A 68,989-nucleotide genomic window follows, 5' to 3' on the forward strand; every position below is an offset into this window, starting at 1 on the left:
TGCACAGGACCTGCATGCTGGGGCAGTTACCTGTGCCTGTTATAATATAATTATGTTCTTCACATTCAGTGAGTTTGGCCATTTCTCTTCATGTGTTATAAGAAGCATTGATCCTTCTCTATTTGCCTTGTTCCAATTATGTAGGATTGCTCTAGCTGCGTTGTTAAATCTGGGTTGCAAATAGTAGCCTAGAGATACAGAAAACTCCACATCTTTGCTACCATCTCATCAATTTTGCAGCTCAGATATGGCTACACTATAAACACGGGTGCTCAGCCCATACCTATAACAAATACAGCATTCAAATGTTCTAAGTGGAGAATACTGGACAGCCACAGCAATGACAATCTTAGAGATGTATTACAATTAACCCATAAAAGTGAACGCCTGCCCTATTATGTTAATGCCTGCAAAATGTCATAAGTGTCAGCGTTCCAAATATCATGCAGAATTAAATCAGAGTCCAAGGCAGAGCTATCCTTAAAGTTCCGATTTAATAAGTCAGACATGTTGGCACATCTGTGGAAAATCCCAAATCTGAAAATTTCCTGGGATTTCACCCAGTTGAAAGTTCATGATCTTATCCCCACACCCATAAATCATCACATGGTCCAATCTTCTTCAGCCATGCTGGCATTTCCACCCATCTAGTTCTGGTCGGATGCAGCAGTGCAGAGACAAAAGATGACCTTGGGCTTCTAGAAAAGAATGACAACAACACATTCCACAATTCTACTCCTTTCTATTCCCCCCTCCCAACTACTACACTAATGAAACAGCACAGTGAAATAAAAGAGTGTGTGGCAGGCCAAAGATCCTAAAAGGTATATAACTGCAGGCCTGACAATAAGCTGTTTTCAAATTCTGGACTTTTAATTTTGTCCACCTTGCTAGGCCCCGTCTTTATGCATTTGTGCAGATACAGCACATTGGGTAATGTGTGCTCTACTATGATCTACCTCCTTTAATTCTGCATCACTTTAATTCCAACTCTGTCGTAAGACTTGAAGGTCCCAGTCCAGTCATCCCAACCTTGAAGGAAGTAAAGGACTGTAAAAGTTCAAATAGAAATGTAAATAAATTCAACAATGGCTAGTCCAAGGCATTGTCTCACAATACACACACATACAAACTCCCTACTGTGTTTATTTCCCTCCTCATCTCCTCCTTCCCTATGGCCAGGAACTGACTGGCTTGAAAGCTGAGAGCCGTGGGACAGTCTGGCTCCAGATGGATCATTTGCTTAAGTTGACCATAAAATTGTCTCTGTTTCAAAGGACGCCATTGTGTCGCTGGAGGCAGCCGAGCCCATTCCAGCTGTTTGGCAAGGGGATGGAAAGGCCATGTGAGATGCTAAGGCAGGCCTCCCCAGAGAGTAACCATGCTTCAAATTCCTCCTTGAAGCCTGTGGCATGGATATGTCCTCTGAAAAGAACAATTGGTATTACCACAGGCTGAGAAAGAGCTCTTACTGCTTTGATAGGATAATCATTTGAATAGTTCCTTCATTCCTGTAGTCGGCTTTGCTCTGCAAAGAAGGCTCTGGAAAGATGCCGAGGCCTCCCAGCTTCCTTGGTTGGTGGTTTTCGGGCTCAGTTTCTCTGCAGCCAGCTCAGGGCTTTGACCAGAAATGGCTTCCGCTATCTGAAGGGAAGGATAAAGGATTATTATAGTCAGCACTGAGGTGGTCTAGGCTAAATAAGGTAGTGGCTGATTCTGCCAATTTGCTCTACGAAGAGAAAGCAAAAAAACCAAGGCAGAATTCGTACACAAAAGTTGCTGTGGTCTTACATACTTCTTTTTATTTTCATCTTTTTATGTTCTTAGAGAACTTGGTTTTGCTTTCATAATGGGTTTGGAAACGGTAGGCTTATCCTATCTTCAGAGAGGTTGTTTTGGCTTCCTGTTACTCTGGTCCTCTCCTGCCTCCCAAGTCGATTCTATCCTAGTGAAGGGAGCCCCTTGTTCACACAGCTACTCTTTTTCGTAGTGACCTAGCATTTCACAACTTTTTTTCCCGTCAAAAGTAACTCAGAAGTATTTTTTAGGAACAGTACAGAAATCTTCCTTGATAGGATGTGTCTATCTGTTTTCATTATGAAGGTGAACCAAAGTGAACCAGAAAATATTCATTTTTTTATTGTATCCTTTTGAGTTTGTAATTTATGGGGGCAAACCAGAGTCCTGCATTTTACCCTCATCTGGTATCCAGGAATTAAGCATAAACAGCAGATTAGTCCATACTTTAATCTCAAATGTAATTCAACACTGCTCATAAAAATTTTTTTTCTAGATGACCAGGAACTCTGCTACAATGGGTGGTACTATTAAAATATCTTGCAGTTCAGAACTTTATTAACTCTCACACATACCTGCCATTGTGTCACCAAATAAAAAATAGGTTATTTCAATGTACCTCACTCGGCAAGCATGTCCCCCCACCACCACCTCTGCCTTTCTAGGCACCATTACTGTTTAACAAACCACTCTACCAACTTCTAGCTTCAATTTCAATTTTTGGAATTCCCCTGCCAGAATAACCTTTGCTGAGCATTCTGGCAGTTGGAAGTTCATAATATGGTTGTTGCTAGAGTTTGGAAAGACTGCCCTAGAAAGGTAGCCTTAAAGGTAAAGGTTTCCCTCGCACATGTGTGCTAGTCATTCCCGACTCTAGGGGGCAGTGCTCATCTCCATTTCAAAGCTGAAGAGCCAGTGCTGTTCGAAAACATCTCCGTGGTCATGTGGCCAACATGATTAAATGCTGAAGGCACACAGAGTGCTGTTACCTTCCCACCAAAGTGGTCCCTATTTTTCTATTTGCATTTTTACATGGTTTCGAACTGCTAGAAGCTGGGACAAGTAACAGGAGCTCACTCCGTTATGTGGCACTAGGGATTTGAATCACCGAACTGTTGACCTTCCTGATCGACAAGCTCAGCGTCTTAGCCACTGAGCCACTATGTCCCATATATAGCCTTATATAGGTCCAAACCAAATCAGAAATCTACATGATGATTTTTGTTCAGCTCATTGTATTTATATAAAAAAGTAAAGAATGATTTACACCCCCATTTCCAGGAAAGGCTTCAAAGCCACTTTACAATTTTGATGCAGTCAAAATCATTATCATCACAACACTCCCCCACCCCCAAAAAAACTGCAAGGCATTAGCTGCATTGACTTATCTTACCATGGGCAGCAATTGAAAAATTATGTTGCTGACTTGACAGCCTCAACTGAAGCAGTCAGTATGGCTTATGCCTTGTATGCACACCTAATATTGCAAACTCTTTAAAGAGAAATAATAAAACTTTCTGATCAGTAAAAAAACATATTTAAAACTCATCAGAGTTAAATTTCCATTTGCACAATGCAGTCCTATACTTGTAGCATTCTTAAACAGAAGTAACACAAGCAGAAGCAGTTTTATAATAGCAACGTTTTGCCCATATCCTTAACCATTCCCTTATCATATAATCAAACTCTGATCAGGAAAATAATATTTATAATTTGCATCAAGTGTTGCATGCAGGTTGTTACCAAAGATCTAAATCTGCATTTTAAATTAATGGTCACTCAAAATTGTTTCAGGAATAAATCTGGGTTGCAAAATCCAGGAGGCAAAGAGGTGATTCAGCCATAAACTGCAATTAGCCATGACCAGATTATCTTTGTCCTTAATTGGCTGCAAGAAGGATCAGGCTCCTGCCCATAATACAGCCATGAACCAAGCATATCCAGAAGAAGCCTTGTAGAGGAGACAACCAAGCACAGTAAAAAGAATATGGAGCTCTTCAAATGCAACACAATTATTCTTTTCACTTGTTTGGTAGTTGAGATTTGTTTTGAGGGCAGGGTTCTCTTGTGGGACTACAATACAAAAATGTGTGGTAGTCTTGGGAAATTTGTAATATTTGGTAGATACACCAATGCTATCATCTTCCACATCCACTAACCTCTCTCCCTTTTCCTTCCTACCAAGAACAAAATTTTTTAATTCCTGCCCCCACCTCCTTGGAGCAGGGCACCAGTTCTTAGTTCAGCTCTTCAGTCAAATCTGTGAAGGTACCTGCAGAGCAGTGGGGGGTTTCAAAAATTGTTCGAACCTACTCTGTGGTTGTGGCCTCCTTTGTGGGAGTGGCTTGCCACCCATGTGACTGGATGGGAATGGCTTGCCACCCATGTGACCGGATATGAAGATGCCGATGACACTGGTCAGAACCACCTTAAATTACCTCACACACAGCACTGGCATGCATAAAGAATATGATGTAAACTTGTTTTTTAAAAGGCATCTTTGGTTTGCATTAAAACAACTTCAACACAATGTTCTGATTGCACCACAAACGCAGTAGTCATCCTTACCTTTCACAGAGGCACTGAGTTTTATAAATATGAGCATGATAGTGTAGAACAATCATATCCAAGGACCAGTGGTGGTTTCAAAAAAGTTTGGAACCTCTTCTGTAGGTGTGGCCTGCTTTCCGGGTCCATTGGTGGAACCTCTTCTAACCGGTTCGGTAGATTTGACGAACCGGTCTTACCGAATAAGTGCGAACTGGTAGGAACCCACCTCTGCTGCAGAAGCAAGAAGATCCTGATCTGGAAATCTTGCTTCATCTAAAGCAGTGGTTGGTTCAGCAGAACTATTAGGCATGTTAGGTCTAAGAGTACAATTCTCAGAGAGATCCTCCTCCAGCCTTTCCTCAAACACAACAGGAACATTGATTACTCAGCAACAGGGCTGATTACAGATGTACTATTTGTTTACCAGTAGTGCCTTGGTTAAGAAGCTTGTGTTGGCGGTTATATATTAATAAAGCAGCAGGCACTTAAACAGAATAGTATTCCTTGTATTGTGGACACCCTTTACCTAGCTGAAAAGGCAAGTTAATGTGCATTCAATGGCAATTTGCAGTGGTTTTGCTGCCTTTACTCCAATACTAAGTCATTCCTTCTAGTGTCCATATTTAAGGCTAACAACTAGGTTAAAACAATTCTGACAATCATTAGGTAATGTCACAAAGTTATTTTCTGTATGTCTTTTGCTGTCTGGATTCTAATAGCCCGGTTTTGGTAGTCCTACCTAAAAGAATAAAAGAGGTATCTGACTAATATAAGCTGATGTTGAAATTGCACGAGATTCTGTATGGTTTGAATGAAATTATGTGAAATTTTTATATGGCTTTGATGATCATGTGCTAGTTAGTAATGCCATGTAGGATTTACAAAGGTGTCCACCTCAAGAAAAAAAAAAGATCCAAGGAAGGTTCTTGACTTGAAATCAAATCAGAGTACATAAATGGGCAGAAGCATTTAAAAAAATGATTGTCTTTTATGCTCCGTCACTAGATGGCAGCAAGAGTACTACTTTCTGAAATAAAAACCAATATTTCAGGTACTGCATCTCATTCTGAGATACTAAAATTGGATTTGCCTGGTTTTTATAGTGTATGATGTGATTATGATTAAAGATGGTGAGTGTAGCAAACAGATGCCTTTTGTCTCCATCTTCCAAAAGTTGTTTGCTTTGTCGTGTATTGAAGGAATTTTATTAATTTGGTACATTGACAGTTGATAGTAGAGAAAAATTGCTAATGAACAATTAACTGCTTGCATTCCCAAATCATGAAAACCAAAATATGTCTTGCTACCTTCCTCCCCATCTGTTCAAATGTAATTTATTAGTGTTATTGTGAGTATTTATTGCTGCAATGTGTTATGGCTTTTAATGTTTGTAAGCTGCCAGAGATGCCTCGAGATGAGATGGATGGCAAATAGGTCTAATGAATAAATAAATGAAAACTTTACAGATAAAAGTCTGCCTATATATCTATCTATAACTATTTACTATTTACCTATTTCTGGAGTCAACCATTCCTTTTCTCATGAACTCCACAGTCCTTGACTTTTCTCTACATAATGATGGTCTGCTGGAACTGGCCTTGCAAGTAATACACTAGAGCTGAGGATTATTTTTCAAGTATGTGACTCTTGAATAAAACTGAGAGGCATCACTTCTGGAGTTCAAATGTATCTGGGCTTAGTGTTTCTGTTTTTCTTTTATCAATAGATGTTCAATTTCTATTGCCATTTGTCTGGAGAAAGTAAATTTTGCAAGAGGGGAACTCAATATCACTATCTATTTTATTCTTCCTTACTCTCTTTCATGGTAGGAGATGTGTTATGATATCAGAGCACGCTTATGCTAATTTGTTGCTGCTTCAGGTTGACAAGTTAACATGGACTAAGGCAGGTATTGTAGCTATTTGTGGTAAATTGCTCTTGTTTTGTATGACTTTGTTCAGTCAGCAGAAGTTCATGCAAGCCATCAACCTAGTTGACTTTTAAAGTGATAAGCACATTCTGGGTTGTACAATATTTCCTGTTTGTGTAAGAATGTAACTTATCATTAACCAGTTTAAAAAGACAACATCCAGCAACATCCACACACAGAATAGACAGAAGTTCTGATGACCTATATTGAAAACCGAATTTCTTTTAAGAATAAGAGTGCCTATAGTAGCGGACTTGTAGATTCCTGTCAAATATTCATTGTTGCATTTCTAGGTGTTGTGCAAGACACTGGTTCCTTCCAACAGAAGCACTGAAATAAAAATTCAGAGTCACACTACTTCCCAGATGTTTCCCTATGATAACTAGCAAAAACCAAGTATTATTGTCCCAGCTTATGTTGAACTACTACAGTTTCATGAAGCTTTCAGAGACATTTCCCAGTTGACACAACTTGTACCTGGATTTGGTTTTAATGTTAGTTATAATGTAGGAAGAAAACCCAAATATATAGACATTTTTTACACCTGATTCTTAGACATTGGGAATGACAGCGCAATACTAATTTATTTATTTGTATCCTGCCTCCTTTATTATTCTACAAAAAACTCAAGGTGGTGAACATATCCACACCTTCCCCTTCCTATTTTCCCCACAACAATAAGCCTGTGAGGTGGATTGGCTTGAGAGACAGTGATTGGCCCAAAGCTGACTTTCATGGCTAAGATGGAACTTGAACTCACAATCTTCCTCTTTCTAGCCTGGCATCTTAACCAAGAGCTCAAACTGGCTCTCACAATAATTCTCACTAGCAATCTTCTTTCTTCCTCTAAGAGTGGCAGAATCCTCAAAACATGGTGCTTGGGATATGGAATGTTTTGAAGGACATACTTTATATTATCCTACTAGTTAGCTATTGGAGCAGTAATTGCCGCAGGGACTCATTGGTCTATTCTCAGCCTTTTGAAATTGGCAGAAGTGAAGATGATCACAGGACAAGAGGCTCAAAGCAGTGGTGGGGTGGAAGAGCTCTCTTTAAAATAAAAAGTTATTTAGGGCCATAGTACTGGATCCAAATCAGGGGTGGGCTGCTATGGGTTCGCCTGGGCTCGGAAGAACCTGTACCTAACGTTATGGCCGGTTTGCCACCCCTGCCTGGCCCCTCCTGCCTCTCCCAGGAGTTTCCACGTGGCCTGTTTTGGATGCAAGGTAAGTGCAGGGCCCATGCGGAAGCTCGGGAGGGGGGAAACGGGCCTCCCTCCGGAGCCCAGAGGAGGCAGTTTTCTCCTTCCCAGAGGCTCGAGGAAAGCCTCCGGAGTCTGAGGAAGGTAAAAAACTCCTCCCTCCCTGCTGCCGCCATGGTGCAGGAGGCTGACTATGTCATGCCCTCCATGGCCACGCCCAGCCAATTTTTGAATCCCACCCTTGATCCAGATATGGTGTAAAATGAATGCCAAAGAATATCTATGGGCTATGCACCATTTAAAGGTCACAAGGATTGTATTTTAGAATGCACCGTTATTCATTCATAGCTATTCCTGGTTTTTGTAATCCTTTTCTGACTTAAACTTGAATATATCCGGACACGGTTCCTTACATCTCTGTGTGAACGTTACCTCCAACCTCCCCATCTAATGAAACCTGAATGCTGCCCCTGCTGTTTCATGTGATTTGGAATGGAAAAAAAGGACATACTTTGTCCAAGGCAAGAGATGAAAACCCTGGCCCCTTAAATGTTGCTTGGAGATCTCGTTCTCTGACCGAACTCTAGTATACAAGGCAAAATCTTTAGTATGCAATTTTCTGGCTAAAGCCTGCATCACTGTTTTCATATAACCCTTTCCCCGGAACTCAGGAAGTGCATAGCCATGGGTCAGACACCCAAGGGCATCACTTAGGCTCCAGGCAACCAGCTGCCCTTTCTGATCTAGGAGGCAAGCATTTGGGAAGTCCTCAATCAGGCTCCTGAGGTAGTGCAGGCTCTGATCATTGCCTCCAAATTCATAAGTGTCATTGAGTAGGGCTGCATGGGATGGATTGAGCGTCCCCAAGTGGAGGGGGTCACTTCTGAGCCTGAAAGAAAAGAGCAGATAGTAGTGAAGGTGGAACAAAAGGAGAGAATCCCACCATGTTTGAAAAAAGCCTGGTAGGATACATCAAGGAAAACCATGATCTCAGAGTTACCCAGTAGTGGAAATACACAAATCACAGTTATTCTGAAATGTCTCCTTAACAGTCCTTTGAAACGGCACTAATCCATTTGGGATCTTTTTTTGTGTTTTGCTTTATTTTAAATCTCCTTTAATATTCACAAAGCCATTTTCTTTTGCAAAAGCCAATGAAGCAGTTGCGTTCAGAGAATTTTTCCAACTGTGTGTTAACCATTGTTCATTCCACATCTTCCAAGTTGGCAGGTAAATAGGGACCTTATTTGTAAACCTGCCTCATTTTTACAAATAGGAGAAACAACTTATTCCTAGTTTTATACAGAGGCTAGGATTACTTATAGAAAAACCAAGGGCCCTTGAGTTCATTACTGAGATCCAGATAATTACATGGAATCAAATTAATAGACCCCCCCCCCCAACAGTTCCCTTAGAAACAGGGTACAATCACTCACTGGTTCTGACATAACGTAGCTGCATCTGGGTTCAGCATTGCCTGGTAAAAATGGGGCTCCATGTGGACACTTCTAGCCTCTGCCATGACTTTCACAGCCTGATAGAGCCCATCTTGGAGACCTACATAGAATGGACATGACACAAGAAAAAAAGCCTGAGATTCAGAGTGAAATCTTATCTTCTCTCTACTCCAGGCATGAAGTGCTATCATCTTCGCTACTGGTTTGGAACCGGGAGCATGGGGACTTCTGCATATATGCGGAATCTTCTACGCATGTGCAGATCATCTATGATGATGTCTGGGTGGGTGGGTGGAGCCTCCCACTGCCACCACTACCTGTTCGCCCGAACTGGGGCAAACTGGCAGAATACCACCTCTGCTCTACTCCTAATAGTCTGCAACTGGGAGGCACAGAGACATTCACCAGCCACAGGGAAATGGTGGTGATGGCTAGAATGGAGTGTTGCATAAGCTTATAGATTTCTCCTCTTTGGCTAGAGGCATATAGAATAGAAGGGCCACTGCTCTAGCACACCAGGCCAAATGTCACCCATCATAACAAACTCTGGATTGCATTATCTGACAAGAACATAAAATAACAGAGCACAAGGAATTTTCATGATACCAACTTCTCGTGAGTTTAAAGATCAAATGGCAGTCTTACTATATGTGGAGGCCAAAAGGAAGATGACATATCCAGGGTTACCAATTTTATGCATCATTTGATTTACTCCTATGTTGTGTAGTTAGAAAAATAAGACATTGGCCTAAAGAACACCAAGAATAGAGTTTGTATTTCTCATAAGGCAATGTGACTGATGCTTTGATTGGTAAATGATAGAATAGAATGCCTTTATATTGACTTTTGCAAAAATTAAGAAATTAGACAAATTTCCTAAATGATTTAATCTGTTCAATTTAGTTGAGAAGATTATCTAAAAATTTTGTTTACACTAACACCATTACACTCATTGGACCCCAAAATTCCAGTAGGCAGCATAGCATATAAACCAAAATGTAAAGAAATCTGAGCATTTTCCTGGTGTGATTCTCCCCATTTATGCATTTATTGCAAAGTTAATCTCAATTTAGGATTATTTGAAATAATAACAGAGGATATTTCCTAAACTATATGTTTAATTGTCCATATTGTGCATTTATCTATGTGTGCATGTATATGAGTGTGGAGAGAGGGAGGGAGGGAGATTTGTACATATTTATTTATTTATTTATTTAATGCAATTTTAAGATTGCCTAATTTCTTCACAAATCTGGGTGGCTTACAAATAAATAAAGAGAAGCACATCTGACCAGAAAAAGAAACTCTGTCTTCAACTCAACAAAACTAAACTAAGCTATACAGGGCTCCATAACGTAAATGTTGGAGGAACAACCAAGTTTTTGGCACTTTCCAAAATCTCCTAAGGGGTGGAAAAGAAATTGCCAGAGTCTGGCCTTGCCTTGCAGCTGGAAAGCTTTGTCCCAGTCTACGGCATCTTTGTTTTCCAGGAGGGTTCTGCAGGCATCTTCTTCCCGATAGAAAGCAGCATGCAGGTTGGCATAATAGTCCCTGTTGTCCTTCACCACCTACAGGAAGAGGCACAAAGACACTCAGAGCAGCAAGAATAGAAAAGATGGCAGAGACCATGTGGAAGAGCTGATGAGGCCAGGCTCACTTGGAAGAGGGATATAGAAAAAGGAGGCAAGGAGAACTTCCATAGCACCCACAAAGGCCTCCTGAATGGGTTTTGTGCCCCAGATATAGATGTGTCCTGTGTTTTTCCCTCCCATTTTTCGTCAGGGGGCTGTGAGAAAAACCCACTTTCTGTTGTACTTTCCTACCTCCTTCTGTGGTCGGGTAAGAACAGCTTTAAATTCTGGCCAAGAGTCCACCACGACTTCGTGTTGAGCTGGGTTTCCACGGTTGATGTGCATCACTGCCCCACAGACCTTCAATTAAAAAGAAGGTCAGGAAGACCTAGTGCAGAAAAAAAACCCTGCTTTTCCTCTCTAATTAGTCAAAAGGTTGGCTGGGTGTGTGTGTGGGGGGTCTGGGTGCAGAAGTAAGCCATCTCTGATTGGCTGATTCAGAACCACCCAAAGTCTTTGGAGGGCCAAATGTTACAATAGGTGCGATGATGTAGAATTTTTCTCTGTTGGTAAAAACTGTCTCCGATTAGCTGATTCATCTGTTTAGAGCCAAATTCTATGATGGATAAATAGTAGGAATTCACTGTTTCACTGAAAGTCAAGGTGATTTTTGGATTTTCTGTAGCAGAAGTAATCAGCAAAGATAAGTTATCTTGTTTGCAGTATTTCGGGTACACTTATATTTTAAACATCATTGGCTTTGCATTTGCAGTTGTGACGAAAGGAAAAGTAGACTTGAATGTGAAATTACTCCAAGACTGGCATCAAACATTATTATGCATTTAGAAATTTAACAGGTGCAGTTTTCTCCAATTTCTCCATAAATGGGGAAACATCAGCTCTTATATTTACACCGAGAGATTAGAAACACTAAACAGGTGATTACCAGCACTGTTTCGGGGAGCCCCTTTTGCAACACTCTCTCCAGCAGCTGCAGCTTGGAAGAGCAGGTCAGGATCAGCATGGCTGGCCAGGTCGAGGATGCCCCACAGGTCCCACGAAGGTGTCTTGCCAAGCAAACCTGAAGGGGGCAAATAGGTAGAATTTCTTCAATTCTTTATGAATCACCTTCCCTGGCTGCTGGAGATCAAGGGGATGAAATGGTCTCTGCCAGTGATGCAGATTCTGAACTCTCAGAAAAAGTCTTCCTGATCAGCCATGGATTGAATGGATCCTGAGTGATAGAATTGTACAGTGTGTGAACTGGAAAGGACACTGCCCAATCTTCAACCAGAGTATGTGAGAATCTTGGAGGTATTTATAGTTTAGCTCCCTTAATCATTCCTCACAGGAAATGGTTTCCAGATCCCTCCCCAGCCTAGGAGTTCTCCTCTGAACTTAATTCTCCCTCCTCCTTTTCAAAAGGCATGCCCAAAATCTGTCATGGAACTTCAGTGAAGGATAAAGGTAAAGGTTCCCATTGCACATATGTGCTAGTCGTTCCCGACTCTAGGGGGCGATGCTCATCTCCTTTCCAAAGCCAAAGGGCCAGCGCTGTCTGAAAGGCGTCTCCGTGATCATGTGGCTGGCATGACTAAACGCCGAAGGCGCATGGAACCCTGTTACCTTCCCAACAAAGGTGGTCCCTATTTTTTCTACTTGCATTTTTACATGCTTTCAAACTGCTAGGTTGGCATAAGCTGGGACAAGTAACGGGAGCTCACTTCATTATGCAGCGCTAGGGATTCAAACTGCCAAACTGCCAACCTTTCTGATTAACAAGCTCAGCGTCTTAGCGACTGAGCCACCACGTCCCTTCAGTGAAGGATATAATTGGACAATTTCCCTCTGGATTGGGCATATTGGTCCCTTTATAGGCAGCCCAATCCCCTATTGGCTTTTTTGGGTACTGCATCTCAATCTTTGCTCATATCCAGCCAGTTTTCTCCTTGGGCTCCTAGATGCTTCTCACCAGCTCTATTGTCATGCCAGCTTCCCCAATCTTCTTTTCCCAGGAGACGGGAGCTTATATTTATTTCTGATGGTAACCATCTTGTTAGATTTGGTTAGAATTAGATTGAGAAAAGAAAAGACGGAGGGAGAATAGATAGATATCATAGATGGATATAGACAGACAGGATATTAATAGAATAACAACTAATACAAATTAATATAAAGTAAGAAAAAAGAAAAAGAAATCAAAGAGAAAGCTAAAAGAAAATAGGAAAGGAAAAGAAAGGAAAGGAAATGCAAACAAGTAGCTTCCAATTAATCTAATTTTTCTACTCAATGCAATCAATTTGGCCATCTCAACAAATTCCATCAGCTTCACCATCCATTCCTTCATTTTTGAATCTTTTCAGCTTTGTGCATATAATAGTGTTAACACATTTGTATGTAAGTGCAAAGTTCCATACTTTTATTCTAACTGCATATCCATCAATTTAAAAAGAAATGTCTCTGGTTTCAATTGTAAATGAGTTTTTAAAATCTTCTGTGTTGTTATATATAATTGAGTCCAAAATATTTGTGCTTTTTTACATGAGCATTAAGCATGATAAAATGTCTCTTGTTGTTTACATTTCCAACATACATTTGAAGAACCTCTATACATACTAGCCAATTTTTCTGGTGATGTACAGAAAAAAGCAATATGATACGTCATTTTAATTAAAAAATTCTCTTTAAGACTATGGAAATCATAAATTTCAATCATTTATTTATTCATTCATTCATTCATTCATTCATTCATTCATTCATTCATTTATAAAATTTATTGGCCATCCATCTTACCATAGGGTAACTCTGGCCAGCTTACACTCATAAAAATGTATCTATGCATACACATTAAAACATAAATAAATTAAAACCAAAAATTAAAAATCTAAGGACATGTAGGGAAGACAGGGACAGAGTTGGGGGAGCTGAGATTGTGGTCACTCAATCAACCTCCACCGTTCTGTTCCCCCACTTGGACCCCAAGCTGACTTTCAGATCCACATCTTCAGACTCTTATGAAAGGATAAGAGGGTTGGGACCAACCTCACATTCGGAGAGAAGGGGCAAGATGTTCCAGAGAGTAGGAGCAACAGCAGAGAAGGCCCTCCTCCTAGACCCCACCAACTGGAATAATTGATCTGACACACAGGTGGTTTTGACCAGTTCTGGAGAACCAGTAGCAGAAATTTTGAGTAGTTCAGAGAACCAGTAAATATCACCTCTGACTGGCCCTGCCCCCATCCATTTGCTGCCTCTCGAGTCCCAGCTGATCAGGAGGAAATGGGGATTTTACAGTAACCTTCCCCTGGAGTGAGGAGGGAATGGAGATTTTACAGTATCCTTTCCCCGCCACGCCCATCAAGACAAGCTCACCAAGACACACAATGCCCACCAACACACGTCCACAGAACCGGTAGTAAAAATTTTTGAATCCCACCACTAGTCTGACAGGATTATTGGGATTATTCCCAATTTCAACCTTCTGGTCCTCGGTCGCCAGACTGCAAATGCACAATTAGCCTCTTTAAACCCCTCCTATCCTTACATGAAACACAAACCCCCAAACAATCAGAACACGCCTCCACCCAATCAGGACACACCTCCACCCAATCAGGAACAGCCAAGCTCCTACCCAATCAGTTCAAACCCCCACTGGCAGTTAAAAGGAAGAAACAGCCGAGATCTCACATTGCTCCTGGAAGCACCAAGCCTGAAGTAGCCTGATGATGACGAATGAGACTTCGTCGAAACGTCGCCAAGACATCTCCAATTTTACGTGGGAGAAAACCTGAATAACTAACTATATATATAATATATATATATATATTAGCAATAACATGATGGTCATTTGTACATTTTTTTCTTGCCATACAAATTTAGATAAGTCTTTCTGTCATTTTAAAAGGTACATCAGATGTCAGAAGTGATATTACCTGAAATAAAAAATAACATTTCAAGCAAGACATATTGAAATCCAAACCAGCAATTTCTTCATTAGGGGTCTGTACCCATTTTGCAAAAACTGCGAGAAAGCCTCCATCTGCTTTGGGTATGTTTATGGGGAAAAAGTAAAATCCCTTTTAGTGAACAAACGATGGGGAGGAAGAAGTTGGAACCAGAGCTTCTGAATAAACTTATGCTTGTGTTTCACTGATCTGCATCTGTACTGCTGCCTTGGTCTGGTGTATCCATTTTCCCCCAGGTTGATAGAGAATAAAATAGATGACAGAGATTGGGTGTGCGGTAGACTGGAATTTCTATGCACAAACTGGGTGTCCATCAACTTTTTGTCATTTGTAGGTGTTATATCTCCCCCTTTTCCTTTCCCAATTAATCAGGGATAAAATCTAAGAGCTTTGTTGGACTATTGGCGGCATCTAAGGACTGTTGTAGGTATCTACAGAAGTTGCTAGCTTCATCTAAGAGACAACTTGTGGGGGAAAAATTATGCGAACACATATATTTTTCCTACCAGCCATTTTTAGAAGCATTTGGGGAATGAATAGATATTATAATTCTGTGCAAGTGAAATAAATAATTAAATTAGAATGTGATGTTGCTTCCCTGCAATAAAATTACCAGTGTTTACTCTCTGCTAACTCAACTTTCTTTTTTCTGCACTCAAAAAGGCAGATAAAATATTTCAGTGTAAATGTCTTTGAGGCAGGGGATCTTTTCGATTTTTGTTTTTATTTTCAGAAGGAGTTTCACAAAATGATATCATAGTGATTCTAAGAGCAGTACGATTTTTAAAAACATTTTATTAATAATTTTTCAATATAGTAACATATACAAAACATATACAATAAAATACTGTTTTGTCCCCCCCCTTCACAATATTTTGTATCTCATCTCCCAGAATTCAATAATTCCTGCATGCTCATTCAACCAGAGTAACATTTAAAGTGATGAGCAAATGTATGCAAAATTCCAAACAATTAGTTGAATTTCACTCAATGGGAATAAAACCTGCTATTAATCGGTTTGTAGAGATAGTAATTGCATCCTGCAGTATCCACACCATCTGAGATGAGACAGGATAAACAAATATTTATTTAACATGAGATAATATGCTAGTACAGTTGTAGATTTTGATCAAACATTGATAGCTTTTCATATTTCATATTTTCAGATGGTGTGTAAGAAGCTGGTGGGAGCAGCTTCTCACTGCTTTAGAGAGTCACTGGTCTATCTTATTCTCTGTCTTTGAAGCAGGCAGAAGTGAAGATGGTTGTAGGATAGGAGACTCAAAGCAGTGGTGGGGTGGAGGTGTTCTCTCACATATAAAAGAGATTCAGGTGCAAAGTGCTGGAGCCTGATAGGATGTAAAAGGTATGCTACGGCAAAGCAATGGGAAACATAAAGAAGTGATGGCAAATCTATGACACACTGTTTTTGATGGCATGCATTCACCAACACTTGACAACTATTCTTGAAAGCACAGTCTCATTCTTGTGCAATTTTTGGAAGCTGCAGACGCCGCATGAGAAGAGGGTATGCTCTCACGAGGCTTCCAAAAACTGAGTGATAATGGGATATATACTTTTACGTGGTTTTCAGAGGCAGCAGAAGCCATGGAAGTGTATTCTCTGAAGCTTCTTCAAGAACAAAAGCCTTGTATGACCCACATCAGCCTCACATCAGCTGCAAGGGCCTGACAACAGAAAGAAAGCACCGCCTGAAGGTAAAGAACTGCAGTGGCCCAGTGGTTAGAGTGCAGTACTGCAGGCTAGTTCTCCTGACTGCCAGCTGCCTGCAATTTGGCAGATAGAATCTCACCAGGCTCAAGGTTGACTCAGCCATCCTTCCGAGGTCGGTAAAATGAGGACCCAGATTGGCTGACTCTGTAAACTGCTTAGAGAGGGCTATAAAAAGCACTATGAAGCTGTATATAAGTCTAAGTGCTATTGCTATTGTTAAAGGCATGTGGCAGATCCAGGGAAGTCTTGGGCCACTAGGGCCATTGCACCATTCCCTAAGGCTTGTGAACTTTGGGGAATGATGCGAGATGACCATTTTCACTGGCAGTAGTGATGCTAGGGTTGAGGGTCAGGCTCAGATCTCTGCTTCTTTCCAGCAGCCACCACTGAGAGTTGCTGTTCAGGGTCGCCTAGATGGAGGAGGGAATAGAGAATTATTCCTCTTTTGTTTGTGGGATGGTGACGCACCAGCAGATTTAAGTTAGGCACTTTCTAAATGTTTGACATACTCAGCTCAAAAGGTTGGCCGTCACTGTTTTCCAGTGTTCTATTTTGGAATGTTCATTCATTGAGAACTATTCTTGGTCCTTGTGATTCTTTTCAGACTTAATCTTGAATAGATCCAAAGAGGCGGTCCCTTAAACCTAAGGTTCAAATATACTCCCAACCTCTCAGTCTAATGAAGCCAGTAGTGGTGCCACTGATTCTAGGAGGAAAAATGCTGCAGACTATTTCAGGTGATTTGGAGTGAACAAAAACGCATAGTTTGTCAAAGACAAGAGATGAAAGCCCTGACTAAATAAAAAATTCTTGGAGTTCTGGTTCTCTGGCAGAACTGCTGCATATAAGGCAAAATCTTTAGCCTGCAACTTTCTGGCTAGTGCCTGCAATACTGTTTTCATACAACCCTTTCCTCGGTACTCAGGAAGAGTAAAGCCATGTGTCAGACACCCAATGGCATCACTTAGGCTCCAGGCAACCAGCTGCCCTTCCTGATCTCGGAGGCAAGCATTTGGGAAGTCCTCAATCAGGCCCCTGAGGTAGCGCAGGCTCCGATCATTGCCTGCAAAATCCCAGCTGTCATTGACCAGAGCTGCATCAGATGGGCTGAGTGTCCCCAAGTGGAGGGGCTCACTTCTGAGCCTGAAAGGAAAGAGAAGGCAATAGTGAAGGTGGAACAAAAGGATCTCACCATACTGGGAAAAAATATTTGCTCACACCCAGCAAAACAAAAAGTCTAACTAGAGTAGATTTTTCAAGAGAAACCATAATCTAAGAGTTATCCAGTATTTGAAATACACATATCTCAGTTATTTGGAAATATCCCCTTAACAGTCTCTTGAAAGTGCAGCCATCTATTTGGGATCCTTTTTTTGTTTGTTTAAATCATCATATCTTTTATGTAATTGCTTTTGGAGAAACCAATGGAGCAGTTGTACTCAGGGAATTCTTTCAAGTCTAATCCTGGCTCTCTATTACATATTGTCCATTCCACATCTTCCAAGTTGGTAGAGAATGAGAAATTCTCCACTATAACCACTGGGGCTGTATATGTAAACCTCTCTCTCTCTCCCTCTCCCCCCCTCTCTCCCTCCCTCCCTCCCTCCCTCCCTCCCTCTCTCTCTCTCTCTCTTTCTTACAAATATGAGAAACAACAGCTTGCTCTTGTGTATCTCAAGTTGGATGTTTCTAACATTTTAACTGGTTTTATTGTTTGTTTTTTTTACATTTTTAATTGTAATAAGTTTTATAAACTGTAAGCCACTTGGAATCAATGGCTAAGATGGGCTGCCACAGAAATGTAACAAATAAATGAAATAAAACATAATCCTAGATTTCTGCAGAGGATATGGTTAATTATTAAACTTTCAGAAGTCCTTAATTTCATCATTGAATTCCAGATAATTGCATGGAATTGAATCTCAAAATAGTTCCCTTAGAAAGAGAGTATGATCACTCACTGATTCTGACACAATGTGGCTGCATCTGGATGCAGCAATGCTTGGTAGAAATAGGGCTCCGTGTGGACACATCTAGCCTCTGCCATGACTTTCACAGCCTGATAGAGCCCATCCTGGAGACCTGGGTAGAATGGAAATATCACAGGAAACCAATCTGAAGTTCAGAGTGAAACCTTATCTTCTCTTTGCTCCTAATTCTCTGCAAATTGGTGGCACAAAAACATTCACCAGCCACAAGGAAATGGAGATGGCTGGAATGGAGAGTGGCATAAGCTTATAGATTTCTCCTCTTTGGCTAGATTTGAGGGAACGAGCAGATTTTTAGCACTTTCCAAAATCTCCTAAGGGGTGGAAAATAAATTGCAGGAGCCTGGCCTTGCCTTGCAGCTGGAAAGCTTTGTCCCAGTCTACGGCATCTTTGTTTTCCAGGAGGGTTCTGCAGGCATCTTCCTCCCGATAGAAAGCAGCATGCAGGTTGGCATAATAATCCCTGTTGTCCTTCACCACCTACAGGAAGAGGCATAAAGACACTCAGAGCAGCAGGAATAGAGCACATGGCAGAGACCATATGGAGGAGTTCTTGAGTTGGTGAGGTCAAAGTGAAAGGCAAAGTGCTACAGCACCCCCTAAATGTATTTTTTGTGTCCTGGATACCTATGTTTCTTGTGGGTTGTTTTTTTTGCCAGGGAGCTGTGGGAAAAGCCATTCTGTGGTAATTTCCTACCTCCTTCCGTGGTCGGGTAAGAACAGCTTTAAATTCTGGCCAAGAGTCCACCACGACTTCGTGTTGAGCTGGGTTTCCACGGTTGATGTGCATCACTGCCCCACAGACCTTCAATTAAAAAGAAGGTCAGGAAGACCTAGTGCAGGAGAGATTCTGCTTGGATCTGGGTGCAGAAGTGAGCCAACTCTGATTGGCTGATTCAGAACCACCCAAAGTCTTTCGAGGGCCAAATGCTACAATTGGTATGATGTAGGAATTTGCTCTGTCGGTGAAAACCATCTGTGATTGGCTGAGTCAGTCTGTGGAGAGCCAAATGCTATGATGGGTGAGTTGTAGGAATTCACTGTCACTGAAAGACCACTGAAATTTTTGGATTTTCTATAGCAGAAGAAATCAGCAAAGATAGGTTCTCTTGTTTGCAATATTTCAGGTACACCTCAGGTGGGTTTCAAATTTTTTTACTACTGGTTCTGTGGGTGTGGTTTATTTTGTGGGTTTGGCCAATTTTATGGACAGGGCTTGGCAGTCATGTGACCGGGTGGGCGTGGCCAACTTGTAAAATGTGGTGAAAGTCTCTTAACAACACTCTTGCTTAGCAACCAAAATTTTGGCCTCAATTGTGGTCCAAAGTCTTTCTTTCTTTCTTTCTTTCTTTCTTTCTTTCTTTCTTTCTTTCTTTCTTTCTTTTTTCTTTTGTCACTCTGACCTCCTTCCTTCCTTCCTTCCTTCCTTCCTTCCTCTTTCTCTCTCTCTCTCTCTCTCACACACACACAAAACACAGATAATATAGTTGATCTTAGCCAAAAGGCTGAGAAGCAACACACACGCACGCACACATACACACACACGTGTACACACACACACACACACACACACACACCCCTGGTCTGGGCACATAGATGGAGCCCTTCCCGGGGAGTTATCCTGCGTGGACGCATCCGGCAGCAGCATCTGCGTTTCCAGCAAGGGACGGCTGCCTACCCACTGGCCAGGCCGGGCTGGACGCCGACTTCAGAAGGCAAGCGGGCATAGGGAACCGCCGGTAAGGCCATGTGGAAGGTAGGGAAGCATGGCAAGGCCGTGGGGAAGGGAATAGGCTGCTTGCTCCCTTCCCCGCAGTCCTGCCAAGCTTCCCTGCTCTTATATTTACACAAAGAGAAGAGGAACACGGAACAAGTGATTACCAGCATTGTTTCGGGGAGCCCCTTTCGCAACACTCTCTCCAGCAGCTGCAGCTTGGAAGAGCAGGTCAGGATCAGCATGGCTGGCCAGGTCAAAGGCGGCCCTGCAGGTCCCACAAAGGTGTCTTTTGGTGAGCAAACCTGAAGGAGGCAAAGTGGCAGAAGTTCTTCAATTCTTTATGAATCACCTTCCTTGCTTGCTGGAGACCAAGGGGATGAAATGGTCCCTATCAGTGATGGAGATTCTCAGAAAAAGTCTTCCTGATCAACTACGGATTGAATGGAGCCTAAGTCACAGAATTATATAGTGTATTTTGATCAAAAAAAGATCATATTGTACATGAACGCCTCACAATATTTATAGCTTAGTTTCTTTAATCATTCCTCATAGGTAATGTTTTCTAGACTTCTCACCAGCTTAAGAGTTGTCCTCTGAACTGTCTCCCATTTCTCCCTCCTCCTTTTAAAAAACATTGAACAGAATCTCAAGTGCAGTCTTGTCCCTGCAGAATATATGGGATGATTTCCTTCTCTGGTTTGGGCACATTGGTTCCTTTTTTAGACAGCTTCATCCTCTATTAGCTTTTCTGGGTGTTGCATCCCAGTGTTTGCTTGTGTCCAGCCAGTTGTGTGTTTGATACCCTAGATCTTCTCATGAGCTCTGCTGCCATGCCAGGCTTCCCCAATCCTCTGCCTATGTATTTCATTTTTCCCATCAGAGATACTGTAGGACCTTACATTGGTCGCTGATGAAGAACAATCCTCTTAGATTTGACAGGGTTTCAGTTTTTACTATGTAATATTGAATTATGATGTTTGTCCTATGATTAACTATTGAACCACCTCCTGGTTCATGTCCTTAAAAAACTCTGACCAACATCTCCCTCCTCCCCTCCCCTCACACCCTTTCAATTGTTGATCACTTTGTTAACTAGGGCTGACTCTGTGAACCCACTTGACATTTCCTTCAAAGTTAATGCAGAACTTGGGTTGTGATTGCTGTTGTAGATCAAAAATAAAGGAGTTACTCTGGAACTCCTTGTTTTTGACAAGTCTATGGTGATCTGTACATTTCCTGACTCCTCTGTCTTTTGCTTCTTCAACACTAATTTTGCTCTTTTTAGCATCTTCCAAATTTTCTGGTTTGCAGTTATGGGTTTTCTTTGGTCAGCCCCTTTCAACTCTGGGATAATTCACCTGCACCTACTTAATTTCATGTAGCATTTGTGGATCATATTATAGGAAGTTATCAGCCAGCCCTCTCCCAGAAAAATGAAAGATCCTAGGAAATATTGAAAGGGCAGAATATTTCTCTGGATGTGAAAAGAAAGAAACTTGTTTTAAAAGACAGAATAGCTGCCTGCAGCTTCCTGCCCATCCCCCTTTGTCAATGAGCCATTAAAGCCTGAGCTAGTCCACTTTACATAATAAAGAGTTTTTCAGTTCAGCTCCAGAGTGATGGGATTGAGGCATGATAATATTGGCCTTTTACCCAACTGACCACATGGCATCTGAGAACTCAACCAAACCTGGATTCAAAATGCAGTCTAGAGAGTTGCCCCTGCATGGCCCCATGGAAGTCTGACAACCAATCAGAATACAAGCTCAAGATCAAAGGCCAGAGAAGGCATAAAACCAGGGACTCAGCTTTTCTTCCTTGCTTGCTTTCCTTTCTCTTTTCTTCTCCATCAACATTGAAGCATGTGATCACCTTTTCTGTTCAGGACTCAAGCCATGTGGTCCTGTCCACCATTAAAACCATCTTTCCAAGCAGCCTCCACGTCTCCAGTGTCTTTCTCCCCACTTGGAGCCAAACCCAGAAGGATATTTTTTCCAAAAATATTATATCTTTATCAGCCCCGAACTGTATTCCCCATGTTTCTTCCATCAGGTTAGGAAGAACATTATTCTTCTAGCTGAGAAAGCATTTCTCCTTTCTCCCTCTCCCCTTCCCATTACTATTCTTCCATTTTCTGTAGGCGAAACCCCCAAACTTGCCTTGATCCTGCACTGTTAATATCAGCGCACCAAATAACACTCTTTCATTGCAGTTGGCATTTCCTCATCAGCCTCATCTTATTCTGATTTGTAGTTTTCTGAATCTGTTCATATAGATTCAGGGCATCACTCTCTTCTCATTGTTCTGTTTCTTTTTTTCTGGGTATCTCCTTTTCACTTCTCACTCTATGGGTACACAGTTCAGCCATAGTGATATTGAATGCTCCCCATTTTTAAGGTTTGAGGCTCTTCTTCCAGATTTTGTTTTTCATACCCAAAGCAATCTCTTTGGAGCTTGTTTCTCCTTTCGAATTTCAATTTATAGCATGCTGTCCATTTTTAAAAGACTCAATTAACATTTACTTTCCTAAAGTCTAACATTGGTTCCTGGTCACTTATAAGGTAATTTGATTACATTATCTGTAACTTTTCATGTATTCTGTATCGATAATAAAAGAATTGGTGCAACAGTAGCTAAAAAAGTTTTGTCTTATCAATATACATTTCTTCTGAAGAAAAGTCTGCAATGCAACGTCAATGAAACCTGTAATGCTTCCTTGCAAAAGGACACACCTGGCTGAGAGGAGGAGGAAGAGGGGGGCAGAGGGAGACTCAAAGGGATTCGGAGGCCACATGATACCATCCTTGCTTGGTTATTCAATCAATACTTTTATTCCTGAAAAATGAATCATTAACAGGATGGTACCTTTGTCTTCTGTGCTGGAGGCCCAGAAAAAAGAATAGGCATAATTGAGCTAGCAAATAGTTTTACTTTGATTCAATCTGGTTATAAACCAAAGAAAAATAGAGCTCAAACACCGTAGTTTATTTTTCTATGATTGACATTCACAACCCATCTTTTCAACTTAGCTTCTACAGGTAGTCCTCAACTTACAATCACAATTCAGCCCAAAATTTATGTTGCTAAGCCTAAGACAGACATTTGTTAAGTGAGTTTTGCCCCATTTTACAATCTTTTTGGCCACAGTTGTTAAGCAAATCACTGCAGCTACTAAGTTAGTAACATGGTTGTTAAGTGAATCTGACTTCCCCATTGGCTTTGCTTGGGAGAAGGTAACAAAAGGTGATCACATAATCCTGGCACGCTGCAGCTATCATAAATATGACTCAGTTGCCAAGCATCTTAATTTTGATCCATGATTGTGAGATGCTGCAATGGTCGTAAGTGTGAAAAACAGTTGTAAGTCACTTTTTTCTGTTGCCGTTGTAACTTTGAATGGTCACTAAATGAACTATGGTAAGTCACAGACTAACTGTATTTGGTTTTTGTACTATAATGTTTTTCACAAGTGTGGGTGGCTGAATAATAATTCAGAAAGATAGAAAGGTATTTTGAATAGCAATGTATAATAATGAGTAATCATATCTGCTAATGAATCACTTCTTAGAATATGAGGCATCCAAGATCCATTCCTTGGTTCTCAGATATTCTATTTATACAGAATATATTATGTTTAGACTATAGGTGATTTGACCAATCCTTTCACTATATTTTGGGAATCGGAAAAACCTTTGAAACAGGTTTCAAGGTAAAAAAAAAACCTTTTATTTGGAACAATTGTGATTGAGTGGATCATTCCTTGTAATGTCAATTTTTCAATTAGAGAAGGGTGACTTAAGCATAGTCCCTCAATGCATGTACATTGCTGATATGGCAGGGGAGTTTAGTCTACGGTTAGTATTTTTTCCATTCATAGTGTAAAAAAGAAATATTATATTAGTTCAACTTGTAAATTGCAGAGGAATCAATTCAAAAGCAACAACTCTTGTCATCATTAGAGCCATTGTCTATCCATTCCAAGACAAAGGCCTCTTCCACATGCTTCCAACCAACACGGTCTGGAGCTTTTCTTTGCCAGTTGGGCTTGAAATACTTGGTGATGTTGCTCCATCTGATTTTAGGTCTCTTTTGTGGATACTTTTTATCAAGTAGGATCAATTATATGATTGCTTTGGTCCACCTGCCATCAGTTCGTCTTGTTATGTGACCAGCCCATTTCCATTTTAGTTCTTTTACTCTTTTTATGGCATTGTTTGTTTTCTGATCCACATGCAGGTCTTTCTATAGTGTCCTGTGACGCCGAGCATGTATCATTCCATGGCTCTTTGAGCCACTTATGTAGATTGTGAGGTTAGCGTCCATGTTTTGCTGGCATATATTAGAACAAGTAGACACGCTAATTATTATTTTTTCTCTTCAGGGAGGTTGTGCTTGAAAATTACACTTAATTTGTCAAATGCCTGCCAACCACATTTAACATACTGTCATTGCTTGCCAACCACATTTAACATGCTGTCATTGACTGCCTCCTCAGAGGTACAAAGAGGAAGAAGAGCTGAATCTGGCCAGCAGTTGACATCATCTGAAAAGGCCTCCAGCAGCTCTAGGAAGCCTGTGGAGAACTTGGGTTGAGGTAGAATTCAAATCCTAAATATTATCTTAAGTCAAAGAATGAGACATTTAAGAATAGGCCTGGTCAACAAACAAACATTGGCTGAAGACAATCAAAGAAATTTCAGAGACATATTCTTCATAAGCCTGATCCCGCCCCCCACAGGGCATCTGGATGATATCCTATAGCTATCCAATAGGTAGTGTTTAAGTATCTCTCAGAGTTCAGGGAGCAGGTGACAAAAATCTGATTAAATCAAGGAAAATAGCTTCTGTCCTTCATTCTGTTCTGCTAACTGGTGTCATTAAAGCACAAGTAGCTCAGCTCAGATACTTTCTGATACCCTCCCTTTTCCAACACATTCTGCATAGTGTTATTTTTTAGTACAACAAAGCCATATAAAGGATATCCAGCATTATAGGCCTGCATAGAAAGTGCCTTAGATGTTATAGCTAAATATCCCTTCCCGCGGAATGCTGGGAGGGTATATCCGTGCGCTTGTGTGCCAAAAAGATCCATTGATGTCCAGCTGATAGGTTGTCCCTCCTGGTTCAGAATGGCACTGCTAGGGAAATGCTGTATCATTTTGGCCAGATACCTGCGGCTTTGTTCATTGCGCCCATAGGGCCATGTTTCATTCAGCAGATCAACGTTGGAACTATTCAAGGAGGAAAGTCTGAAGCCGGGCTCTACCCTGGAAAAGGTGAAAGGCAAAAAGAACAAAACCAAAGAGATGAGAACAGAAAATTAAATGGTTAGTTTATCTATTTAGTCCAAGGTTCTGGGAATTGAAGTCCACAAGTCATAAAGAGGCCATCATTTCCCACCTCTGATCTAGTCCAACATTTGCCAGCTAGAGCAGTGTGAGCTGTTCCCAGAAAGGGCAACTGCTTATCCAAGGCATGATTTATGATCATTCTGTTTCTGGAAAAGTGAATCATGAATTGATTCCATTTTTCTCCATCAAAGTGAGGAATTCTATTTTTGGTTAAAACGCTACCCATGATGATGGGAACACATTTCCAGTGTCTCATGTATTATAAAATGATAAAGAATAAAATACAAACATTCAATTTTTATGAGATGGCAGTTTCAGATCGTCTTTCTCTCTCCCCCTCCCCAGGCCAGACTAACTGAACTTTGGACAGGCAAAAAATAATAATGAAATTAGGAAATGTGATCCTGTATCACGGTCTTTGCTAATGAATAATCTTTTACTTTGTGAAATTTGCAATCAGTCTACAAAACCTACTGATGTTGTACTACAGTGTTTGAAACTGCTAATCAGATTTGTTTTAGCATTACTGTATTCCTCATCCCATTTGCTCTAACATCCTGCCTTCAGAAAACCAAGCATTTAGGAAAACCTCAATGCTTACACTTTTAACAATTACTCATTTTTTCAAGGACCATCATGCTGTTTACTGTTTTTTCCCCCTATCTTTTCTAGGCATGCTGTCTGTTATACCTCTCCTCCTTTGTGATTCTGCCTCTCTGTCCCTGGAGGAATCAATGTATCCTATAGGAATCCTGTTGATTTTGGCGCCCGCATTGACCCATAAGCAATGTGAATGAAGATTTCCTCAGCCATTACTGTGGGAGCCTGATTGTAACAAAATCTTCAGAATGCCTTAACAGTTCTATCTCAGGCCTCAACGGTATAACAGTGGTGATGGCCAACAGGATGGTCACTCACCTACCAGTTGGCAATTTATTTGGATGAGAAAGCACATAGAGGAAGTGAGGAGTTACAGATAACTTTGTTTGTTTAGCAGCTGCTGCATCCTCGGTAGCTTCGGGTATCCCTTCTTGAGTCCCTGGAAAAAATAATAAAACATTCATTTACCAAGAAAAGGCTGTGTGCACAAGTTGGAAGTACAAACAGGCAAGACATCTGAGAGGTACATTATCCATGGACACTGCAACTGTCACAAATATGAGTCAGTTGGCAAGCATTTGAATTTTGATCATGTGACCACAGGGATTCTGCGGTGGTTGTAAGTGTGAAAAGTGTACGTAGATTTTCACCTATGGCTTCTCCATGTTGGTTTTCTTTTTGTAAAATAAATGATGGCATTGTGTAATATCTTACCTGTTTTTGCTCATTTGAGGTTGTATTTACTTACTTTCAAGAACTGCTAAAGACCAGATTATTTTTACTACGTTCTGATATGTAAAACCATAGGACTCTAAGAGGGTGTACGTTCTTTTTCACGTGATTTTAGTCTGGATCAATCCAAATTACCATTCCTGCAGTTTAATCTAGAGGTGGGTCATGTTTAATTTGATAGTCATACAACCTGCTGAGATGGACTGAGTTCACATTGGGAAAGGAATAGGCAAAGAATTACAATGTCATAAAGAAAATATTGCCAGAAGGTGACAACATCACTGTACAGTTAGTGATTGGAATAATGTGAGAAGGGGGGGGCCCTTCAGTGGTAATTAAGAATGCTTGAGCCACATTCATTCTGATGTCACTGCCTATATACTGTAATAGGAAAACCTATCTGAGAATACATTGTATTTTCTTCATTCAATGCCTTTTATTCACTCCTTCAAAAAGAACCATTACCAAAGAGATGGAAGGTGTGGTCCCAGTTGACAGCATCCGTATCCTTTACAAGCCTCCGATACGCATCCAGATCCTGATAAAATGCTCCATACACATTGGAATACATGTCTGAGGGATCTGTGACAATCTGGAAGAAAGGCATGGAGCTCATATATAATCTCCTGATTCACCTCTTCCTCATATCACTTGCATCAACCATTTGCCAAGCATTTTTTTTTCTAATGTGGAGATGAAATGATAGAAACAACTTGATCAGTGCAATGCCTTCTTCTTTTGAAAAAGCCAAAGGTAGCGTTTTCCCAAAAAGCAGCAGTACCTTAGATTATCAGTATCTTAGATTGTCCCTCAGGTTGGTTAAGAACTCCTAAATATTCCTTCCTTCCTTCTTCTCTCCCTCCCTCTCTCAGAATCGCCAAAGCTGTTTATTACCTCTTTGGATGGTCTGGTGAGGACAACTTTGAACTCTGGCCATGAATCCACAATCACCTCGTGATGAACTGGATTCCCCCGATTTATGTTCATGACTGCTCCGTGCACCTGTCAAGAGTAAAGTGTCAGTGCAGTTATGGGAATCAGCCTAAGATCAATCCATGGAGAAAAGGAGAGTGGCATTAATTTAGATTTGCTGCAAGAACTTTCCCCTAAAGTTCTATCACTCCCCCTTCCCCACATGTTGCTCATGTTCCAGAATTATTTCTTTCTGTTGCTGAATAAGATGAAGGAATTTCATCTATTATGCAGAAAACTGCAGATTCGCCCAACTCTCTATTCATAAGGGATCTATGCCCATTAGGTGCACCTGGCTGAGTGTACTTTTATATCTTTATGATTCTACAATACATGTTATTTTACATGGATCATATTTTAGATATAGGTATTTTCCAGGAATTGTTTCTTGCAATTTTTGGTAAATGTAAGCAAAAAACGTAATATACTTTATTCATCCTGAGTGCCAAATATTAAGTTCTAGAAAACGAAATTATTGTCAAGACTCTACCTCAATGTTCTAGTAAATGTTTCAGAATTACCACAATTGCCTGAGGGAGATTTTTCCTCAGCATTCCCTCCAATAAGCGCAGTTTGTAAGGACAGGAGAGGACCAGCATAGTTTTGGGTCTTGAAGCTGATGGGTAGAACAAAGACATAGAAATACCTGAATGAGAGTCAATTTCTCCATATCTTCCAGTCACTCCCAAACTGGGATGCCCTCTATCTCATCAAAACAACAAATTTATTCAAGATTCCTGCCAAGGGAAAGCACAAACCAATGCACCTTCTCCTCTTCCCACTGTAACTTCCCTTCCCTTTCAGCTTACATTTGAACATAACCCAGGATTTTCCCTTAGGAATCACCAGTATTCTGTCGCAGTGTCTCCTACTTACTTTCAGCAAGCCAGTTCTTTGTCAGGGCAAATCCACAATTTCTCCTCCCTTTTTATGTCAGTCTTCTGTCCAGTCCAGTCTCTTTAATACTTGCTTTGCTATGGAGGTCAGATTTATATTACAGCAGATTAACTATTAATAGATACTGAGTGGATGTAGAAATTCCTTTATGAAGAGTGTGCTAAAGGGTTTTTGGTAATAATTGGCCAAGTCTCTAGAACTCCAGGACAGGTTTCTTCATAAATGAGACAATTATGGTATTGAAAAAAACAGAAGCTTCTCAAGTTACAAGTTCAGGTCGCATGAACAGACTAGGTTAGCAGATTTGCTCAAGCTGGAACAGAAAATACAAGCAAAATACTTTGTGCTCAGGTTTCCAGAAATATGCATGTCTCAACATTCATATGAAAAACAGCTACAATCATTCTTCAATAAGAATAAGAAAAAGGACAAGTAATTTTAGAACCTAGGATCATCCATCAAAGTTCAACAAAGGGACATGCGGGTTAGGTAAAAAGAAGATTGTTTTTACTGGTTGTCACAGAGGATTTTCCAATAGCTAATGTGTAAAATGATTAGTTAATCGCGTTCAAGTGATTTTTATTGTCTATATACACATTTATTTGGATACATTTTAGGGTTGTGCAAATCCTTAGAAAGGGGTGCTTTGGAACAAGCAGGAGACCCAAAGCAGTGGTGGGGTGGAGGTGTTCTCTCACATATAAAAGAGATTCAGGTGCAAAGTGCTGGAGCCTGATAGGATGTAAAAGGTATGCTACGGCAAAGCAATGGGAAACATAAAGAGGTGATGGCAAATCTATGACACACTGTTTTTGGTGGCATGCATTCACCAACACTTGACAACTATTCTTGAAAGCACAGTCCCATTCTTGTGCAATTTTTGGAAGCTGCAGACGCCGCATGAGAAGAGGGTATGCTCTTGCGAGGCTTCCAAAAACTGAGTGATAATGGGATATATACTTTTACGTGGTTTTCAGAGGCAGCAGAAGCCATGGAAGTGTATTCTCTGAAGCTTCTTCAAGAACAAAAGCCTTGTATGACCCACATCAGCCTCACATCAGCTGCAAGGGCCTGACAACAGAAAGAAAGCACCGCCTGAAGGTAAAGAACTGCAGTGGCCCAGTGGTTAGAGTGCAGTACTGCAGGCTAGTTCTCCTGACTGCCAGCTGCCTGCAATTTGGCAGATAGAATCTCACCAGGCTCAAGGTTGACTCAGCCATCCTTCCGAGGTCGGTAAAATGAGGACCCAGATTGGCTGACTCTGTGAACTGCTTAGAGAGGGCTATAAAAAGCACTATGAAGCTGTATATAAGTCTAAGTGCTATTGCTATTGTTAAAGGCATGTGGCAGATCCAGGGAAGTCTTGGGCCACTAGAGCCATTGCACCATTCCCTAAGGCTTGTGAACTTTGGGGAATGATGCGAGATGACCATTTTCACTGGCAGTAGTGATGCTAGGGTTGAGGGTCAGGCTCAGATCTCTGCTTCTTTCCAGCAGCCACCACTGAGAGTTGCTGTTCAGGGTCGCCTAGATGGAGGAGGGAATAGAGAATTATTCCTCTTTTGTTTGTGGGATGGTGACGCACCAGCAGATTTAAGTTAGGCACTTTCTAAATGTTTGACATACTCAGCTCAAAAGGTTGGCCGTCACTGTTTTCCAGTGTTCTATTTTGGAATGTTCATTCATTGAGAACTATTCTTGGTCCTTGTGATTCTTTTCAGACTTAATCTTGAATAGATCCAAAGAGGCGGTCCCTTAAACCTAAGGTTCAAATATACTCCCAACCTCTCAGTCTAATGAAGCCAGTAGTGGTGCCACTGATTCTAGGAGGAAAAATGCTGCAGACTATTTCAGGTGATTTGGAGTGAACAAAAACGCATAGTTTGTCAAAGACAAGAGATGAAAGCCCTGACTAAATAAAAAATTCTTGGAGTTCTGGTTCTCTGGCAGAACTGCTGCATATAAGGCAAAATCTTTAGCCTGCAACTTTCTGGCTAGTGCCTGCAATACTGTTTTCATACAACCCTTTCCTCGGTACTCAGGAAGAGTAAAGCCATGTGTCAGACACCCAATGGCATCACTTAGGCTCCAGGCAACCAGCTGCCCTTCCTGATCTCGGAGGCAAGCATTTGGGAAGTCCTCAATCAGGCCCCTGAGGTAGCGCAGGCTCCGATCATTGCCTGCAAAATCCCAGCTGTCATTGACCAGAGCTGCATCAGATGGGCTGAGTGTCCCCAAGTGGAGGGGCTCACTTCTGAGCCTGAAAGGAAAGAGAAGGCAATAGTGAAGGTGGAACAAAAGGATCTCACCATACTGGGAAAAAATATTTGCTCACACCCAGCAAAACAAAAAGTCTAACTAGAGTAGATTTTTCAAGAGAAACCATAATCTAAGAGTTATCCAGTATTTGAAATACACATATCTCAGTTATTTGGAAATATCCCCTTAACAGTCTCTTGAAAGTGCAGCCATCTATTTGGGATCCTTTTTTTGTTTGTTTAAATCATCATATCTTTTATGTAATTGCTTTTGGAGAAACCAATGGAGCAGTTGTACTCAGGGAATTCTTTCAAGTCTAATCCTGGCTCTCTATTACATATTGTCCATTCCACATCTTCCAAGTTGGTAGAGAATGAGAAATTCTCCACTATAACCACTGGGGCTGTATATGTAAACCTCTCTCTCTCTCCCTCTCCCCCCCTCTCTCCCTCCCTCCCTCCCTCCCTCCCTCTCTCTCTCTCTTTCTTACAAATATGAGAAACAACAGCTTGCTCTTGTGTATCTCAAGTTGGATGTTTCTAACATTTTAACTGGTTTTATTGTTTTTTTTTTTACATTTTTAATTGTAATAAGTTTTATAAACTGTAAGCCACTTGGAATCAATGGCTAAGATGGGCTGCCACAGAAATGTAACAAATAAATGAAATAAAACATAATCCTAGATTTCTGCAGAGGATATGGTTAATTATTAAACTTTCAGAAGTCCTTAATTTCATCATTGAATTCCAGATAATTGCATGGAATTGAATCTCAAAATAGTTCCCTTAGAAAGAGAGTATGATCACTCACTGATTCTGACACAATGTGGCTGCATCTGGGTGCAGCAATGCCTGGTAGAAAGAGGGCTCCGTGTGGACACATCTAGCCTCTGCCATGACTTTCACAGCCTGATAGAGCCCATCCTGGAGACCTGGGTAGAATGGAAATATCACAGGAAACCAATCTGAAGTTCAGAGTGAAACCTTATCTTCTCTTTGCTCCTAATTCTCTGCAAATTGGTGGCACAAAAACATTCACCAGCCACAAGGAAATGGAGATGGCTGGAATGGAGAGTGGCATAAGCTTATAGATTTCTCCTCTTTGGCTAGATTTGAGGGAACGAGCAGATTTTTAGCACTTTCCAAAATCTCCTAAGGGGTGGAAAATAAATTGCAGGAGCCTGGCCTTGCCTTGCAGCTGGAAAGCTTTGTCCCAGTCTACGGCATCTTTGTTTTCCAGGAGGGTTCTGCAGGCATCTTCCTCCCGATAGAAAGCAGCATGCAGGTTGGCATAATAATCCCTGTTGTCCTTCACCACCTACAGGAAGAGGCATAAAGACACTCAGAGCAGCAGGAATAGAGCACATGGCAGAGACCATATGGAGGAGTTCTTGAGTTGGTGAGGTCAAAGTGAAAGGCAAAGTGCTACAGCACCCCCTAAATGTATTTTTTGTGTCCTGGATACCTATGTTTCTTGTGGGTTGTTTTTTTTGCCAGGGAGCTGTGGGAAAAGCCATTCTGTGGTAATTTCCTACCTCCTTCCGTGGTCGGGTAAGAACAGCTTTAAATTCTGGCCAAGAGTCCACCACGACTTCGTGTTGAGCTGGGTTTCCACGGTTGATGTGCATCACTGCCCCACAGACCTTCAATTAAAAAGAAGGTCAGGAAGACCTAGTGCAGGAGAGATTCTGCTTGGATCTGGGTGCAGAAGTGAGCCAACTCTGATTGGCTGATTCAGAACCACCCAAAGTCTTTCGAGGGCCAAATGCTACAATTGGTATGATGTAGGAATTTGCTCTGTCGGTGAAAACCATCTGTGATTGGCTGAGTCAGTCTGTGGAGAGCCAAATGCTATGATGGGTGAGTTGTAGGAATTCACTGTCACTGAAAGACCACTGAAATTTTTGGATTTTCTATAGCAGAAGAAATCAGCAAAGATAGGTTCTCTTGTTTGCAATATTTCAGGTACACCTCAGGTGGGTTTCAAATTTTTTTACTACTGGTTCTGTGGGTGTGGTTTATTTTGTGGGTTTGGCCAATTTTATGGACAGGGCTTGGCAGTCATGTGACCGGGTGGGCGTGGCCAACTTGTAAAATGTGGTGAAAGTCTCTTAACAACACTCTTGCTTAGCAACCAAAATTTTGGCCTCAATTGTGGTCCAAAGTCTTTCTTTCTTTCTTTCTTTCTTTCTTTCTTTCTTTCTTTCTTTCTTTCTTTCTTTCTTTCTTTCTTTCTTTCTTTTTTCTTTTGTCACTCTGACCTCCTTCCTTCCTTCCTTCCTTCCTTCCTTCCTTCCTTCCTCTTTCTCTTTCTCTCTCTCTCACACACACACACACAAAACACAGATAATATAGTTGATCTTAGCCAAAAGGCTGAGAAGCAACACACACGCACGCACACATACACACACACGTGTACACACACACACACACACACACACACACACCCCTGGTCTGGGCACATAGATGGAGCCCTTCCCGGGGAGTTATCCTGCGTGGACGCATCCGGCAGCAGCATCTGCGTTTCCAGCAAGGGACGGCTGCCTACCCACTGGCCAGGCCGGGCTGGACGCCGACTTCAGAAGGCAAGCGGGCATAGGGAACCGCCGGTAAGGCCATGTGGAAGGTAGGGAAGCATGGCAAGGCCGTGGGGAAGGGAATAGGCTGCTTGCTCCCTTCCCCGCAGTCCTGCCATGCTTCCCTGCTCTTATATTTACACAAAGAGAAGAGGAACACGGAACAAGTGATTACCAGCATTGTTTCGGGGAGCCCCTTTCGCAACACTCTCTCCAGCAGCTGCAGCTTGGAAGAGCAGGTCAGGATCAGCATGGCTGGCCAGGTCAAAGGCGGCCCTGCAGGTCCCACAAAGGTGTCTTTTGGTGAGCAAACCTGAAGGAGGCAAAGTGGCAGAAGTTCTTCAATTCTTTATGAATCACCTTCCTTGCTTGCTGGAGACCAAGGGGATGAAATGGTCTCTGTCAGTGATGGAGATTCTCAGAAAAAGTCTTCCTGATCAACTACGGATTGAATGGAGCCTAAGTCACAGAATTATATAGTGTATTTTGATCAAAAAAAGATCATATTGTACATGAACGCCTCACAATATTTATAGCTTAGTTTCTTTAATCATTCCTCATAGGTAATGTTTTCTAGACTTCTCACCAGCTTAAGAGTTGTCCTCTGAACTGTCTCCCATTTCTCCCTCCTCCTTTTAAAAAACATTGAACAGAATCTCAAGTGCAGTCTTGTCCCTGCAGAATATATGGGATGATTTCCTTCTCTGGTTTGGGCACATTGGTTCCTTTTTTAGACAGCTTCATCCTCTATTAGCTTTTCTGGGTGTTGCATCCCAGTGTTTGCTTGTGTCCAGCCAGTTGTGTGTTTGATACCCTAGATCTTCTCATGAGCTCTGCTGCCATGCCAGGCTTCCCCAATCCTCTGCCTATGTATTTCATTTTTCCCATCAGAGATACTGTAGGACCTTACATTGGTCGCTGATGAAGAACAATCCTCTTAGATTTGACAGGGTTTCAGTTTTTATTATGTAATATTGAATTATGATGTTTGTCCTATGATTAACTATTGAACCACCTCCTGGTTCATGTCCTTAAAAAACTCTGACCAACATCTCCCTCCTCCCCTCCCCTCACACCCTTTCAATTGTTGATCACTTTGTTAACTAGGGCTGACTCTGTGAACCCACTTGACATTTCCTTCAAAGTTAATGCAGAACTTGGGTTGTGATTGCTGTTGTAGATCAAAAATAAAGGAGTTACTCTGGAACTCCTTGTTTTTGACAAGTCTATGGTGATCTGTACATTTCCTGACTCCTCTGTCTTTTGCTTCTTCAACACTAATTTTGCTCTTTTTAGCATCTTCCAAATTTTCTGGTTTGCAGTTATGGGTTTTCTTTGGTCAGCCCCCTTCAACTCTGGGATAATTCACCTGCACCTACTTAATTTCATGTAGCATTTGTGGATCATATTATAGGAAGTTATCAGCCAGCCCTCTCCCAGAAAAATGAAAGATCCTAGGAAATATTGAAAGGGCAGAATATTTCTCTGGATGTGAAAAGAAAGAAACTTGTTTTAAAAGACAGAATAGCTGCCTGCAGCTTCCTGCCCATCCCCCTTTGTCAATGAGCCATTAAAGCCTGAGCTAGTCCACTTTACATAATAAAGAGTTTTTCAGTTCAGCTCCAGAGTGATGGGATTGAGGCATGATAATATTGGCCTTTTACCCAACTGACCACATGGCATCTGAGAACTCAACCAAACCTGGATTCAAAATGCAGTCTAGAGAGTTGCCCCTGCATGGCCCCATGGAAGTCTGACAACCAATCAGAATACAAGCTCAAGATCAAAGGCCAGAGAAGGCATAAAACCAGGGACTCAGCTTTTCTTCCTTGCTTGCTTTCCTTTCTCTTTTCTTCTCCATCAACATTGAAGCATGTGATCACCTTTTCTGTTCAGGACTCAAGCCATGTGGTCCTGTCCACCATTAAAACCATCTTTCCAAGCAGCCTCCACGTCTCCAGTGTCTTTCTCCCCACTTGGAGCCAAACCCAGAAGGATATTTTTTCCAAAAATATTATATCTTTATCAGCCCCGAACTGTATTCCCCATGTTTCTTCCATCAGGTTAGGAAGAACATTATTCTTCTAGCTGAGAAAGCATTTCTCCTTTCTCCCTCTCCCCTTCCCATTACTATTCTTCCATTTTCTGTAGGCGAAACCCCCAAACTTGCCTTGATCCTGCACTGTTAATATCAGCGCACCAAATAACACTCTTTCATTGCAGTTGGCATTTCCTCATCAGCCTCATCTTATTCTGATTTGTAGTTTTCTGAATCTGTTCATATAGATTCAGGGCATCACTCTCTTCTCATTGTTCTGTTTCTTTTTTTCTGGGTATCTCCTTTTCACTTCTCACTCTATGGGTACACAGTTCAGCCATAGTGATATTGAATGCTCCCCATTTTTAAGGTTTGAGGCTCTTCTTCCAGATTTTGTTTTTCATACCCAAAGCAATCTCTTTGGAGCTTGTTTCTCCTTTCGAATTTCAATTTATAGCATGCTGTCCATTTTTAAAAGACTCAATTAACATTTACTTTCCTAAAGTCTAACATTGGTTCCTGGTCACTTATAAGGTAATTTGATTACATTATCTGTAACTTTTCATGTATTCTGTATCGATAATAAAAGAATTGGTGCAACAGTAGCTAAAAAAAGGTATTTTGAATAGCAATGTATAATAATGAGTAATCATATCTGCTAATGAATCACTTCTTAGAATATGAGGCATCCAAGATCCATTACTTGGTTCTCAGATATTCTATTTATACAGAATATATTATGTTTAGACTATAGGTGATTTGACCAATCCTTTCACTATATTTTGGGAATCGGAAAAACCTTTGAAACAGGTTTCAAGGTAAAAAAAAAAACCTTTTATTTGGAACAATTGTGATTGAGTGGATCATTCCTTGTAATGTCAATTTTTCAATTAGAGAAGGGTGACTTAAGCAGAGTCCCTCAATGCATGTACATTGCTGATATGGCAGGGGAGTTTAGTCTACGGTTAGTATTTTTTCCATTCATAGTGTAAAAAAGAAATATTATATTAGTTCAACTTGTAAATTGCAGAGGAATCAATTCAAAAGCAACAACTCTTGTCATCATTAGAGCCATTGTCTATCCATTCCAAGACAAAGGCCTCTTCCACATGCTTCCAACCAACACGGTCTGGAGCTTTTCTTTGCCAGTTGGGCTTGAAATACTTGGTGATGTTGCTCCATCTGATTTTAGGTCTCTTTTGTGGATGCTTTTTATCAAGTAGGATCAATTATATGATTGCTTTGGTCCACCTGCCATCAGTTCGTCTTGTTATGTGACCAGCCCATTTCCATTTTAGTTCTTTTACTCTTTTTATGGCATTGTTTGTTTTCTGATCCACATGCAGGTCTTTCTATAGTGTCCTGTGACGCCGAGCATGTATCATTCCATGGCTCTTTGAGCCACTTATGTAGATTGTGAGGTTAGCGTCCATGTTTTGCTGGCATATATTAGAACAAGTAGACACGCTAATTATTATTTTTTCTCTTCAGGGAGGTTGTGCTTGAAAATTACACTTAATTTGTCAAATGCCTGCCAACCACATTTAACATACTGTCATTGCTTGCCAACCACATTTAACATGCTGTCATTGACTGCCTCCTCAGAGGTACAAAGAGGAAGAAGAGCTGAATCTGGCCAGCAGTTGACATCATCTGAAAAGGCCTCCAGCAGCTCTAGGAAGCCTGTGGAGAACTTGGGTTGAGGTAGAATTCAAATCCTAAATATTATCTTAAGTCAAAGAATGAGACATTTAAGAATAGGCCTGGTCAACAAACAAACATTGGCTGAAGACAATCAAAGAAATTTCAGAGACATATTCTTCATAAGCCTGATCTCCCCACCACCACCACCACAGGGCATCTGGATGGTATCCTATAGCTATCAAATAGGTAGTGTTTAAGTATCTCTCAGAGTTCAGGGAGCAGGTGACAAAAATCTGATTAAATCAAGGAAAATAGCTTCTGTCCTTCATTCTGTTCTGCTAACTGGTGTCATTAAAGCACAAGTAGCTCAGCTCAGATACTTTCTGATACCCTCCCTTTTCCAACACATTCTGCATAGTGTTATTTTTTAGTACAACAAAGCCATATAAAGGATATCCAGCATTATAGGCCTGCATAGAAAGTGCCTTAGATGTTATAGCTAAATATCCCTTCCCGCGGAATGCTGGGAGGGTATATCCGTGCACTTGTGTGCCAAAAAGATTCATTGATGACCAGCTGATAGGTTGTCCCTCCTGGTTCAGAATGGCACTGCTAGGGAAATGCTGTATCATTTTGGCCAGATACCTGCGGCTTTGTTCATTGCGCCCATAGGGCCATGTTTCATTCAGCAGATCAACGTTGGAACTATTCAAGGAGGAAAGTCTGAAGCCGGGCTCTACCCTGGAAAAGGTGAAAGGCAAAAAGAACAAAACCAAAGAGTTGAGAACAGAGAATTAAATGGTTAGTTTATCTATTTAGTCCAAGGTTCTGGGAATTGAAGTCCACAAGTCATAAAGAGGCCATCATTTCCCACCTCTGATCTAGTCCAACATTTGCCAGCTAGAGCAGTGTGAGCTGTTCCCAGAAAGGGCAACTGCTTATCCAAGGCATGATTTATGATCATTCTGTTTCTGGAAAAGTGCAGAATCATGAATTGATTCCATTTTTCTCCATCAAAGTGAGGAATTCTATTTTTGGTTAAAATGCTACCCATGATGATGGGAACACATTTCCAGTGTCTCATGTATTATAAAATGATAAAGAATAAAATACAAACATTCAATTTTTATGAGATGGCAGTTTCAGAAAGTCTTTCTCTCTCCTCCCCACCCCAGGCCAGACTAACTGAACTTTGGACAGGCAAAAAATAATAATGAAATTAGGAAATGTGATCCTGTATCACGGTCTTTGCTAATGGATAATCTTTTACTTTGTGAAATTTGCAATCAGTCTACAAAACCTACTGATGTTGTACTACAGTGTTTGAAACTGCTAATCAGATTTGTGTTAGCATTACTGTATTCCTCATCCCATTTGCTCTAACATCCTGCCTTCAGAAAGCCAACCATTTAGGAAAACCTCAACGCTTACACTTTTAACAATTACTCATTTTTTCAAAGACCATCATGCTGTTTACTGTTTTTCCCCCCTATCTTTTCTAGGCATGCTGTCTGTTATACCTCTCCTCCTTTGTGATTCTGCCTCTCTGTCCCTGGAGGAATCAATGTATCCTATAGGAATCCTGTTGATTTTGGCGCCCGCATTGACCCATAAGCAATGTGAATGAAGATTTCCTCAGCCATTACTGTGGGAGCCTGATTGTAACAAAATCTTCAGAATGCCTTAACAGTTCTATCTCAGGCCTCAACGGTATAACAGTGGTGATGGCCAACAGGATGGTCACTCACCTACCAGTTGGCAATTTATTTGGATGAGAAAGCACATAGAGGAAGTGAGGAGTTACAGATAACTTTGTTTGTTTAGCAGCTGCTGCATCCTCGGTAGCTTCGGGTATCCCTTCTTGAGTCCCTGGAAAAAATAATAAAACATTCATTTACCAAGAAAAGGCTGTGTGCACAAGTTGGAAGTACAAATAGGCAAGACATCTGAGAGGTACATTATCCATGGACACTGCAACTGTCACAAATATGAGTCAGTTGGCAAGCATTTGAATTTTGATCATGTGACCACAGGGATTCTGCAGTGGTTGTAAGTGTGAAAAGTGTACGTAGATTTTCACCTATGGCTTCTCCATGTTGGTTTTCTTTTTGTAAAATAAATGATGGCATGGTGTAATATCTTACCTGTTGTTGCTCATTTGAGGTTGTATTTACCTACTTTCAAGAACTGCTAAAGACCAGATTATTTTTACTATGTTCTGATATGGAAAACCATAGGACTCTAAGAGGGTGTACGTTCTTTTTCACATGATTTTAGTCTGGATCAATCCAAATTACCATTCCTGCAGTTTAATCTAGAGGTGGGTCATGTTTAATTTGATAGTCATACAACCTGCTGAGATGGACTGAGTTCACATTGGGAAAGGAATAGGCAAATGTCATAAAGAAAATATTGCCAGAAGGTGACAACATCACTGTACAGTTAGTGTTTGGAATAAAGTGAGAAGGGAGCATGCACTTATTATCTTCTTGGGGGGGAGGGGGCTTCAGTGGTAATTAAGAATGCTTGAGCCATATTCATTCTGATGTCACTGCCTATATACTGTAATAGGAAAACCTATCTGAGAATACATTGTATATTTTTCAGTTAATGCCTTTTCTTCACTCCTTCAAAAAGGACTATTACCAAAGAGATGGAAGGTGTGGTCCCAGTTGACAGCATCCGTATCCTTTACAAGCCTCCGATACGCATCCAGATCCTGATAAAATGCTCCATACACATTGGAATACATGTCTGAGGGATCTGTGACAATCTAGAAGAAAGGCATGGAGCTCATATATAATCTCCTGATTCACTTCTTCCTCATATCACTTGCATCAACCATTTGCCAAGCATTTTTTTTTCTAATGTGGAGATGAAATGATAGAAACAACTTGATCAGTGCAATGCCTTCTTCTTTTGAAAAAGCCAAATGTAGCCTCTTCCCAAAAAGCAGCAGTACCTTAGATTAGCAGTACCTTAGATTGTCCCTCAGGTTGGTTAAGAACTCCTAAATATTCCTTCCTTCCTTCTTCTCTCCCCCCCTCTCTCAAAATCGCCAAAGCTGTTTATTACCTCTTTGGATGGTCTGGTGAGGACAACTTTGAACTCTGGCCATGAATCCACAATCACCTCGTGATGAACTGGATTCCCCCGATTTATGTTCATGACTGCTCCGTGCACCTGTCAAGAGTAAAGTGCCAGTGCAGTTATGGGAATCAGCCTAAGATCAATCCATGGAGAAAAGGAGAGTGGCATTAATTTAGATTTGCTGCAAGAACTTTCCCCTAAAGTTCTATCACTCCCCCTTCCCCACATGTTGCTCATGTTCCAGAATTATTTCTTTCTGTTGCTGAATAAGATGAAGGAATTTCATCTATTATGCAGAAAACTGCAGATTTGCCCTTCAACTCTCTATTCATAAGGGATCTATGCCCATTAGGTGCACCTGGCTGAGTGTACTTTTATATCTTTATGATTCTACAATACATGTTATTTTACATGGATCATATTTTAGATATAGGTATTTTCCAGGAATTGTTTCTTGCAATTTTTGGTAAATGTAAGCAAAAAACGTAATATACTTTATTCATCCTGAGTGCCAAATATTAAGTTCTAGAAAACGAAATTATTGTCAAGACTCTACCTCAATGTTCTAGTAAATGTTTCAGAATTACCACAATTGCCTGAGGGAGATTCTTCCTCAGCATTCCCTCCAATAAGCGCAGTTTGTAAGGACAGGAGAGGACCAGCATAGTTTTGGGTCTTGAAGCTGATGGGTAGAACAAAGACATAGAAATACCTGAATGAGAGTCAATTTCTCCATATCTTCCAGTCACTCCCAAACTGGGATGCCCTCTATCTCATCAAAACAACAAATTTATTCAAGATTCCTGCCAAGGGAAAGCACAAACCAATGCACTTTCTCCACTTCCCACTGTAACCTTCCTTCCCTTTCAGCTCACATTTGAACATAACCCAGGATTTTCCCTTAGGAATCACCAGTATTCTGTCGCAGTGTCTCCTACTTACTTTCAGCAAGCCAGTTCTTTGTCAGGGCAAATCCACAATTTCTCCTCCCTTTTTATGTCAGTCTTCTGTCCAGTCCAGTCTCTTTAATACTTGCTTTGCTATGGAGGTCAGATTTATACTACAGCAGATTAACTATTAATAGATACTGAGTGGATGTAGAAATTCCTTTATGAAGAGTGTGCTAAAGGGTTTTTGGTAATAATTGGCCAAGTCTCTAGAACTCCAGGACAGGTTTCTTCATAAATGAGACAATTATGGTATTGAAAAAAACAGAAGCTTCTCAAGTTACAAGTTCAGGTCGCATGAACAGACTAGGTTAGCAGATTTGCTCAAGCTGGAACAGAAAATACAAGCAAAATACTTTGTGCTCAGGTTTCCAGAAATATGCATGTCTCAACATTCATATGAAAAACAGCTACAATCATTCTTCAATAAGAATAAGAAAAAGGACAAGTAATTTTAGAACCTAGGATCATCCATCAAAGTTCAACAAAGGGACATGCGGGTTAGGTAAAAAGAAGATTGTTTTTACTGGTTGTCACAGAGGATGTTCCAATAGCTAATGTGTAAAATGATTAGTTAATCGCGTTCAAGTGATTTTTATTGTCTATATATACATTTATTTGGATACATTTTAGGGTTGTGCAAATCCTTAGAAAGGGGTGCTTTGGAACAAGCAGGAGACCCAAAGCATTCCTTTTTTATTATAAAAGCTTATTTCTTTCAAGCTTACCTGTCAATGCTGCTCTCTGCCAGCTTTGATAGTGTATTTGATCACTGTATGCATATGCAAAGACAACAGGAAGCAGCTTCTAAAATAGCCAAATGAAGCACACCATGACAATAAAGTTCTGTGCATTACTTCCCTCAATGAATGTTCTCCTGGGCATCCTTTTATTTCTCTTCTGTACCTCGAGCACAATCTTGAATGTTATAATGCCTTTCTAGAGAGTACCTGCTTTGAGCTGAAGTTTAATGGGGGACAGGGATGTGAAAAATGGATTCTGGTAGAGATCAAGTTCATCTGGAAAGCTCTAATAAGAAGGATCTTGCCATAGAAAAACCTGTGATCCCTTTCAAAGTTTCCTTAAGTAAATAAAGAAGCAGAATAACCAGAGGAGAGGGGAAAAAAGCAGTGGGAGCGGGAGCAACTTCTGACTTCCTGCCAGTTTTCCCCATTGACTTTGTCTGGGAACTGTCAGGGAGTGTTGGAAATCCTGATCATAATTCAGTCGTAAGTCAGACTATAGCTGACTGTTGCAAAACTGCAGCAGCCATAGCTTTGCGAATACAACTGGTCTGAAGATCCCTGACATATTAATTACATGGGAGTAACAGATCCCGGATTTTATATGCATTTTTTAGGTTAGCAGATTTGAGGTATCGTAATTCAAAAAGATGAGGTCAAAAAGTGGAATTTGGGAGGAAATATTGGACATATCAATTATGTTCCACCATAATGGCTTTGAGGCAGTAAGAACCTATCACTGCCAAGATGAAGCAGCAAACAATTTAGATTGGACATTTTTGGAAGTTATAAAAATCCAGGCATTGATTCAAATCTATCTCCATCCTTAGGCATATTTTTACCGCACAGCTCTGTGGAGAACAGAACATGAACCAGTCATTTTTCATATTAACAAAGCAAAATGTAATTTAGTTTTGTATACTAGGAATCAAGTAAAAACCAAATATAACAATTTATTTAATGATAGAGAGATAACTCCCAGAAATAGAAGCTGCACATCAGGAGGTATCAAATCTTATCCCACGAGGAATGCCAAAATATTGGCCAAATGGGCTCCCTTTTTAGGAGGAGCAAAGACCACGATTGAAAAGCAGTTCAGTGCTTGGGGGTAAGGCTGACAAGTCAGAAAGTCATTCAAAAGAAGGAAGTGTGATAGGGATGGATTATTTTCAGTAATTTTCACATTGTCTGCATGCCTAACAAGGACATCATGTTATTTTACCCAGTACATGTGGAGATGGTCTAGTGGCAAAATCTCTAAAACTAAGCATGACTGGATCTGTTCAGAAAACTCCAGGAAATATTAATGGTGCCAGAAAGCCACATGATATGAGGTTACCAGGCTGAATTTGTACTTTTGAGCATGGACTATAAAAACCTGCAGGGGTGTAGGCTTGGTGCAGCTAGTTTTAGCCAGAGAAACCTCATTTTGTTGGAAAAACCTTCATTTTGCTCCTAGATGTTTTTCTTTTGGGACCTCTCATTCTTGGGCTTCATATCCTTGCCTAAAATTCCTGGAAAGCTAGTGATATCCTTGATCAAAGAACTGGAAGCAGGCCAACAACTTATTCAGGGTTAACTTCCCCTTTCCTGATGCAGATAAATCAACTAACTGTATACTTAATTACCCACCCTATCAATTAGGGACAGAGCTGTAACATTTTAACAAGGAACCCAACTTCTGGGAAAGTTACTCTCTACCAGGGTTATGAATAATTTAATATTTTGTATTTTTATTGTTTTATTTGTTTCCTTGTATAATTTGATTGCTTATTAGTAATCTATGATTATCACTAAGTTTTGTATCTTATGATTCTTGATGAATGTATTCTATTTTATTTTTCTTTACGTACACTGAGAGTATACGCACCAAATTCCTTGTGTGTCCAATCACACTTGGCCAATAAAGAATTCTATTCCATTCTATTTTTGCCCCTTGCTTGCTAATGATCATGTGTCTTAGTTTTCCAAAACTATATAAAAAACTATGCTCATTTGGATATTGGAGGCTTTTCATTTGTGATGTAGTCCCAAGAGCACATTCTTTTACCCTGGGCACAATAAACAAAATCCAGCCTTGTGTGACAATTAGCTACTTCACACCAGGGAAAAAACAAATCGGCATTTAGCTGGGTCAATCCATGGCCTGGCCAACAGGGCAACATTTTTGGAAGTAGCAATATCAAATCAATATCCACGAGAGAGTGACTGGGCCAAGATCACTCAGCCAGCTTTGCCCCTGAGGCGAAACTAGAACTTACAGTCCCCTGTAGCCTGGTGCCTTAACTACTACACCGAACTGCCTCGGAATAATCATTCTTAATAAAGTTAATTACAGGGTAAACTTTCAGCGATTCTTGAATTGAATGCCTGAAAGACCTCGCAGTGGGTGTCCCTTCCCACAGATCTCAGCAGAGCAACCAGTGCCTTTTATAAAAGGACGCTGCGAGAAGGCTCCATTCGGGACATTTCCCGGCCACCGGCAGAGGCCTTCTTTCCCCTTCCCTCCAAGGCAAAGCGAAAGCAGCTCCGCCATTGGCTGAACCAACGCGACAACAACTACAAGCCACACGGGCGATTCCGGGTTGTTGGGCAACGAGCTTCGCAGCTGAGCCTCCCTCCCCGCTCCGCGCACTGCTTGGACCCGTGGCGACTCGTGAGGAGGGCGGCCGCCGCGTTTCTCCTAGGTTGGCTTCTCTTTCTTCAGTAGGAGAAAGCGGGGAGGGGGAAGCTTCTTTCTTTCTTCTCGATGTTGCTAAATGTCTAGGGAGATTCTCAGCCATTCAGGTCAAGGTTGTCCCAAAGGGGCTTTTTTCAAAAGGCAACTGGACTTTCTGGGTTTTTTTTTTCCTTTGAAGACGTTTCGCTTCTCATCCCAGAAGCTTCTTCAGCTCTGTTTGGACGGTGGGGAATGGAACCCACTCAGAGCTGAAGAAGCTTCTGGGATGAGAAGCGAAACGTCTTCAACGAAAAAAAAACCCAGAAAGTCCAGTTGCCTCTTGAAAAAAGCCCCTTTGGGTTCTCGATGTTGCTTTTCTCTCCCTCGATGGATGGTTCCGGCTCCCTTGGGAATAAAATGTAGACGCGGCTGTTGGCGAAGGAAAGCCTTACTCGAGTCTTGCGGGGGGGGGGGGTGGCACCATGGGGAGCGAAGGCTCGGATGAAGGTCGGGGGAATCGGCCCCTTCTGCTTTTTTCCTTCGCGAGGGATGAGTATGCTTGAGAATTGAGGGGCGTCCCGTTGATTTTCTCCCCTGCCCAAGGGAGAGGAGGATTTGGTGCTGTCTACGTCTCCCAGCCTTAACCGGGCAGTGAGAAGCTTCCTTAGGTTATAAAACTGGAGCGGGGAGCACAGAAGGTTTCCTTCTTCCCCGCTGAAGAGGTGGGGAGTCGCTCTCGCAGGTGGGAATGAGACCGGAACCCTCTGCTCGAAAGCGGGCAGCTGGGGGTGAATCGTAGCGGCTTCTCGCCTCTTCCGGACCTTCAGGAACTGGAGCCGGGGCCGCTGGTCTAAGCCTCTCCGCTTCTCTTTCCACTTCACTGGGAGCAGCCGGGAGAGACGCTCGGGAACTTCGCATGGAGCTATGAGCAGGAAAGGACTCATCACCGATTCTTTCCAAGTGGTGAAAAAGAAAGAAGGCAGGAAAGAAAGAAAAGAGACTCAGAGCCCACCGCAGGGTAAGCACTTCTATGGGCTAACCCCCCCCCCCAAATCTCGCCTTTGTGGGTTCCATCTCCTTCCCGGCTTCAGCTATTGGAATGGCTTGGTATTGTGGATGGATTCCTCTGTTTCTTTACTCTTTCCACCCGTGCCAGAAAATAAGCCCTAGTCTCCTTCTCAGCCAGTAGGTGATTTTGCAAGCAGGGCTAGACCTCACTGAGCTGGAGAGTATCTTGGGGTCATCAAGTCAACCCTTGCTCATAGTGAGCCTTTCAATGGTTAGTAGGACACCTCCATCCCATTCCCCAGTTCTTTCTACTTTCTTGATGTCACTGGAGGCAAAAGGGAACTTTAGCAATGCTTCTAATCCCAGCCTTTGCTGGACCCAAAGAGAGGTCTTCTAGCATTTGGCTCTGCCAATCCCATTAGGATAGCTTCAACAAGTCAGCAATGTTGTGGAATTCCAATCCCAAAATGGGCAGCCTCTGTTCTGGTCTTTTTTGTTTGTTTGTTTTGTGCCTGATGTCCTGGCAGATGCCTCACCAGGTAGATTTATTCAATTTCCATAGCTGCCCATTTCAAACAATGGTCTCTGCCCAGTGAACGATAATAATTAAAACCACTCATATGGTACAAAATTAAATATATATGGCAGCTGAGAAAATGTCAATAGGAAATGGGGCCCTTCACACATTTGGGGGCCAGGTGGAAAGCCAGGTCTTTGGAGCCTTACTACAGGCCAACTGTGTCAGAGTCATCCTCAACTGTTAAGGAGAGACTATTACAAAGGGCAGGGACTTTGGTAGAGAAGACATGTCTCCTATTCCCCACCAACTGACATTCCTTGGCTGACAAGGCTCTTAGTAAATTACAACTCCAAGTTAGTTCCATTACTAAAAATAGAACTTCAGAACAATGAAAAAGGGAGGAGATGGTGAGAGAGAGAAAAAATATTTTCATTAGAAAAGGGGAGCAATGATCTTCTCCTGCAGTCACTCCAACATTCCCAGCAGCTTCTATGGAAACCTAATTTTTTCTAGACAGTAAAGAAGATTGGGTTCTCGACAACTTCTTGCATAGCCCCCCCCCCCATGCCCCATTGCCACAGGTATGTAGTGGGGAAAGAAGAGCTCATGCAGTTTTTGAGGCCATATTTACCTGATTCTTTGTTCTTGGTGGCCTGAAAAATGTCTTGGATGCTGCTTTGAGGGAAGTTTTTGCAAACCAGTTTGTACAATAGAAATTGATACATAAATGAAATCTGAAAAGTTATGAAATGCCATCTTCTAATTCTGCTTTATGCATGCATAATAGGGAGTTCCCATGATTAGCAATAGTTTAATGATACTAATGCAATTCAAATCTTATTTGGGAATCCCCCCCTTGCCCTGTGTGAAAGTTGGTGAATTATGGGAATTCGCAACCACACATCTTAAAGTTGCCAAATTTGAGAAACACTGGTATAGCTGGAGAGATGCAAACAGCATGGCTGTGGCCATTTAAATTTTGGAATTGGCTAAAGAGGAGGTAGTACCACGATTGGTTAAGTGCCACCCTAAGCCCTTTATGCAAGGAAAAATACCAGCACTCCACCTATTAACACTAATGGGTTGATTGCTTCTCAGACTTACCGGTAGTTCAAGCAGAATCTCACCTACAAGCAGAATCTCACCCTCAAGCAGAATCTCACCTACAAGATACCGCACAACCTGATCAGTTGGAAATATTGAAGCAATTTGATCTCAGCCGGCAATATGGTCCCTGCACTGGTAAGAATGTCTAGTTATCTATTGAACGAAGTCCCAAGGATGGTACATATCGTGAAATAAGTAAATGTTTGCCTTTTCTTGGCTGTTGTTTACTTTCTGCCAAGTTTTTGAAATATAGCCTCATTTTATCAGAAACTTACACACTATAAAGAAATGATTCATAAATGGTATATCATATTGTGTTGCAGATGCATTGAATATTTGCAGTAGATCAGCAATTATTATTCCCAGTTATTTATTGACACAATACATCATTGATTTAATAGTTATTTGGGAAGAAATAAGTTCACTAAAACTAAATAGCCATTCAATCCAAATTAACATATTTTGTTATCATTCCCAAACAAAATAATTTTATTAATAAATTATTATTATGCAAATATACTTAAATTAATGCAAACAATGTCTTTATGTCAGTTGTCCAGACTGTTATAGAAACAACAGTTTAATAGGGAGTGAAGTGCAAGTAGAATGCTGTTGCATCCAAAATTTGCTGAATGTCATTTTGTAAAATTGAGGGTTTAATGTAGCAAAAAATAAACAAAAATAACTATCCTACCCAATAAATTTACACTGTATAATTTAAGATCAGTTGTAAAAAAAATGATTGTATATTTACCAGAAAGAATTCCATATTCCATTGTGGCCCAGAAAACAAGTTAATGTCTTCTGTTCTTAGCTTTGAATGATGGATCCAAGTACTAAATAGAGCTTGCAAGTCTGAAGTATATACACTTGTACTGTAAAATACCATGAACGATAATGTCAGACAAACAACAATAGTAACATAAAAAAGGAGCTCATAAATCACCCTAAAACTCTCATAACCACAGTTGTCTCAGATAAACTGATTAGGAAGCTTCCTGCAGATACTACATTCTTGAATCACTTTCTTCTGCTGACAGGAATCACCCGTATGCAGCGCTGGGAACGAGCCAAATTCTTAGGACTCAATCCCCCTACAACAGTGCAGGATTTGCTTCTGAAGTATAATGAGGATCCTTTTGTTATATATAGGTCAGTATGTTATGTTTCTACACTTTTCATTCCCTTGATTTTTTTAAAAAAAACTATCCATCAGAAAGAACAAATTTATGAAAAATACCATGGATTATTGGGATAAATTCCGGCACATTTGTGTGAATAGGCTGTAACTATCTCTCTAAAGAAAAGACTCAGATTATAGAAAAAGTGAGATATAAGGTAAACCAGGATAAAATTTCCAGCCATTCACATTCAGAATATAGAATTTATGCAGGAGCACAGCCAGCATTCTTTCCTTAAAGCTCAAGTATTCTTGGTTTGTTATCATAGTAGAATTGTTAGTAACAAAGACGTATGCTGACTTCATGAGAAAAGTATCAGTTAGGATCAACAAGAATAGAAGTCAGAACAAAGGTGGCACTTCAGATATGTCTTTTCTACAAGACAATGTCTTGTAGCAATGTGAAATGTATTCAAGTAAGGAAGCTTAATTCCTTCTGTATTTATAGCCTTAACATTTATAGCCATGTATTTAGAACAGTGAAAGCAAATCTCTGACACACGTCAAAAGTGATATGCCACATTTTGGCTGATAAACCAGCATCACCAACAACTGTTCTTGAAGGCATGCCACATTCTGACAGAATTTTTGGAGCTTGTGGAGGCTGCATGAGAATGGATGTATTCTCACAAAGCCCCGAACCCTCCAAAACTGAGTTTGTTTTAATTGTACCGGTATTTCATTTTTGTAATTATTTAACGTTTCTTTGTATAATATATAGCGTCACATGGACTATATTTTTTATAAATAAAAATATAAAGAATTGTTAATCTTTTGCTTGAGGAGGGGCAATGACATACCAGTAGTAGTCAGTTATTTTCAAAATTTATGATACACCAAGCCCAAAAGGTTCATCATCGCTGTTTTAGAGCTGTATGTAACCTTTACAAAGCTAAACAGAGTGTAATAACGGAGCCTTCCATCCAAGTAGATTGGTGCTTAATTTTTTTAGTTGCTTCAGTGTATAGGAGTAAGTGCACTGTGAGGACCCAACATTAAGGTGATGAGAATTTGAAGAGGTCCCAGATATGGTCTCCCTTTGCTTCCCTTCCATGAGGTCATTCCCCTCTTCCTCCGCTTTGGCCAAGAACATGCTAGCTTTGAAAGTTGAGAGCTGTGGGACAAGAACTGACTCCAGATGGAAAATTTGCTTAAGTTGACCATAAAATTGTGTCTGCAAAAAAGGATGCTGTTGTGTCACAGAAGACAGTCAAGCCCATTCCAGCTGCTTGACAGAGATGGGAGTGGCCATGTGAAGTCAACCAAGGCCTCCCCTGACAATAACCATGCTCTAAATTTCTTTCTTGTAGCTTGTGGCATGAATATGACCTCTGAAAAGAGCAACTTTGCTACCTGAGGCTGAGAAAGAGCTCCTGCCATTATGTCACCATAATCATGTGGATGTTTCCACCATTCCTGGAGAGAACGCTGCTTTGCAGTGGTGGTAAGGTTCTTATAGGGGTGAGAAGGCCTTCTAGTTGATCTCCACTTGGGACTTTGGGCTCAGCATTTAGAAATCATTAAGAACTAGATCAAGAACTGATTTATAGCAATACAGTAATCACAGCATGCCAAATTCAATATGGAATTGCAATCTGCTTTGTATTTTTAATGTTTCATTCAATTTTGAACCTGGTTTGATTTGGATAAGTGCTTGTATACTTGCTGAAAGGCATAATTGTCATCAGCATTTTGTCTATGTATTAAGAGCCACTTTTCTAAAAGAATTTCATGCTCTCTTTAGTAAAATTGCAACCTAAAGTTATTGGTTCCATAGTTTTAGAGTGTGGAGGACGTACTCAGTAAACATAAGCATATTCAGTAAGCTAGAGCTACTGAACTAAAGCTGCAGAAAACTGAAGATTCAGCTGAATCAGCATTGCCAAAATAAAACTAAGATCTGATTATTTGCTCAGATTTCTTAATTCTTATTATTCTGCTTTTGGTTTAATGTTGCCTTTTATCATATTGATTGGTTTAATTGATTATACATATTGTGATATGTATATGTATAGCAAACTTTAAAAAATAATAAAATGCATTTTCTTGTACAATTTTTCACTCTTTTTTTCTGGGAGTGAAGTGGGGGGGGGACAACAGTTTCAACCTTCCACAGATATTACAATGAACTGGAATTTCAGCACCACAGCTTTGGGGGAATGTTAAATATTGAATAGACAAGAGCATACTGCCTGTAGCATAAGCTGGCAAACAACAGCACTTAATCTGTATCTGCGGAAGCACCAATGATCTGATATGTTAGAATCAATTTCCCAAAGTACTCTATTCCACCTAAATGTTTAAAAAGAACTTGATTAAAGTAATGGATAGGTCAATGGAAGGCACATCTGGTAAGATAAATGAAGACAGAAGCTGAAAATTTCAGAAACTACCGTATAGTTGATAAAACCATGATAAGAGATTAGTTTAAAACCTGTAATACAAGTGATAATTTAAAAACGCCTTTAATAATATATAACAATTTGATGCTGATTGTGTAGTTATGTGTATGTATTTATATGGAAATAACAGTAGCAAAATATCAGGAAAATAACAAAAGGAAAAACTAAAAATACAAACTCAGCATCAAAGAAAAATAATTGCATCTGAGATGTAATTGAGATAAAGATAGTCTCTGAAATTACAAAATAAAAGGCAATCGTAAGACATCTGTAGTTGTTCATTAAAACTTTGTAAAATTGAAGAAATCTTCAACTAGGGAAATCTCAGGGCACTGGAAAAAAATTAAAGCCTTGTTTGTAGTCAAGGTAGCAACAATCTAGCTAGCTGCCTGCCTATTTATCATTTGGCAAGAGTTCAGAAGTAGTTTGCCAATTCCTGCTTCCTAGGGCTGAGAGCGTGGACTGGCCCAAGGTCACCCAATTGGTTTCAGACTTAATGCAGAACTACAACTCGGTCTCCCAGTTTCGAGCCTGATGCCTCAACCACAACACTAAACTGGCTCTTTGCTAATACATATTAGCACTCTATTAACATAATTTGTTGGTGGTAACTTTAAGTATAAGTTCCTGCTCCATACATGAATTGAGGACACAAAAGGGCTACAGATTAAATGACAACAGGTATTAAAGAATAAAGGCTATTTGTAATGAATTTTGCATATTCCTATCTTCCAAGAAAATGTTGGACAGTAAATGGATTGTTATATTTTCACTAAATCTCTAAACCAATGGCTGTCTTTTTAAAATCAGTTTTCATTTATTTTAGACCTGCCGGGATCATCACTTTTAGGTGGTGATAGATATCCTAATGCCTTTAAGCACCACATTGCCAATCCCTGCCCCATGCAATATATGAAATAGGGTCCATTTATTATTCAGTTTTCATTCTTTATCAGTATCAGAATGCTTGCTTAAAGGCAAGAACAATTATAAGGACATAAGACTCATGTTCATGTTATCAGATAGATCAGAAGTGTTGAACTTGATTTCATTGATGGCCATATCAGGGTTGTGTTTGAACTCAGGTGGCCTGGGGTTGGCATGGCCAGCTCGACGTCACTCGTGTCAGGGGCATCTGTGATGGCCTGAGTATTCTGCCAGCGAAAATGGGTTCCCGAGCTCCATTTTCGGCTGCAACAGCCTCCTGCAACCCTCCACCAGAGAAAACCAGAGCTCAGGAAGGCCATGTGCAGCCCTCCCAATCCCTGTTTTTGCTGGCAGAGGCACCATGGGCAAGTCCTTCGCTGTTTCTAGGGTGGCCCTCTGGGCCAGATCCAAGGACCCAGCAGGCCAGATCCGGGCCCCGGGCCTTGAGTTTGACACCCCTGGAATAGATTAAATGCCAACAGAATCTGAATACTTTGCTATGCAATGTCCCAATGTTTGATCGCAACAATATCTTTATACTAAGATATAACTCCTGAGCGAGAAATACTTTAATTAAATGAATATGTTCCTTAAAGTTGTGTCCCATTTGATAATTTTACATATAGGCAGCAGTACTGTGAAAAGTTGTCCCTGATAGAAAGTTATTCCACTATGAATTGGGTAGCCAATGTTCGAGAAAATTTACTATAGAAACATGTATAAAAAGAAGCTGTGCTACAAGACAGTATTTTAGAAAAGTTCCCTACACTTTCAGTGCATTTGAACTGCTATATGGAAAGCATTAGTGGTAGTATGTAAAAATAATTAGGCAGCAGTTGTATTCTCAGAACTAAGCAAAACTTTCCTTTCCTTTCAACAGATTCAACAGAGGGCATAGGATTGCACTGAAAATAACTCCATCAAGTCACTGTTTATAAGAACCTGTACATGTTCTTCAGAGTTTAGATATTTAGTTTTTCTCTAAATACCAAGATATGATCTTTGGAGGTAGAAAACCCCAAAGTAAACAACTGTGTTGGAAACTAGGTTCCACTCTCTTGTAGAAATTCAGGGCATGTCCAGAAAATGGGCAGCTCTGCAATTAGGAATGAAAGAGAGAAATAAGGCAAAAGTGTGTGTCTGCAACCATCCATATGTGAAGCTTGCAATCAGCCTGTAGGACACAGTTTTTCAAGGCATGAGCAGACCGATATGCAGTACAGGTAGTCTTCGACTTACGACCACAATCGAGCCCAAAATTTCCATTGCTAAGTGAGACAATTGTTAAGTGAGTTTTACCCCCTTTTATGGCCTTCCTTGGCATAGTTAAGTGAATCACCGCATTGTTAAATTGGCGACACGGTTGTTAAGTGAAGCTGACTTCCCCATTGACTTTGCTTGTCAGGAGGTTGCAAAAGGTAATCACATGGGATACTGCAACGGCCATAAATATGAGCCAGTTGCCAAGTGGCTGAATTTTGATCACGTGACCATGTGGTTGCTGTAATGGCTGGCCATGTGAAAAATGATAATAAATTTCACTATTTTTGCAACTTCATGGGGTCACTAAATGAATGGTTGTAAATCAAGGACCACTTGTAATTATGCACTCACACCAGGGACTGCTAGCCATAAGCTTTCATTCTGCAAACTGAATCATGCTAAGTATCTTTACTGCCCTCTAGTGGGAAAACTGGAAATGAAGAACCACACTCCTCCCAGTTAATAATCTAAAAATCTAAAGCAGGGGTGTCAAACTCATGGCGTCGTGTTGCGGTCACATGACATTTCACAATGTTTTTCCCCTTCACGGAGCTGGGCGTGGCCTGCACATGGCGCATCCGGCCTGCCAGCCACCAGTTTGACACCCCTGATCTAAAGTCATGCCTGATGACTCCTTTCTACAATTTAAGAGGTACTCCAACTCTGTACCTTGTCCTGTTCCCTCTACTCTTCCACTGTTCTGCCATGATGGCCAGCACCAAAGGTAGCCCCCAGAGATTCCCTGCTGTGGAATACCTAGCACCAATATTGTTACAATGTCCTTATTTGCACCATGAAGGGATTTCCTGAGTTAGAAGTTCTTATTATGGATTCCTAGCAATGTCTGGGGGAAGGAAGATGATCTTCATCCTAGTTGTTGCTCTTGCACTGCAGAGAAGATACTGCCTGTAGAGCTTGTCCTGGCAGATGGCTTGGTTGAGTCAATATTGACGTGATTTTGCTCAGCTGCAGAAGAGAGCCAGAGAGAGCTACAAAAAGAAAAAAAACGAAACCCCATATTAATAACAAATTAAGCTAAATGCCTTTTCCTGATCTCTAGAAATGTGATCTTTGTGATTGAGACAGAACAAAAGCCATAAGTGTAAGTGTATGTGTGTGTATACTTTCCTTGCACAGCCACTATCTTGTGATAATTCTTTACGTTGCTCTAAATCTAGACATGGTTGTGCAGTTTTCATTCTAGTTCACACTTAAATGTTGAGTTACATATTATGCTAGCAAAACCACAATAGGCAAATTATAGAATTAAGATAATTCTTCCAATTCCTCTTTTCATTTATCTTATATAGAACTTATATGGTTGCCTATCTCACAGAATGACCATAGGTGGTTCATAACCACCAATTTGGCTGAAATAAAAGCAGAACAAACTTCCCACTAGAGGCCAGAACAAGCAAATATTTGACTGCCTGACTCAACACCACTCTAGTCCAATGCTTGGGGAAAGAATCGCATCTTCATAGTCTTCTGAAGGCTAAAAGGGCAGGGGTAGTTTCCCAGCACTTAAGATGCTATGTTTATTTCATGCTCTGAAGCAAAGATACTCAAAGTCCTGTTTTAGATCAAGTCCAGTGGTGGGATTCAGCCAGTTCACACCTATTCGGGAGAACCAGTTATTAACTTTCTAAGCAGTTCAGAGAACTGTGCGCACTACCGCTCGCACGGGCAAACCGGTTGTAAAATAAATTGAAACCTACCACTGATGCTGGTGGTTTCTAGCCTAATCTTTATTGCTCTACTTGCACAACTGCCTCTCCGGTTAACCCTTATTATATTGTAACAGCTAAGGCGAAGTGCCCCTCGACGTGAGTGACATTGAGTTGACCACGCCCACCCAGTCACATGACCACTGAGCTACGCCTACCCAGCTGGTCATTAGGGCAGAGAACCGGCTGCTAAATTATTTGAATCCCACCATTGATCAAGTCCCAGATAGGACCCTGGAATACTTCGAAGGTATTAATTTGAAAAAATCTGCCTGGAGTTTTCAGATTTCTTCACAATTTTAATTTGTCCTATCAAAGTGCCAAACCATACCGGGCCGTACGATGGGTAATGCGCAGTGCTGCTCCAACCAGTTCATCACCGATTGGCAGAAATCCTTGATGTTGCCCGTGTTCACTGTTCTGGTATAGCTCTCAAATAGTGGTTTAATTATAATACTGAACTGCAAATTGAAAAGAGTTAAGGATTCATTACAATCAACTTTTCCCATATAAAATTTTGCTGTGGCAATTACATCAGAATTTATGCCCCCAATTTGTTCCTCTGCAGTAACCAAATAAACCCCAGTTAGTTAGTTCCTGATGGATACAATCCAAAAACGCCAGTCCTCTAATGTGCGCTGACGTACGTATTCTTCATAGAGTTCAGAAGCCTGATTTGATTGTGGAGGTAATACAGGAGCTCCACTAGGTGGAAGTTGGCGTTGGAATTCACTGCAGAAAAAAAATATACAACTCAACCATATAAACTTCCTTTACTCAGATCAAGTACAGCTTAACCATTCAAAGCTACTACTCAACTTACTCAATGGCAGTGCTCAACTCTTCAATTTCTCCATGCAGTCTTTCTGCCATTTCCTGATTTTGTCGGCGTTCTTGCTGAAGTCTTCCTACATATGCTACACTCTTCTGCAAGAGCAGCGCTTTGCTGAGCTGAGGGCATACAAGATGGAACAGAAGAAGGAAAGACAAACAGTTCCAAGAGGATCAGAGGAAAAATGGGAAAGGCAAGATAAATGCTAACCTTTCTTACAGGGAAAAGATATGTACCTTAGTGCTGGTTTGGTCAGATCCTGACAGTACTAGACTGGCAAGAGTGTTAAAGCCCGAGCTGATGATCATACGACGGGCACAGTCAGCAGAAGTAAAACTTGATCGGCAGCTTCCCTGCAAGGGACAATTGCATTCTGACAATTCTCAGCTTTGCAGTTCATTCAATTGGGCTACACAAGATAAGGCATTGTTTTTGATCTGCAGAAGACACATGGCATGAGAGGGTAGGGTACATGGGTGGAATCAGGTGAGATTAATATATTTATTTAGTCAAAAAGAGGACAATTTAAGACAATTATCCTCACCCCAGGTGATTATAAACATAAATAATATTGCCACCTCTACTACCATATTCTAACTGATTCTGATACTCTTTAGATTTAAAAACAATTTAGGAGAAACACGATCTTCCTTTCAAATAGTGATCAAATAGTGATCTCACCTGAATAGGATTATGTTTGTACTTTTCCTGGTGACTACACAGATTCTTCTCCTTGGCTATCTTCTGGGCTGAGGAACCTGGAACAATTCCCAAAATATAGGGGTAAATGCGCTTATACCCTGTTTTCACCTAAATGTGACATAGAGACTAAAGTAAAGGAATAGATGAGACAGGATATGTGAAACGACTCCAAACCATGCCTACCATGTTTACCAGTATCAAGCAAGGCAGCAGCTGAGACAGGAACTGGTGAAAGCTCCTTTGTAATGGAGACTGACTTCAGTAGGACATCAGCAGGGAACTTTGAGGTGCCACAGATCTGTGGGAGATAATAAGAGTTATCAGATATGGATTATGAAGAATAAATTGTGCATATCAATCCAAGAAGATATAAATAACTCTATTTATTGAAAGGCCTCCAGCACAGGTGTGGCAAAATCAGAGCTGCTCATCTTACCCTTTTCAGAAGATGACAAAAGAACATCTTTACCTGAGCAGATTTTACAGCTGGAGTGAGGGGCAGTGGGGCAGGACCTAGAAATGAAAGAAAAAGGGTTTTTCTCCCCCGTTTCTGTTTCCAGTCTCTCCCAGTCATTAGAAATCTTGGCTGGCTAATGAGCCCTACCATGAAAAGAACACTGTATTTGGCAATTCACCAGTTAGAGAGACAGTCTTCTGAAGTAAATCCCATTTACCTTAACTAGAAATTAAAGCCACCAGTTGTTACTTATAATGATGGGCATGTCACTCAGCATGGCAACTAATATCAAAAATCCAAGTAAACCTGGCCACCTCACAACCATTGTTTTCATCTAAAATTTTGGCTTATATTATTCAGCTTGAAAACTACTCCTCAGAGTCTATTTATAGCTATGCATTTAATAGTTGCATATGCAAAGAATAGAAAAAGGAATTTCGGAATTAATTTTTTGCCCTTGTTATTTTTTTATCAGAATATGCACTCTGAGCTTTGCACTTCAATTAGTGCATTTCAATATTATTTCAATTTGGGAATTAAGGAAAACTTTCAATAAATTATGATTAATTTATGATTATGTAGATCTTAAAATTTGTACATGGACTTTAAATGGTTCATGCAAAAATACATTGGAAAAATATAACCAAGAAAAGCAAGTGTTTGACAGCCTGCAGCTGTCATACTTTTACATAAGTAACTTCTAAAACTGTAATCGAAAACAATAATCTATTATTTCCTTTATACATATAAATTTATATGTATACTGTGTTCTTAAATTTACATTTAAACCAAAATAGAAAAATCAATAAAGAGCTCTTAACACCCATTACTTATGCCTATAGACCAATATCCTAAATCTATTGAAGCCACTGTCACCTGAGCTGCAGATTATTACGCAATTTTTGAGAAGTGCAAACACAAAATAACATTTATATACTTCTAAAGCTCTTGTGTCTGTAACATTAACTGGATGAAATTGTGCATCATAGGGCAAAACTTTTTCAACCAAGGTTGAAAAAAGGGCAAACAGAATGCATTCAAAATCTGGGACCCATGACTCCTGTGAAATTGAGGTTTGGAAAATATTATAAAACATGTTATGACATAAAAATATTATAAAGTAGTTTATGACATGTCCCAAAGGTGCTTCTTCAGGAGGCAACTGGACTTTCTTGTTTTTCTTTTGAAGACGTTTCACTTCTCATCCAAGAAGCTTCTTCAGCTCTGACAGAATAGTGAGGAATGGAAGGATTTATATTCCTTGCAGACAGGAATATATAATATATATTTAAATCCTTCCATTCCCCACTATCTTATCAGAGCTGAAGAAGCTTCTTGGAGGTGGAAATAACCATGGCCTGGATGACTGAGAATCTCTACAGACTTTTAGCTATGATCTATTACAAAATATAATAAAATATTTCATGTGGTCAAGTGCCCAAGAAATGTTTGGCCGTGCTAGAGTTCAACATCGGCTATTTTCGAGACAGATACATCTCTGAATATCTCCCTGAATTTTTAAGAACTTTTCCAGTACATTAAAAACTCTGCCATTGTTGAAAGCATTAATGAATCTGGTTAAGAAAATATTTCTGAAACAATGACCCAAAGGTCATGGGTTGTCTAGAATTTTATAAATGTATGTTTCCTTTTCCTTTTGTTTGAGTTACTTGACAAGAACAAAGCTAACTTCCATAGTTATGAAAAAGAGGCACCCCAAAACATATAGCTAGAAAGATCTTTAGAAATGTAAGTCTTTTTCAAGCTTAACCAATGTTAGCAAAGATGAAGAAGTTCAAATGATAACAGTCTGAAAATCAAATCTCTACCCAGGGATGTTCACGTGTGTCAAAAAAGGCAAGCATGGCAATTGTGTTCTTGTGATTGAAGCCCTGCTACTATTTTACATGCATTGCACTTTGATCTGTTGAAAAGGAACTAGGGTACTAACTGAATGGTTACGGCCACATTTTTTTTTTTTTTTGCTGTTTCCCCCCCATCCCAATTTCTGGTGACCATTGTAAAACTAACTAGGGTAAGTGCACAAATCCCCACTATTACTTAAAAACCAAAAAAAGTAGAAGTCCAAAGAAAGCTAAACTAGTGCTAAGCCCCATTTCTCCTCTCTATGGAGCCCTGCTTACCAGTACGTACCAGCTGTAGGTAGTGGAGTGAAGGAGGCCTGGGGTGTTGCTGGCTGATGATGAGTAGGAGAAGGTGCTGGAGCAATCCGCTGAAGTTGCCTGACTCCCCCAACCTTGGTTGCGGAACCACAGTTTGACATAACAAAAGATCCCTCAGGAGGGGATGGCAAGGTCTTTTCCAATCCAGTGTTAGTGTCGACAGAAAAGACAAATGTGATTTGTGGCTGAAGATGCAAGATGGGAGGGGCAGGTGGAGGGCTGATCCTTGGTGGCGAAGTAGGGAAGAATGGCAAGAAGATCTGCTGTCCAGTCAGAGGTGTAGGCAGCTCCACATCCAGAAGTGGGTCTCCCAATGGTGGGAGCTCCTTAGCATGAGGGGCAACTGGAGGCAAATCTGAGGCGACTTGGTTTAAGGCAGTAGCATCTGGCAGAGGTGCAGGAACCTAGGGAAAGCTAAGGAAATGTCAGCTCTTATACAGATTTTTTTTTTAATTCTGTCAGCACTTTCTTACTGTTGCATAAGGAAAAGTGGAGGGAAAGATTAATTACAGATGGACCTTGCTTAATGACCATTCAAATTAACAATGGCCTTGGTAAAAGTGCTTTACAGCCTGTGAAGCACTTCTGGAACACCCCCCCTCCCCATGGTCATGTGATGACATTCTGGGTACTTGGCAACCTACTCATACTTATCACTGGTTACCCAGTGTCAGCAATCAGAAAATCAATGGGAAAGCCAGCAGGGAAAATTGCAAGCTGTTGCTGCTACCTGCTGAGAGGATTTAAGTGAGATGCCACATGATTGCTTTGCTCAATGAACATGATCCCAATATTCCCAGTTGCAATGGTTAAGTGATCTTCTAAGGGAGAGTCAGGGAGATAAGGATCTTAGTACATAAAAACTCCCTGCCTCTCGGTGCTTGCGCATGGATTTTAACATACTAAAATCCTTGTTTCCCTGCCTCTCCACTAGGAGATCATTTATGAATGCAACTGGGAGTACTGGAATCATGATCATTGAGTGAAGCAGTCATGTGACATCTCACTTAATGATCTCTTCGCTCAATCTTTGAGTTTCTATTCCCAATTGTGCTCATTAAGCAACAGCTGCCTTTAATTTCTGATTTAAATTCATAACCAGGCATAGCACACTATTTGTAGTAAATGTAGTGGCTTTAAAACTAATAATAAATTATATAGTTCTTTATGTATGGTTTAGTTCACCTTATACAGGTGGAATATACCAGGGGAATATAATCCAGAAAAATCAAATAATGGATTGAAAAAGTTATCTGCGTATTGGGGTGGGCTGGGCTACACTTTTCAAACTGCAGTTTTCATTCCCTGTAACATAACTTCTAACAGAAAATAATAAACTAAGCGCTAGCCTTATTGTGGCTACTGTAATAAATGACTGGATATACTGCTTCTCCTTACCTGGAATATAGGCTGAGAACAACAAGAAGTAATAAATTCTGTGAAAAGAAAAAGGTTAGGGCAGCTGACTTGGAGGAGTTAATGAGTAATAAAAATGAGGATTGGCTGATAAGCTCAATCAATTAAGCAAATAACCATTAGGATTTTTCTCAGCTAATGGTATTTAAAAAATAATAATAAACACGAAGATGGACAATATGGGGCTGGTACCTGAGGAAAGAAAAAGCAAGTTATACATTCTGTCTGACTACATCATATAATAGTTGTCATGGATGAAGAGAAATTAAGTTTGTGTATGTCTGTGTGTCGCCGCACACATATACAGGGACTAGAATGCAAGTTGTTTTATACCTACATGTATAGGTACACACATATATACCTATACCTAATCTTCTAAGTGTACTTGACAGTAACCATATAATATTAGTCGCAATCTTTAAATTTTAGTAGGAAGAATGGACCAATTTTCATAACTGAAGTTTTATATTGTAATCTGACTCTTTCCAAATCTCCATGAGGTAGACAATAGTGATTTGCATTAGATTTTAAATTATTGGCAAAAGGTTCTGAATTGTAGATGGAAACAACTCTATTCAGATTTAGATTTAGGAGATAGGTTTTCCTACAGAAGTTGTGAATGCTCCTAACACTGGAAGTTTTTAAAAAGAGATTGGACAACCATTTGTCTGAAGGTATAGGGTTTCCTGCCTAAGATGGGAGATGGAGTAGAAGACCTCCAAGGACCCTTCCAACTCTTCTCTTTCTCTTCTCTTCTAATTTCAGTCTTCGTGTATTAAGTCAGAAATCAGATTACCTTTTCTGATATTGTTTGATGAAATAGATAAAATGTAAAGTTATCCCGGTGTTAAGCTTGATTCCTTATGACTACACAGACAAATCTATCTTGTCTATTTAGTAGCAATAGGGAAATGGTTTCCAGGATGTTTCTCAACCTTCAAGTCTAGTCTAACAGCTCCAATATTCCCTAGTGGCCTTCCATCCAAATACCAATTAAAAACCAGAACAGAAATGGAGGAAAAAGCATAACTGAATTTACTACAGAACACGAATGATGAAAGGAGATGGTGGTGAGGCAGCCTTTTTAACAGTCTTGACAAAGGTAAGGAAACAAATGAAAAATAAAGAAAGACAGAATGAAAAACGAATTGAGATTCCAGGACCATAGTACTGGAATACTGTATAAGCACATTCACCAGAGAAACAGTGTTGATCAATGGTTAGAACAAGATGGAACATATATATTAACTAAATCGAAAGCTATATTCCAGGGTTCAATTAATGAATATCCAGTGCTTCTTTCTTTTGTGTTTTTTTAAACTTTTCAGTCTGAATTGACTAATTGAATGATTTTGTCAAGTTACAGAAATTACTAATTAATTCCTCAACTGATTTATTATGCCTGCTATGAAATATATGGATCAACTGGGATTAAAGTGTTACAATGAAAAATATACTCACCTGGGATTCAAAGTAGACAATGGTACTGTTTTCTAGCACAACCCTTTCAATGTCTATTCTCCCTGCTTTCTGCCTACCCACTCAGTCAAGAAACTGGTTTTCCACCATCTTTTATTTTTTATTTATTCTGCAAAACAGTGTTTTTGTCAAATCTGTTAACCCTTTAGCCTTGAGCATAAATGTTACATTAAAAAAGAACTTCAATTCTGTGGGAATGAAATCACTATTATTATATAGATGCTGGAAAAGATTATTTTTATTTATGTACTTATAGTTACTGATTTGCACACTTGTAGATTTGTAGAATCTTAGCAGGTGAGAGGAGTTTGAGAGAGCAAAACTCTGCTCTTATTTCTTGTGCCTTAGGCTGTCTTTGTTCACTAGCTATACCTCTGAGCCCGTGGTGTAATTCACATTTTTTTTTACTACTGGTTCTATGGGCATACCTTGGTGCACGTGGCATGGCTTGGTGGGCGTGACAGGGGAAGGATACTGTAAAAACTCCATTCCCTCCCCACTCCAGGGGAAGTTTACTGCAAAATCCCAATTTCCTTCCGATCAGCTGGGACTCAAGAGGCAGAGAATAGATGGGGGTGGGGCCAGTCAGAGGTGGTATTTACTGATTACTGCTCTGAGCCAATGTAAGTAATCAAGGGCTCTAATACTATTTACTGTTGAGGTCAGAAACCAACCTTTCATAATCTGGGGATTAATTTGAGGCTTTTGAAAATAAGTCACTAATCTCATTTTCTCCCAAAGTATGAGATTTAGATTTAGATACTTTGCATTTTGAGATTGTGAAAACATTTCTTCACTGAAACATACATTAAATAATGGAAACAGATCTAGGGAGTCCATCAATACACTTTCTGGAATACATATGTGAAAAATTTAAAGATATAACCTTGAATTGACCCCAAGATGCAAAACTCATTTAAAAATATAAATATTTTGTCTATGGAATGCTCCAACAGATCACATAATTCAACTTAGTTATATAAAATTGGGGAATTTTTGTTACCATGAATAGGGTCCAAAGTGTTCACAAATTCTTCTCCAAAATTGGGGTGAAGTTGGGTCAGAGTAGGCTGGATCATGTCAGCATTACCCTGGTGAGCTGAAGACATAAAATAAGGAGTGATATAATTCACTATTCATTTTATTAAATTTATACCACCACCCAATTCACACCATGGTGACGCTGGGTAGCTTATAGCATTAAAAATCCACTATGTAAAACTCTGATCACCTTCTCAACAACTTCCCCCAAAAGAGAAGGCTGGAGATTTAGTAAATTAGCTAAATGTATAGCTTTCATAGTTAAATAGCATGTGACATACACAGTCTTTACAAGCCAGTAACTAACTCCTATACGGAAGCCCTTGGAAAACTAACTGCGCTTGGGCATAAGGAAAGTTTCACCACAAAACCATTGTATATTGGGTATAAAGTGATTTCTCACCAAGACCACGTAAATTGGGACCACCATAAGGGTTGCGGCTGGAGACCATGGTATCCAGAAGTGCATCCAGATCATGTAAGGGATCAAGCTCCATTGGACCTCCATTTGCTGTTTCAATGTTGAGTTCTACCTCTGAAATTGCATCAGACACCTCCTGCACAAAATACAGGAGTTGGGGTGGGGGGAGAGAAACCCATTTGTTCCAGCAAAGGATTGGGGAAGTGAAAGCCTGGAATGCTCAATGGTTGTTATTCTACGTATTCCAGCTTTAGACTCTGCTATAGGGGGAAGGAAATAGGGAAAAGGAGCTTTTGAATATTAAAATAGTACCTGACTAGAATCACAAATTGGTTTGTCAAACTTCTTCTGCTCCTAAAACAAAAAGACAGGGTGGTTTGAATTAGAATACATTTCTGAAACAATCATTAGCAAAAGAAATTTTAATTTATTCAATTAACGAAACCACACAGTAGTAGAGTACCCTTATAAGCAACTGTAAATATTAATAAATGATTAGTGTATATTTTATACAAATGGCAAAAAATCAAAATTATGAATTAACTACAGGTGGAGAAAAGATCTTTGGTTTGAAGTACCTGATAGATAAAAGAGCCCCTCTCTGAGAAAGAGTGATAGCTTAGAAATATGAAATATAAATAAACATAAACATAAAAAGAATAATCATCTGATAAATCCAATACTAGGTCCCATGATTGGGAACTGCAATAATAAAATTTCTCAGTTATAAAAGGCTACTAAAATGCTAGCCAAATACATTTTATAAAATGCCTACAAATGTTGGTGAAAATGTGCAGAAGTTCTGTACAGGTACTTGCACACAGGCCTTTTTATCCTCATCATGTTTTAAATCTTGTACATGCAGGCTGAATATATACAGAGGGTTAAATTGTTTTAGGATAGAATTAGACTCTTGGCTGCCACTGAAACAATAGAGGACAACAAGATAAAGAATATTATCTGGTGATTGCAAATTTCAATATACTACTATATTCCAGCTATTTTATCACACTGATATCATGTGTTATCCAACTTGCTTAAGAAACTTACCCCAATATGGAAGAATGTCCTCCATTTATGATATTCCCTAATAACAACTCCAACCTGGCGTTTCCAATATTTTCCTTCCATAATGACAGCCTAACAAATGAATAAAGATACAGAAGTTAAATAAAGGCAAAGAAATAGAATGTGGTATTTACAGAAAAGATGTTGGAATGTAGGGTCTTTGGTGCTCTCTGAGCTTGGTGGCTTTCTTGCAGTTGTTTCATTACCAAACTAGGTAACATCTTCGTTGCACTCAGAGACTATCACACTCTGGTAACTCTTAGTACCATAAAATCCTTGCTCACCTCAGGCTTGCGATGCTGCTCTATGTCACTACATTCTAGGGGAGTCACAAAACTGCACACAGGATTCTGCCTCTTCTCCACATCTGTATTCAAAATAAAACAGAAACAGAACTCTAAATGCCATTGTCACTTCAGAGACAGACAAACATACTTTTTGACTGACTGAAAGCTCACCCAAATTGTCCATTTACAAATAGGAAGACCATGTTCAAGGCTTTACAACCAAAGAGAACAGACTATGTGATGTTCAGAAGTATATGCTACTGCTTACAGCTCATAATAGTGCACAGAAAATAGTCCTTGGCTACAAAATTCATCAAGAACATGGACTCCTTATGGAAAAGAGGTGCCTTGGGAATAAACTTCTGAATTTACCCTGTTCCAGTACTTACACTGTAGATACCATGCCCTCCAAATAGCATTATTGAGTCGAATCTTGTCACGCTGCAGCAATTTCATCCCCTTGAAAGTTTTCCATTTGGGAGATACAATTTTCCCACTAAAAATAAAAAAGAACCCAAAGAAACTTCTGTAATATCTGGTATATTTGGATTAAGGAATCAATAAGTCAAGCCAAAAATGTTTAAGAAAGCAAAATGAATGGGAATGCTACCTTAATATAGACTTGACAATATAGTTACAAATATTCCTAAACTGTGCTAATAAAAGAAGAAAATAAAGAATTCAAAATAGAGTAATAAAATGCATGCATATATTTATCTTTTTGAAAGACTGAGTAATGTGCAAGGTTTCTTTGAAAGTTAGTATCTCATCTCTGGTTTCCCTTCCCCATTGGATTTTATGGTAAACTGAAGGAGATGGATGAACATTAATTCATGCAGAAAATATCTTGAGACTATTAATTATAAGTAATATGCTGGTCTCAAGATCAACTTTGTGACTACTGAATTAGAATGATTTGTGATGTATCATCAATGTTTTCAAATGAAAAAAAAGTACTTCCAATAGAAAAATCTTAAAGAATAATATGTTGAAAACATTTTAGCAGTTGGGTACTGTAGATTACATTCTGTTTAATCTAATACAATTATGCCATCCCCCCTCCATTTATGATATCCCCCAAAAATAATACTGTTGGAAGGTAATTAGTACAGGTCACCTTTCTCTCAGGAACCAAAAATTAAGCCAGTGGTTTGAATACCATTGACACCACTGCAGGGGTGGGTTTCTCGCCCCGTTCCAACCGGTTCGGTTGGAACGGGGCCAGCGGCGTCCTCGTGCACGCGCGCAGCGCATGCATGCGTACTAGCATCTGTGCGATGCTCCAGCTGCTCCTGGAGGATCGGGCAGGCGCTGTATGCGTCCTGCGCATGCATGGAAGCGCAGAACTCATCAAAACCGGGTAAGGAACGCGGGTGGGCCCTTCGCCGTTCCCGGAAGTTACTTACTTCCGGGTTCGCCGACCAACCGGTTCGCGGGGACTGCCGCAAACCGGTTGAAACCCACCCCTGCACCACTGACATATCAAGAGCAATACAACTTGATAGCCTATCTTTCTGAAAGTCATGGGAATGAACATAAACAACATGAAGATTCATGTAGCCAGTGCAACATAGCCTAACCAAAACCACTTCAAGTCTGGCAACTGATTAACTGAGTAATTGTTCCAAAAGCAAAGGACAGATTGCTGTCTTGAGCATTTCCAAATTGACTTTATGGATGCTTCTTGCCGAAAGTCTTCTAAAATTTGTAATCAAAAGATATGTGATAATAACAGAAATGTATTTTTCCTTTTCAACATTTTTTGGTAACAAGTATGAAATGTCAGGGAGACAGGGGAGATTTAAAAGTGGAAGAGGCTATTGCCACTCCTTTCCCTATAAAACATTACGAAAGGGACAAAAATGAATGCACAATAGAGGCCTTGTACCAAAGCATTCAGAATTCCCTTTTCTCCTTTGTTCCCCAACAGCTCTTGGAACCAAGTTTACTCTAAGAATGGAGAACTCTGGTCTAAGGCTCAGCTGGCAGATTAATCATGAATAGCTTTCTAATAAATAATACTCTGTTACAAAGGGCAATTATAAAAGATACAGGTAGTCTCAGTTCATTTAGTGACATTTCTGAAAAAAGTGACTTATGACCATTTTTCACTCTTATGACTACTGCAACATCCCCATGGTCAAGTGATTTATATTTGGATGTTTGACAACTGGTTCATACTTATTATGATTGCAGTGTCCCGGGGTCAGGTGATTTACCTTTTGCAATCTTCTGACAAGCAAAGTCAATGGGGAAGCTAGATTCACTGAACAACTATTTTATAACTTAACAACAAATGTGGTAAGAAGTGTCGTAAAATGAGGCAAAACTCGCTTAACGAATTTCTTACTTAGCAACATAGATTTTGGGCTCAATTGTGGTTGTAAGTTGAGGAGTACTTGTACTTTATCAACTGGGTATATAGGCTCATACTACCAGTTTTATCCAGCAAGAGCAGGCACATAACAAATCAAGTTTTCAACAAAGCTACTGACTGATACGTTTCTTCCTTTGAACATACGTACTTTTTGCCCTCAGGTTTAATTCTAATGGCACATTAGAAAACTACTTCTACTTTAACTCTTAAAATTGCTTCCAAGAGCCTTTATTTCTACTTGTGAAATGTCTGCTTTGTTCTGAAGTACACTACACTCACAAGATGTTAATAGAGACTTTGCGCCTCCCTATTTGTGCTCAGGTTCTAGCGTGAGGAAGAAACAACAAAAATTTGAGTCCAGGGTTTTAACTTAATAATATTGCCCAGAAGAAGATGGCACATTTAAAACTGTATTTAGAATATAGGTAGTCCTCAACTTACAACCACAACGGAGCACAACATTTCGGTTGCTAAGTGAAACATTTGTTAAGTGAATTTTGCCCCATTTTACGACCTTTCAAGCCACAGTTGTTAAATGAATTACTGGAGTTGTTAAATTAGCATCCAGGTTGTTAAGTGAAACTGGCTTCTCCATTGACTTTGCTTGTCAGAGGATTGCAAAAGGTGATCACATGATCCTGGGACATCGCAAAGGTCATAAATATGAATAGAATAACTTTATTGTCACCTCGAATGTACACTAATCAACATACATTAAAAATGAAATTTTGTTGCATAACAGCTCTCAAAGTTGCACCAGTCGCCAAACATCTGAATTTCTGTCACGACCATAGGGATGCTGCAAAGGTAACGGTGACACTGCCGTTGTAACTTTGAATGGTCACTAAATGAGCTGTTGTAAGTCGAGGGCTACCTGTACAGCTTCAAATGAAGATTCAAGATTTTGATTTCTGGAAGCTCTGGAGCAATCCACACTGGTTGGGCCGGTCTTCTAGCTCTTCTCCCTCATGCGGGTCTTTTACGGCACGAACCACTAAGCGGGGCCCGCCTCCCTTCGTCCTTTCCTGGCCATCCCAGCCAGCCCTCCTCACCTGTAGGCCAGGGTCATGCATTCGAAGAGTTTCGTGAGGGAGGCATCGATATTGAGCGCGCCGCTGCTGCGTGGCCCATAGCGGTAGATCTGACACGTCCCTTGGTTCACCGTGTCAAAGTCGTAGGGAGCCCCGAAACCCGGCTGAGCCGCCCTTTCAGCCTTCCCAGCCTCAGCCTTCTTCCCTAACGCCCCGGCCCCTCTGACTCGCTCGGCCGCGCAGCTTTGCAGGCCTAAACGAACGACTCGCTCGGCCTCTCCGGAACCGAGATCTGGATCGGGGTCCGACTCGGCGTGGGGTTCTGAGACCATGAAGTGGCCGCTGTGGATGATTTGGGAACGGGACATCGCTGCTGCTCCGGCTGCCGTCCTCCGTGTCCGGCTCCACTGAGAACATCGCTAGCAAGGCCGAAGTAACGCTACTACCGTCACCATGGCAACAAAGGATCTCCTCACACACCCCTTCAAACTGGAACTTGGAACTTCGGCTGCCAGGACGCGGGGAAACGAAAGGACAGGGGACCCTACCGGAGGATCGCCCGAAGCCCGGCCCTACCGCAGGCTCCCATAGCAACAAGGAAAAGGGGTTCTGCGCATGTATCCATCAGCCGCAGAGCATGACGGTTATTGTAGTTGTTTCAACTGTCCTCCAGAGGGCGTACTTCGCGGCATGAACGCGAAGTATTTTGCGAGGGGATCAAGCGCTAACTTTAAAAACGTTTATTAAACTTGTTATACAATTATCAAAGTCTCTCCGCATTTGGATAATTTGATAAAAAATGTACCTCTGCATTTTTAAGAAGTGGATTTCATGATGCAACGCTTGTACCGAAACGAATAAAACACAGAAAGCCAACGGGATAACTTTGAGCCAGTCAGTTTCAGTCCAATCCACCTCACCCAAGGCTGTAGTAGGGGAAGTAGGTGTATTATATATGTTAGCTGCCTAAATTCACGCACACCAACTGACTACTGCATCTAGGCAGTGGGATAATCGAAATAGCCTTAATGATAAATTTCATCAGGTCAATCATTGGAATTGAAAATTGCCTCTACCTCTCTGTAATATACCTGACACCATTAACCCACAGGCTGTTAAATACAAACTCTTCCCCTAAGGTTTT

General features: G+C 40.5%; 7 protein-coding genes across 8 annotated transcripts; 1 reads left to right on the plus strand and 6 right to left on the minus strand.

Moving 5' to 3' along the window:
- Positions 1–7,925: 7,925 nt before the first annotated feature.
- On the minus strand, positions 7,926–11,530 carry LOC116504751 (glycine N-acyltransferase-like protein 3). The gene is made up of 5 exons (XM_032211975.1): positions 11,453–11,530; positions 10,759–10,866; positions 10,377–10,503; positions 8,915–9,035; positions 7,926–8,367 (listed from the first exon to the last, which is right to left on the minus strand). Exons 1-5 carry the CDS (start codon positions 11,528–11,530, stop codon positions 7,926–7,928), a joined length of 876 nt encoding a protein of 291 aa, XP_032067866.1.
- A 4,848-nt stretch (positions 11,531–16,378) lies between these two features.
- LOC116517248 (glycine N-acyltransferase-like protein 3) lies at positions 16,379–20,209 on the minus strand. The gene is made up of 5 exons (XM_032230129.1): positions 20,075–20,209; positions 18,891–18,998; positions 18,547–18,673; positions 18,167–18,287; positions 16,379–17,348 (listed from the first exon to the last, which is right to left on the minus strand). The coding sequence occupies exons 1-5, from the start codon at positions 20,150–20,152 to the stop codon at positions 16,934–16,936; spliced, it is 849 nt and encodes a 282-aa protein (XP_032086020.1). The 5' UTR covers positions 20,153–20,209; the 3' UTR covers positions 16,379–16,933.
- Positions 20,210–23,366: 3,157 nt separating this feature from the next.
- LOC116503639 (glycine N-acyltransferase-like protein 3) lies at positions 23,367–29,622 on the minus strand. The gene is made up of 6 exons (XM_032210196.1): positions 28,442–29,622; positions 28,087–28,181; positions 27,488–27,595; positions 27,059–27,185; positions 26,180–26,300; positions 23,367–25,177 (listed from the first exon to the last, which is right to left on the minus strand). The coding sequence occupies exons 2-6, from the start codon at positions 28,162–28,164 to the stop codon at positions 24,775–24,777; spliced, it is 837 nt and encodes a 278-aa protein (XP_032066087.1). The 5' UTR covers positions 28,165–28,181; positions 28,442–29,622; the 3' UTR covers positions 23,367–24,774.
- Positions 29,623–29,734: 112 nt separating this feature from the next.
- Positions 29,735–33,605, minus strand: LOC116517155 (glycine N-acyltransferase-like protein 3). Its single transcript, XM_032229964.1, has 5 exons — positions 33,472–33,605; positions 32,256–32,363; positions 31,912–32,038; positions 31,532–31,652; positions 29,735–30,722 (listed from the first exon to the last, which is right to left on the minus strand). Exons 1-5 carry the CDS (start codon positions 33,547–33,549, stop codon positions 30,308–30,310), a joined length of 849 nt encoding a protein of 282 aa, XP_032085855.1. The 5' UTR covers positions 33,550–33,605; the 3' UTR covers positions 29,735–30,307.
- A 2,460-nt stretch (positions 33,606–36,065) lies between these two features.
- LOC116512691 (glycine N-acyltransferase-like protein 3) lies at positions 36,066–41,721 on the minus strand. 2 transcript variants are annotated; one of them, XM_032223300.1, is made up of 6 exons: positions 41,011–41,721; positions 40,656–40,750; positions 40,054–40,161; positions 39,625–39,751; positions 38,727–38,847; positions 36,066–37,719 (listed from the first exon to the last, which is right to left on the minus strand). In XM_032223300.1, the coding sequence occupies exons 2-6, from the start codon at positions 40,731–40,733 to the stop codon at positions 37,317–37,319; spliced, it is 837 nt and encodes a 278-aa protein (XP_032079191.1). In that variant the 5' UTR covers positions 40,734–40,750; positions 41,011–41,721; the 3' UTR covers positions 36,066–37,316. The 2 variants fall into 2 exon arrangements, with proteins under 2 accessions (XP_032079191.1, XP_032079200.1); XM_032223309.1 differs by lacking the exon at positions 41,011–41,721 and having other exon boundaries at positions 40,625–40,698.
- A 2,605-nt stretch (positions 41,722–44,326) lies between these two features.
- Positions 44,327–50,288, plus strand: POLD4 (DNA polymerase delta 4, accessory subunit). The gene is made up of 5 exons (XM_032218532.1): positions 44,327–44,445; positions 45,308–45,435; positions 47,044–47,187; positions 48,093–48,204; positions 49,543–50,288. Exons 2-5 carry the CDS (start codon positions 45,342–45,344, stop codon positions 49,565–49,567), a joined length of 375 nt encoding a protein of 124 aa, XP_032074423.1. The 5' UTR covers positions 44,327–44,445; positions 45,308–45,341; the 3' UTR covers positions 49,568–50,288.
- Positions 50,289–53,366: 3,078 nt separating this feature from the next.
- On the minus strand, positions 53,367–68,458 carry LOC116509368 (MLX-interacting protein-like). The gene is made up of 17 exons (XM_032218522.1): positions 67,867–68,458; positions 64,827–64,933; positions 64,435–64,517; positions 64,133–64,222; positions 63,395–63,436; positions 63,065–63,218; positions 62,624–62,719; positions 60,124–60,161; positions 58,697–59,129; positions 56,555–56,598; positions 56,269–56,383; positions 56,065–56,141; positions 55,620–55,736; positions 55,375–55,502; positions 55,160–55,283; positions 54,883–55,012; positions 53,367–53,813 (listed from the first exon to the last, which is right to left on the minus strand). The coding sequence occupies exons 1-17, from the start codon at positions 68,211–68,213 to the stop codon at positions 53,695–53,697; spliced, it is 2,244 nt and encodes a 747-aa protein (XP_032074413.1). The 5' UTR covers positions 68,214–68,458; the 3' UTR covers positions 53,367–53,694.
- Between the last annotated feature and the right edge of the window lie 531 nt (positions 68,459–68,989).

The sequence above is a fragment of the Thamnophis elegans genome, chromosome 1 (genome assembly GCF_009769535.1).
Source record: "Thamnophis elegans isolate rThaEle1 chromosome 1, rThaEle1.pri, whole genome shotgun sequence".
Taxonomy (NCBI): domain Eukaryota; kingdom Metazoa; phylum Chordata; class Lepidosauria; order Squamata; family Colubridae; genus Thamnophis; species Thamnophis elegans.

Bases quoted from the DNA above. Each gene is read 5' to 3' on its own strand.
- LOC116504751 (XM_032211975.1), bottom strand. From the start codon at position 11,530: ATGCTGATCCTGACCTGCTCTTCCAAGCTGCAGCTGCTGGAGAGAGTG. The intron at 9,036-10,376 runs GCAAGGCCAGAC...CATTCTATGTAG, and splicing joins CAAAGCTTTCCAGCTGCAAG to GTCTCCAAGATGGGCTCTAT. The intron at 8,368-8,914 runs GTGAGTGATTGT...CTTTTCTTTCAG, and splicing joins GCTACGTTATGTCAGAACCA to GCTCAGAAGTGACCCCCTCC.
- LOC116517248 (XM_032230129.1), bottom strand. From the start codon at position 20,152: ATGCTGATCCTGACCTGCTCTTCCAAGCTGCAGCTGCTGGAGAGAGTG. The intron at 18,999-20,074 runs GTAATCACTTGT...TTTTAATTGAAG, and splicing joins GGCTCCCCGAAACAATGCTG to GTCTGTGGGGCAGTGATGCA. The intron at 18,288-18,546 runs GCAAGGCCAGGC...CATTCTACCCAG, and splicing joins CAAAGCTTTCCAGCTGCAAG to GTCTCCAGGATGGGCTCTAT.
- LOC116503639 (XM_032210196.1), bottom strand. From the start codon at position 28,164: ATGCTGGTCCTCTCCTGTCCTTACAAACTGCGCTTATTGGAGGGAATG. The intron at 27,186-27,487 runs GTAATAAACAGC...CCTTTCTTCCAG, and splicing joins TCACCAGACCATCCAAAGAG to ATTGTCACAGATCCCTCAGA. The intron at 25,178-26,179 runs GTGAGTGACCAT...CACCTTTTCCAG, and splicing joins AATAAATTGCCAACTGGTAG to GGTAGAGCCCGGCTTCAGAC.
- LOC116517155 (XM_032229964.1), bottom strand. From the start codon at position 33,549: ATGCTGATCCTGACCTGCTCTTCCAAGCTGCAGCTGCTGGAGAGAGTG. The intron at 32,039-32,255 runs GTAGGAAATTAC...CTCTTCCTGTAG, and splicing joins TTACCCGACCACGGAAGGAG to GTGGTGAAGGACAACAGGGA. The intron at 31,653-31,911 runs GCAAGGCCAGGC...CATTCTACCCAG, and splicing joins CAAAGCTTTCCAGCTGCAAG to GTCTCCAGGATGGGCTCTAT.
- LOC116512691 (XM_032223300.1), bottom strand. From the start codon at position 40,733: ATGCTGGTCCTCTCCTGTCCTTACAAACTGCGCTTATTGGAGGGAATG. The intron at 38,848-39,624 runs GTAATAGTCCTT...TATTTTTTCCAG, and splicing joins CCACACCTTCCATCTCTTTG to GGACTCAAGAAGGGATACCC. The intron at 37,720-38,726 runs GTGAGTGACCAT...CACCTTTTCCAG, and splicing joins AATAAATTGCCAACTGGTAG to GGTAGAGCCCGGCTTCAGAC.
- POLD4 (XM_032218532.1), top strand. From the start codon at position 45,342: ATGAGCAGGAAAGGACTCATCACCGATTCTTTCCAAGTGGTGAAAAAG. The intron at 47,188-48,092 runs GTAAGAATGTCT...TTCTGCTGACAG, and splicing joins GCAATATGGTCCCTGCACTG to GAATCACCCGTATGCAGCGC. The intron at 48,205-49,542 runs GTCAGTATGTTA...TCTTTCTTGTAG, and splicing joins GATCCTTTTGTTATATATAG to CTTGTGGCATGAATATGACC.
- LOC116509368 (XM_032218522.1), bottom strand. From the start codon at position 68,213: ATGTCCCGTTCCCAAATCATCCACAGCGGCCACTTCATGGTCTCAGAA. The intron at 63,437-64,132 runs GTAAGTTTCTTA...TTTTTGTTTTAG, and splicing joins GGACATTCTTCCATATTGGG to GAGCAGAAGAAGTTTGACAA. The intron at 55,013-55,159 runs GTATCCATCAGG...TTCAATTTGCAG, and splicing joins AGGACTGGCGTTTTTGGATT to TTCAGTATTATAATTAAACC.